Source organism: Pleurodeles waltl, chromosome 4_2, assembly GCF_031143425.1.
Source record: "Pleurodeles waltl isolate 20211129_DDA chromosome 4_2, aPleWal1.hap1.20221129, whole genome shotgun sequence".
Lineage (NCBI taxonomy): Eukaryota > Metazoa > Chordata > Amphibia > Caudata > Salamandridae > Pleurodeles > Pleurodeles waltl.
The window spans coordinates 975,942,314-976,014,402 of record NC_090443.1 but is presented as its reverse complement, the minus strand read 5'-3'; the positions used below and the strand labels follow the sequence as shown (position 1 = coordinate 976,014,402).

The 72,089-nt window shown below is 45.5% G+C and overlaps 1 long non-coding RNA gene across 1 annotated transcript; it reads left to right on the top strand.

Annotated features, from left to right (window-relative positions):
* Window positions 1-57,494: 57,494 nt before the first annotated feature.
* On the top strand, window positions 57,495-62,863 carry LOC138294240 (uncharacterized). Its single transcript, XR_011203293.1, has 2 exons — window positions 57,495-57,612; window positions 62,750-62,863. It is a non-coding gene; the product is annotated as an uncharacterized lncRNA (long non-coding RNA).
* Window positions 62,864-72,089: the final 9,226 nt, after the last annotated feature.

The window sequence follows — 72,089 nt, the reverse complement described above, 5'->3', positions numbered from 1 at the left end:
CTACAGGGCCCAAAAAATCTGTTCAGGAGGCAGAGTCCAAAGCCTCTTCACAATCCAATTTTTGGTACAAGGGTAAAAACTTTGATCCCAAAAAGGCCTGGTGTCTTAGCTGTAATCAGCAGGGGCACCAAACTGGAGACAAGGCCTGTCCCAAGAAAGGTTCCACTTCTACTACTACTCCAGTTAGCACTGGAATAGCCAGTCTCTAGGTGGGATCAACAATGTGCCCAGAGCAAATCAGGGTTCACACTGAAGCTACATTAGTCTCTGAGGGTAGGGTGGACTTAGCCACACTGGCTGCCTGGCCCCCTAATATGCAAAAGTACAGGCAGCAGCTCTTAATTAATGGGACTAGTGTAGAAGCCCTGAGGGATACAGGTGCCAGTGTCACAATGGTGACAGACAAACTGGTTTCCCCACGACAATACCTGACTGGACAAACTTATCCAGTCACCAACTCTGACAATCAGACTAAAGTACATCCCATGGCTATAGTAACTTTAGAATGGGGAGGGGTCGCTGGCCTGAAACAGGTGGTAGTCTCCTCTGCTATCCCAGTAGACTGTTTGCTTGGAAATCAACTGGAGTCCTCAGCATGGGCTGAGGTAGAACTCAAAAACCATGCAGCCATGCTGGGTATACCTGAACTGGTGTGTGTCAAGACAAGGGCACAGGTAGGGGTTCCAGTGCAAAAAATGACTTTATGGCCTTAACACCATATTTATACTCCCGTGCAAAAATGGTGCATGGGAGGGAGGAGGGGTCAAAAAATGGTGCAAAGCTTGCTTTGCCCCATTTGTTAACGCCTGGGTCAGGGCAGGCGTTAGGGGACCTGTGGGCCTATTTCCATGGTAGAACACCATGCAATAAGCCCACAGGTGCCCTCCCCAGGCCCCAGGGACACCCCGACCCCCACCAGAGGGACAGCGGAGGAAGGGGGACCCCTTACCAGGTAAGTATTTGATTTTATTTTTTAAAGTGCCATTTGGTGCCCTGAAATGCCCCCCACCCACATGGCACTGGGTGCATTGGCCATGCCAAGGGAAATCTGGGGCCAGATGTAGCAAAGTATTTGCGCCTCGCAAACAGCGAAAAACGCCATTTGCGAGGCGCAAAAGCCTCTTTGCTATGCAGAAATGCATTTTGCGAGTCGGATCCGACTCGCAAAATGCATTTCCGACTCGCAAATAGGAAGGGGTGTTCCCTTCCTATTTGCGACTCGCAATGCAATTCAATTTCATTTGCGACCGCAAAAGTGGTCGCAAATGGAATCGCAGTTACCATCCACTTGAAGTGGATGGTAACCCAGTCGCAAACGGGAAGGGGTGCCCATGGGACCCCTTCCTCTTTGTGACTGGAAAAAAAAAAAAATCAGAGCAGGCAGTGGTCCAAGTGGTAAAGGTTTCGTTTTTTTTTTCAAGTGCAGCTTGTTTTTACTTTAAGGAAAACGGGCTGCAGATGGAAAAAAAAAAACTGCTTTATTAAAAAGCAGTCACGGACATGGTGGTCTGCTGACTCCAGCAGGCCACCATCCCCGTGAGTGCCCATACTCGCAATGGGGTCACAAACTGCGACCCACCTCACTAATATTAATGAGGTGGGTCTTTGAGACCCCATTGCGAGTTGCAGAAGGTGTCTGAGACACCTTTCTGCATACCAAATTGCGAGTTGCAATTTGCGAGTCGCACGGACCACCTTTATAACCACATGCCAGTCCAATTCTGACCTAATATTAAATTAAGCGATCAAATATACAATTATAATTTAAATTCAAAGAGTGGGAATCCAAGTAATTATCACCATTAATTGTGAGACCAATTCTTATCACCCTCTAGAAAATGTGATTGAGCCAATGTGAGTAATATGACTATCCAATCCACATACGTAAACATGCAAATCACCTACACAAAATATTGTGCTCCTAATGTGTGCATTCTCATAGAAACCCAAAATATGTGATTCATAATCCAGTAAATCATACCTCAAATCTATCATTATTTGGCAGATAAACACATTGGTGTGTCCTAGAATATCCTAGTATCTGATATATCAGGCTGAAACATAAGTAGATTGTCATGTATATTGTTAATAAGCGGATGGCCCTGCAACAGATTTACAAAAGACGCTCTTATTGTATTATACAGATTAGTCACACTCACCCAGTTTGTATGTATTCTTAAATTACATCCAAATCTTGTTATAGTGATTGCTCTATTCCTGCAAAAACCATAATCAAATTTCATAATTGGAGATTCACCCTTCCTAGTATAGCGTCATCCATATAATCTAGCGTTCGGGATATATAATTCTCACATTTCGTAATGAGATTCACTTACCAACTTCATGTGCGAGTACGCTACAAATTTTATGGCAAGACCGGAGGCTCCTATTATGCCTTCTTTTCTTGCTTTTATTTGACAGCAGCAAGTGAAAAACTACAAATCCCATGAGTGCAGAAGAAATCTGCCAATGGGAAACAATCTGATGAACATTTAACAACAACCAATGAACATGGGTGCATGGCATTATGACGTAACTGGACTGTAAGCAGCTCTCTTTTCTTGCTGCTTACAAGCCAGTTAAGTCATATTTTTATCTCCGTTTCGTATCGTATGTCTGAAAATATTGTTATTCTATATTTAAGTGTGGTACGACGCGTGCCTATAACTTTTGTGTCCCTCGTGTCTCTTTGGCAGTCGGCAAGTTGCCGCACGTTTCTGAAATAGTTGCTTTATTTCATTTTGCCTCGCGCGCGCGCGCTGGTTTTTCCCAACGTTTCGCTCTTCCCTCAAGCGTTCGGCCATTATTTCGGCTCGCGCTTGAGGAATGAGGAGTTCTCTTCGCGCCGCTTCGACCAGCAGTGTTGTTGCCCGTATTTATAAATAATTTCTTATTTCTTACCGACGCGCGGTGCTGCTGCTCGTCGGGGTTTCCCCTTATCCGTTAGTGTGCCTGCCTTTCGACAACTGATAGCTCACACCCCGGGGCGGGGCTTATTTTCTGGTGGAAACTCCCCCTGTATTTTTGTTAACCCTTAAGCGGCAGTGTGAGCAGCTTGTTAGTCCTTCTCATTACATAATGGAGTCTGGCAGTTCCCCAACTCCTCAAATTGACCAAGAGGAAGTGTCTGCCATTAAACAAGATATTAATCTGTTTATTCAGAATTCCGTACAGCAGGCTGTCAATACCTCTATGAATAAATTAACAAAAAATTTAGAAGGTTCAATGTTAAAAATGTTAAACAAGACTTTATCTTCCCAGTCTGCAGGGGTTTGCAGTCAACGCCTTTCCCCTAAATCAAAAGCTGTACATAAATTGGCGCTAAAGACTGGTGAGGCTCCCTCACCCATGGCAGAGGACGCGGTTCCTCAAAAGACTCCAATTAAGGAGATTAATACGTCGAATGGTACTTCTCTTAAAAGAAAGGCTAAAGCCAAACATGTCATATCCCCTCTGATAATTTCCTCTATTCCGGATACTGACGACGATGTACCTGATACAGATTCAGATGTCGACCCATCTGCCCATGATGACGCGAGCTCTTCGCCCATTACCAAAAAATTTAAATCCTCTGTCCCGGATACCTCCAGTCCTATTTTAGATTACGAAGGCGTACCTATGTTTGACCCCTCATTTATTTTACACCCTAATTCTACGGAATGGTATCCTGCAAATCATGTTGGAGATTATGTTTCAGCCAAGTTATTTAGTTCTTTAGATAAACAAACTCGGGCTAAACTCAGATCCGAGTGCCCCCGTCCCGTCTTGGCGCACAAGTCTTCCACTACACCGGTTTTGGATCAACCCATCCTGACATTCTTTTCCAAATTTGGCAAAGACCCTAGGAAAGGTATTGATAAAGCCTGGTCTTCCTGCCAAGATAAACTTTTAGACATTATTGGTCCTCTTACCCGGATTTTTGACATGGCCGAGTCGGCCAGGATTGATGGGTCCTTTATCGACCCCGAAGAGTTGTCATTATGGGTACAGAGAGCGTTTTGTCTCCTGGGAAACGCGAATTCAGCTATATCCCAGGAAAGACGCAAGGGCATTCTCCTTAAACTGGACTCCAAACTGGTTCATCTTGCCTCCCTTCAACCTCAAGTCAAAACTGAAGGTTTTTTATTTGGAGAAAATTTCATTAAGGAAATAGGCAAATACGTCGCTACGTTCACTTCGCTTGACAAAGCTCAACAATCTTTAAAGAAAGTGTTTCATCAGCGGGTTTTTGTCAGGGCCGGCAGAGGCAGGAGCCGCTTTGCCGGCCGAGCCTATTATAACCAAGGTTCCCGTGGCAACTTCAACGCTGGATACCAAGAGTTTCGTCCTCAATTCTACCGGCAAAGATCCAGAGCATTTCGTTCCAGAGGATTCAAGAACAATAGAACTGCCAATCAAACAGGTAACTTTCTGTCATTTTCTTCCAAATTGGCTATTGATTACCTCAGATCCTTGGGTTCTCAGTACAGTTCAGGGTTATACGATAGGGTTTTATTCAACTTCAACTCAGTACATCGTCCCTCCACTCCCTCAATTTTCTACAGATATGTCCGCTCTTATTTCTTCGGAGGTTCAGTCCCTCCTTCAGAAACAGGCTATTGCTCTCACTCATCCAGATCCCACAGGTTTCATCAGCTCTATTTTTCTGGTACAGAAGAAAAACAAGAAAATGCGTCCTGTTATCAATCTCAAGCTTTTCAATCAGTTTGTGGTTTACCGCCACTTCAAGATGGAAACCATTCTCCATCTCAGAGACTCCCTGTTGAAGAACGACTGGATGGTTCGACTGGACCTACAAGACGCCTACTTGGTTGTACCGATTCATCCAGATCACAGAAAGTTTCTCCAATTCCAATGGCTCAATCGTTTCTTCCACTTTACATCTCTTCCTTTCGGTCTATCATCAGCTCCATGGTGCTTCACCAAACTTTTGAAACCAGTAGTTGCTCACCTCAGAGCCCAAGGTGTGAGACTCCTCATTTACTTAGACGATATTCTCATCATGAGTCAATCACCAATTCTGCTCAAAGAGCATCTCAACATAACATGTTCTCTCCTCTCGGACTTGGGTTTCATTATCAACAACGAAAAATCCCTTCTTCTCCCTTCCCAAAATATAGAATTCTTAGGTTTCCTCATCAATTCTGTTTCGGCCAATCTTTGTCTTCCCTCTGCAAAAATAAAGTCTATAAAGTCAGAGATTCTTCAAGTTCTACGCCATTCTCTAGTCTCCCTAAGGTCTCTTGCTCGTATCGTCGGACTCCTTTCGTCTTCCATACAAGCCATATTCCCAGGTCCCTTGCATTACCGGGCCCTTCAACGTCTAAAAATTCAGCATCTCCGAAAAGGGCTTTCTTACGCAGATGTTATTCCTCTAGACTACGACTCCCGCACAGAATTACAATGGTGGACAGACCATTTAGATGCTTGGAACGGAAGAGCTATCTTTCCATCAGCCCCAGATCTTGTATTAGAGTCAGATGCAAGCCTAACAGGCTGGGGGGCCCGCTGTGGCTCAATCTCGACTGGAGGTCTATGGTCGTTAGAGGAGTCCAGATTGCATATCAACTGTTTAGAGATGCTTGCAGGGTCCTTTGCGATCAGAAGCCTGGCAAAGAACAGGGTCAGCTGCGCTATTCTTCTCAGAATGGACAATATTTCGGAGGTTCGATACATAAACCATCTCGGAGGAACAAGATCCAAACCTCTGGCAGATTTAGCAAAGAGCTTTTGGGAATTTTGCCTTATAAACCATATTTCGGTTCATGCAGAATATCTTCCAGGAACTCTCAACTCGGTCGCCGATTGGCACTCTCGCCATCTTCACGACTCGAGCGATTGGATGCTTCATCCCTCGAACTTTCGTTTCCTTCAAAACAAATGGGGTCCCATGATGATCGACTTGTTCGCATCTCGTCTCAATTCACAACTTCCCCAATTTTTCAGTTGGCGCCCGGATCCTTTGGCTTTGGCCACAGATGCATTTCTTCAAGACTGGTCCATGTTCCTCTCCTACGCTTTTCCCCCCTTCGTCATGATCAGCAGGGTATTAGCTCAGGTCCGCCGCCAGCAGGCTACTCTAATTCTCGTTACACCTTTCTGGCAGTCTCAGATTTGGTTTCCAACCCTTCTGGAATTAACTGCAGACTTTCCTTTCCTCATTCCCTCTTTCCCAGAACTCCTTTTAGATCCTCTCCAACGTCCCCACAGTCTCATCCTCGACAACGTCCTGTCCCTTTCTGCATGGAAAATTTCTGGGGTTCCAGAAGTTTCCCTCTCATTTCGGCACAAGCTTCAGAATATATCAGACAATCCTGGGCTCCTGGAACATCGAAAGCTTATAAGTCAGCTTGGGCTTTATGGCACAGCTGGTGTTTGGGAAAACACATCGATTCCCTTTCAACAGATGTCTCCTTTATAGTAAATTTCCTCGCAGCTGAAGCCAGTAAGGGCAAAGCTTATCGTACTATCAATCTATACAGATCAGCCATTTCTTCTCACCATAATTTCGTCAACGGGAAGCCTGTGGGCGAACATCCACTGATTTGTCGTCTTTTGAAGGGAGTAAAGTTTGCCAATCCTCCATTACCTAAATACAGGTTTTTATGGGATGTTAATGTTGTTTTACATTTTTTCCTTTCATGGCCTGATAATTCCTCCCTTTCTTTGAAAATGTTGTCTGCTAAACTCACCATGCTATTGTGTCTTGTTTCTATTAAACGAATTTCTGATGTTAAAGCCTTAGATATTGCTGCAAGACAGTTTACTCCGTCTGGTGTAATGTTTACTGTGTCTCGTAGAACCAAAACAAATCTACACTCTGTTTTCTATCCATATTTTCCTGACCACCCCAAATTATGTGTTGCTCGATGTTTAAAAGCTTATGAACTTATGACTGCACATCTAAGAACGTCCTCATCACATCAATTGCTTATTTCCTTCAGGAAGCCTCATAAACCAGTGGCGTCACCTACCCTGGGTCGCTGGGTTAAATGGATAATGTCATTGGCTGGTATTGATACTTCTATTTTTGGGGCTCACTCTTCCAGAGGTGCGATGGCTTCTAAAGCCTTTTGGACAGGTTCTCGTCTTGAGGACATTCTTAGATCTGCAGATTGGTCTAATGATAATGTTTTTAGAGTATTCTATTGTAAACCAGTAAATAATGTGTCTTCAAATGTTGTTAATTTGCTTTAAACTCGCATAATAGGAGCCTGCGGTCTTGCCATAAAATGTAGATTTTCCTAGTTTTAATGACGGAAAGTCTTAATTTTATTAAAGACACGGAGGCGAGTATTATCCCACCCTGGTGTAGTAACTACTGTCACATTTTTTCTTTCCCATCCCTTTAGTGTCAACAGCGTCTGTCCAACCTGCTACATAATCGTTACACTCAGGATGTGGAGAAACCTTCAACATCTGCCATATCGCCTTATCCTCTGCTCTGCCTTGCGGATCATCATTGTGCTTCTCTTCATCATCAGTTTCCTGGACTTATGAACTTTTGCTCTGAACTGTTATCGTTTATTATGGCTATTCTCATTTTGGCTTCAATTGTTCCTTTATTTCGTTCTAGCTGACGTGTTTTAGCGCAAGAAAAGAGGGCTGCTTACAGTCCAGTTACGTCATAATGCCATGCACCCATGTTCATTGGTTGTTGTTTAATGTTCATCAGATTGTTTCCCATTGGCAGATTTCTTCTGCACTCATGGGATTTGTAGTTTTTCACTTGCTGCTGTCAAATAAAAGCAAGAAAAGAAGGCATAATACTCGCCTCCGTGTCTTTAATAAAATTAAGACTTTCCGTCATTAAAACTAGGAAAATCTACATTATTCAAGCCGAAGCCTCCTGAGCTCAGTCTATTTCAGCGTTTCTCTTAATACTAAAAAGAGAAAACGGACTGAAGAAAAATACCGTCCACATTTCCGGGATGGTAGAAAGCGAAAATGGACTATAGTGCTATAATGTATCTCTACACGTACGTTTTCCAAATCACATATCGAGGCTCTAAACCTCGATACGCTCCATTACTCTCTTCCTAGTGAAGTAACAAAATAAATCCCATGTGTTCTTTTCTCTGTGTTATACATTATTAGAAAGGTGAAAGCAGATTAAACTGCCTCCTAATGGGACTCGTGTTTTCATATTTAATGTAACTAGCCTCCATGGTGTACAAAGCACTCTTACTAAAGATAATTCATGTCTCTGGCAAATATCACAAATATAAACAAAATTTGTCTTACCCTAACATTATGTAATATCAAAATGTTAGGAAAAACATAATGTACCTATATTGATGAATATCTCTAATCCTGCAGGGCAATCCCTTTCTACTCTTAAGTAACTAATATGTTGCAATCATAGCCACATGCACTATAGTATTACTGGGCTAATCCCTCCCATTTCCTGAAAATGTACTCCACAACGATATAAACTATGAATCCTGTTACTGTGGATCCTGTCACTATGTTGACCCAGAAGGAAAAAGTGATTCCATTCTCATAAATACTTTTCTTTTTTTGCACTATGGCCACCTTATCATCCTCCATATCTCTCCATATGTACTCACCTATGCTGGGCTATCTGACCCCGAAAAAATATTCCATTTCGTAATCAGTATTAAGGCCCCGTTCTACCGCTCCAAATTTCATAATCCATCTCGATTCTCTTCTCCGTAGTTCCAATTCTCTATTGCCTCCTCGTGAGTTCATCTTGCAATGATCAAAACCTATAAATTTAAACACTTTATGAATACCCTGAGCTTTACATATTTTCATATGGTGTGAGAAGGTAGCCTCTTTCTAGCCTTGTTACCCCCACTTTTGGCCTGTTTGTGAGTGTATGTCAGGGTGTTTGTCACTGTTTTCACTGTCTCACTGGGATCCTGATAGCCAGGCCTCAGTGCTCATAGTGAAAACACCATGTTTTCAGTATGGTTGTTATGTGTCACTGGGATCCTGCTAGTCAGGACCCCAGTGCTCATAGGTTTGTGGCCTATATGTATGTGTCACTGGGACCCTGTCACACAGGGCCCCAGTGCTCATAGGTGTGCATGTATATGTTCCCTGTGTGGTGCCTAACTGTCTCACTGAGGCTCTGCTAACCAGAACCTCAGTGGTTATGCTCTCTCATTACTTTCAAATTGTCACTAACAGGCTAGTGACCATTTTTACCAATTTACATTGGCTTACTGGAACACCCTTATAATTCCCTAGTATATGGTACTGAGGTACCCAGGGTATTGGGGTTCCAGGAGATCCCTATGGGCTGCAGCATTTCTTTTGCCACCCATAGGGAGCTCTGACAATTCTTACACAGGCCTGCCACTGCAGCCTGAGTGAAATAACGTCCACGTTATTTCACAGCCATTTTACACTGCACTTAAGTAACTTATAAGTCACCTATATGTCTAACCTTTACCTGGTAAAGGTTAGGTGCAAAGTTACTTAGTGTGAGGGCACCCTGGCACTAGCCAAGGTGCCCCCACATTGTTCAGAGCCAATTCACTGAACTTTGTGAGTGCGGGGACACCATTACACGCGTGCACTACATATAGGTCACTACCTATATGTAGCTTCACCATGGTAACTCCGAATATGGCCATGTAACATGTCTATGATCATGGAATTGCCCCCTCTATGCCATCCTGGCATTGTTGGTACAATTCCATGATCCCAGTGGTCTGTAGCACAGACCCTGGTACTGCCAGACTGCCCTTCCTGGGGTTTCACTGCAGCTGCTGCTGCTGCCAACCCCTCAGACAGGCAGCTGCCCTCCTGGGGTCCAGCCAGGCCTGGCCCAGGATGGCAGAACAAAGAACTTCCTCTGAGAGAGGGTGTGACACCCTCTCCCTTTGGAAAATGGTGTGAAGGCAGGGGAGGAGTAGCCTCCCCCAGCCTCTGGAAATGCTTTGTTGGGCACAGATGTGCCCAATTCTTCATAAGCCAGTCTACACCGGTTCAGGGACCCCTTAGCCCCTGCTCTGGCGCGAAACTGGACAAAGGAAAGGGGAGTGACCACTCCCCTGACCTGCACCTCCCCTGGGAGGTGTCCACAGCTCCTCCAGTGTGCTCCAGACCTCTGCCATCTTGGAAACAGAGGTGCTGCTGGCACACTGGACTGCTCTGAGTGGCCAGTGCCACCAGGTGACGTCAGAGACTCCTGCTGATAGGCTCCTTCAGGTGTTAGTAGCCTTTCCTCTCTCCTAGGTAGCCAAACCCTCTTTTCTGGCTATTTAGGGTCTCTGTCTCTGGGGAAACTTTAGATAACGAATGCATGAGCTCAGCCGAGTTCCTCTGCATCTCCCTCTTCACCTTCTGATAAGGAATCGACCGCTGACCGCGCTGGAAGCCTGCAAACCTGCAACATAGTAGCAAAGACGACTACTGCAACTCTGTAACGCTGATCCTGCCGCCTTCTCGACTGTTTTCCTGCTTGTGCATGCTGTGGGGGTAGTCTGCCTCCTCTCTGCACCAGAAGCTCCGAAGAAATCTCCCGTGGGTCGACGGAATCTTCCCCCTGCAACCGCAGGCACCAAAAAGCTGCATCTCCGGTCCCTTGGGTCTCCTCTCAGCACGACGAGCGAGGTCCCTCGAATTCAGCGACACCGTCCAAGTGACTCCCACAGTCCAGTGACTCTTCAGCCCGAGTTTGGTGGAGGTAAGTCCTTGCCTCACCTCGCTGGGCTGCATTGCTGGGAACCGCGACTTTGCAAGCTTCTCCGGCCCCTGTGCACTTCCGGCGGAAATCCTCTGTGCACAGCCAAGCCTGGGTCCACGGCACTCTAACCTGCATTGCACGACTTTCTAAGTTGGTCTCCGGCGACGTGGGACTCCTTTGTGCAACTTCGGCGAGCACCGTTTCACGCATCCTCGTAGTGCCTGTTTCTGGCACTTCTCCGGGTGCTACCTGCTTCAGTGAGGGCTCTTTGTCTTGCTCGACGTCCCCTCTCTCTGCAGGTCCAATTTGCGACCTCCTGGTCCCTCCTGGGCCCCAGCAGCGTCCAAATACGCCAAACGCACGATTTGCGTGTAGCAAGGCTTGTTGGCGTCCATCCGGCGGGAAAACACTTCTGCACGACTCTCCAAGGCGTGGGGGATCCATCCTCCAAAGGGGAAGTCTCTAGCCCTTGTCGTTCCTGCAGTATTCACAGTTCTTCAGCCTAGTAAGAGCTTCTTTGCACCAACCGCTGGCATTTCTTGGGCATCTGCCCATCTCCGAGCTGCTTGTGACTTTTGGACTTGGTCCCCTTGTTCCACAGGTACCTTCAGACAGGAATCCATCGTTGTTGCATTGCTGATTTGTGTTTTCCTTGCATTCTCCCTCTAACACGATTATTTTGTCCTTAGGGGAACTTTGGTGCACTTTGCACTCACTTTTCAGGGTCTTGGGGTGGGTTATTTTGCTAACTCTCACTATTTTCTAATAGTCCCAGCAACCCTCTACAAGGTCACATAGGTTTGGGGTCCATTCGTGGTTCGCATTCCACTTCTGGAGTATATGGTTTGTGTTGCCCCTATCCCTATGTTTCCCCATTGCATCCTATTGTAACTATACATTGTTTGCACTGTTTTCTAAGACTATACTGCATATTTTTGCTATTGTGTATATATATCTTGTGTATATTTCCTATCCTCTCACTGAGGGTACACTCTAAGATACTTTGGCATATTGTCATAAAAATAAAGTACCTTTATTTTTAGTATAACTGTGTATTGTGTTTTCTTATGATATTGTGCATATGACACTAAGTGGTACTGTAATAGCTTCACACGTCTCCTAGTTCAGCCTAAGCTGCTCTGCTAAGCTACCATTATCTATCAGCCTAAGCTGCTAGACACCCTATACACTAATAAGGGATAACTGGGCCTGGTGCAAGGTGCAAGTACCCCTTGGTACTCACTACAAGCCAGTCCAGCCTCCTACATTGGTTGTGCAGTGGTGGGATAAGTGCTTTGAGACTACTTACCACTCTTGTCATTGTACTTTTCATGAGAGAAAAATATACAAAACAAGGTCAGTGTATATACACATAGCCAAAAAGTTTTGCATTTCCTCTTTTCACTCTTTTCTAAGTGCTGAAAAGTACTTCTAAACTTTCAAAAAGTTCTTAAAAGTTTAAAAAGTTTTTTTCTGTCTTTCCAAAAAGTTCTGAAAACTTTTTTTCTCTTTTGCTATCACTTTAACTCTCTCTAAAAAATGTCTGGCACAGGCCAAAAAGTTGAACTGTCCAAACTTGCATATGATCACCTTAGCTGGAAAGGAGCAAGGAGTCTCTGCATAGAGAGAGGTTTGAGTGTAGGGAAGAATCCTTCCTTAGAACTGTTAATTAATATGCTTAGAGTACAGGATAAGGCCATAAGTGCCCAATCTGTGGAAAAAGTAGCTAATGGTTCTCAATCTGATCCAGGGACTCCCCCAGGAAAAGGTTCAGGAAAGAAACTTCTTAGCCTGCCCATTACTAGACAGTCTAGCATAGTTGGTACAGAGGTTGAATCACATCATACTGATGATGTGCTCTCACATTATACTGGTAGCCAAGCTGTTAGGGTGCCCTCTGTAAGGGACAGGTCTCCTTCTGTTCATTCCCATCATACCTCTGTATCTAGAAATGTCCCTCCCACCCACCCTGATGACAGATTGTTGGAAAGGGAGCTCAATAGATTGAGAGTGGAGCAAACCAGACTGAAGCTCAAGAAGCAACAGCTGGATTTGGATAGACAGTCTTTAGAAATAGAGAGGGAAAGACAGAAGTTGGGTTTAGATACCCATGGTGGCAGCAGCAGTATTCCCCATAGTCATCCTGCAAAAGAGCATGATTCCAGGAATCTGCACAAGATAGTTCCCCCTTATAAGGAGGGGGATGACATTAACAAGTGGTTTGCTGCACTTGAGAGGGCCTGTGCTGTACAGGATGTCCCTCAAAAGCAGTGGGCTGCTATCCTATGGCTATCATTTAGTGGAAAGGGTAGGGATAGACTCCTTACTGTGAAAGAAAGTGATGCCAATAATTTTACAGTTCTTAAGAATGCACTCCTGGATGGTTATGGCTTAACCACTGAACAGTACAGGATAAAGTTCAGAGAGACCAAAAAGGAGTCTTCACAAGACTGGGTTGATTTCATTGACCATTCAGTGAAGGCCTTGGAGGGGTGGTTACATGGCAGTAAAGTTACTGATTATGAAAGCCTGTATAACACAATCCTGAGAGAGCATATACTTAATAATTGTGTGTCTGATTTGTTGCACCAGTACCTGGTAGACTCTGATCTGACCTCTCCCCAAGAATTGGGAAAGAAGGCAGACAAATGGGTCAGAACAAGGGTGAACAGAAAAGTTCATACAGGGGGTGACAAAGATGGCAATAAGAAGAAAGATGGTGAAAAATCTCAAGATAAGCATGGGGATAAGGGTAAAACCAAAGATCCCACTTCAAATCTTAAACACTCTTCAGAGGGTGGGGATAAAACAAATTCTTCCTCTTCTTCCCAACCTGCACACATTAAAAAGCCTTGGTGCTTTGTGTGTAAAAATAGAGGCCATAGGCCAGGGGATAAGTCCTGTCCAGGTAAACCCCCTGAGCCTACCACCACTAATACATCAAGCTCTAGTGCCCCTAGCAGTAGTGGTACTAGTGGTGGGACTGCTGGCAACAGTCAAGCAAAGGGTGTAGTTGGGTTCACTTATGGGTCCATAGTGGAAACTGATGTAATCAGTCCCAAGACAGTTTCTGTCACACCTAGTGGCATTGGCCTTGCCACACTGGCTGCTTGTCCCCTTACAATGGATAAGTACAGGCAGACAGTTTCAATAAATGGTGTTGAGGCCTTGGCCTACAGGGACACAGGTGCCAGTTTCACTTTGGTGACTGAAAACCTAGTGCACCCTGATCAACACATCATTGGACAACAGTATAAGATTATTGATGTCCATAACTCCACTAAGTTTCTTCCCTTAGCTATAATTCAGTTTAGTTGGGGTGGAGTAACTGGCCCTAAGCAGGTGGTGGTATCACCTAGCTTACCTGTAGACTGTCTCTTAGGTAATGACCTAGAGGCCTCAGGTTGGGCTGATGTAGAGTTTTATGCCCATGCAGCCATGCTGGGCATCCCTGAGGAATTGTTCCCTCTCATTTCAAGTGAAATGAAAAAGCAAAGGAGAGAAGGCCTGAAAACTCAGGATCCCTCTCCACCAACAGGTAAAAAGGGTATCACAGTATCCCCTAACCACCCTACCATTCAGGATACTATTCCTGTGGTGGGAGAAACCTCTCCTGGGGTGGCACCTGTTCCAAGGGAATCATCAGCTGGCAAAGCTAGACTCCCTGAGGTGGAAGTACCTCTCTGTGGGATAACTAACATTGGTGAGAAAAACAGCACCATTTTAGTTAACATGGAGCATCCCTCCAACCCTCCCAGAGAAACTTTAGTGCAGAAACCCTGCACTACCCCACAACACTTAGGACAGCATCCCTGCCCTAGTGTGGAGCTGATAGGACAGCATCCCTGCCCTGCTCCAACTCAAGAGAAACAGCATCCCTGTTCTCTCTTCCAGCCAGATGGACAAAGTTTTTGCCCAGCTATGGCTTTTCTGAGACAGCATCCCTGTCTGGCATTTCCATCACTACAAATAGGTTCAGTGGACAATTCCCACTGCTCTAAACTAAAACTTACTGATAGAAACTCTGAAAATACATCTTCACATTGTTGCTTAGCTAAAAAACTTCAAACAGGGTGGTTTACATCCCCACAGGGAAGTAACCATATAGTGGATGATAAAGGGAGTAACCAGTCTATTGCAGAGCTACTCTCTACTTATCACCACTTAGACAATAAAGTCTCAACTGGCCAAGGTTAGCCTTATTGTCCTTCGTTTGGGGGGGGGTTGTGTGAGAAGGTAGCCTCTTTCTAGCCTTGTTACCCCCACTTTTGGCCTGTTTGTGAGTGTATGTCAGGGTGTTTGTCACTGTTTTCACTGTCTCACTGGGATCCTGATAGCCAGGCCTCAGTGCTCATAGTGAAAACACCATGTTTTCAGTATGGTTGTTATGTGTCACTGGGATCCTGCTAGTCAGGACCCCAGTGCTCATAGGTTTGTGGCCTATATGTATGTGTCACTGGGACCCTGTCACACAGGGCCCCAGTGCTCATAGGTGTGCATGTATATGTTCCCTGTGTGGTGCCTAACTGTCTCACTGAGGCTCTGCTAACCAGAACCTCAGTGGTTATGCTCTCTCATTACTTTCAAATTGTCACTAACAGGCTAGTGACCATTTTTACCAATTTACATTGGCTTACTGGAACACCCTTATAATTCCCTAGTATATGGTACTGAGGTACCCAGGGTATTGGGGTTCCAGGAGATCCCTATGGGCTGCAGCATTTCTTTTGCCACCCATAGGGAGCTCTGACAATTCTTACACAGGCCTGCCACTGCAGCCTGAGTGAAATAACGTCCACGTTATTTCACAGCCATTTTACACTGCACTTAAGTAACTTATAAGTCACCTATATGTCTAACCTTTACCTGGTAAAGGTTAGGTGCAAAGTTACTTAGTGTGAGGGCACCCTGGCACTAGCCAAGGTGCCCCCACATTGTTCAGAGCCAATTCACTGAACTTTGTGAGTGCGGGGACACCATTACACGCGTGCACTACATATAGGTCACTACCTATATGTAGCTTCACCATGGTAACTCCGAATATGGCCATGTAACATGTCTATGATCATGGAATTGCCCCCTCTATGCCATCCTGGCATTGTTGGTACAATTCCATGATCCCAGTGGTCTGTAGCACAGACCCTGGTACTGCCAGACTGCCCTTCCTGGGGTTTCACTGCAGCTGCTGCTGCTGCCAACCCCTCAGACAGGCAGCTGCCCTCCTGGGGTCCAGCCAGGCCTGGCCCAGGATGGCAGAACAAAGAACTTCCTCTGAGAGAGGGTGTGACACCCTCTCCCTTTGGAAAATGGTGTGAAGGCAGGGGAGGAGTAGCCTCCCCCAGCCTCTGGAAATGCTTTGTTGGGCACAGATGTGCCCAATTCTTCATAAGCCAGTCTACACCGGTTCAGGGACCCCTTAGCCCCTGCTCTGGCGCGAAACTGGACAAAGGAAAGGGGAGTGACCACTCCCCTGACCTGCACCTCCCCTGGGAGGTGTCCACAGCTCCTCCAGTGTGCTCCAGACCTCTGCCATCTTGGAAACAGAGGTGCTGCTGGCACACTGGACTGCTCTGAGTGGCCAGTGCCACCAGGTGACGTCAGAGACTCCTGCTGATAGGCTCCTTCAGGTGTTAGTAGCCTTTCCTCTCTCCTAGGTAGCCAAACCCTCTTTTCTGGCTATTTAGGGTCTCTGTCTCTGGGGAAACTTTAGATAACGAATGCATGAGCTCAGCCGAGTTCCTCTGCATCTCCCTCTTCACCTTCTGATAAGGAATCGACCGCTGACCGCGCTGGAAGCCTGCAAACCTGCAACATAGTAGCAAAGACGACTACTGCAACTCTGTAACGCTGATCCTGCCGCCTTCTCGACTGTTTTCCTGCTTGTGCATGCTGTGGGGGTAGTCTGCCTCCTCTCTGCACCAGAAGCTCCGAAGAAATCTCCCGTGGGTCGACGGAATCTTCCCCCTGCAACCGCAGGCACCAAAAAGCTGCATCTCCGGTCCCTTGGGTCTCCTCTCAGCACGACGAGCGAGGTCCCTCGAATTCAGCGACACCGTCCAAGTGACTCCCACAGTCCAGTGACTCTTCAGCCCGAGTTTGGTGGAGGTAAGTCCTTGCCTCACCTCGCTGGGCTGCATTGCTGGGAACCGCGACTTTGCAAGCTTCTCCGGCCCCTGTGCACTTCCGGCGGAAATCCTCTGTGCACAGCCAAGCCTGGGTCCACGGCACTCTAACCTGCATTGCACGACTTTCTAAGTTGGTCTCCGGCGACTCCTTTGTGCAACTTCGGCGAGCACCGTTTCACGCATCCTCGTAGTGCCTGTTTCTGGCACTTCTCCGGGTGCTACCTGCTTCAGTGAGGGCTCTTTGTCTTGCTCGACGTCCCCTCTCTCTGCAGGTCCAATTTGCGACCTCCTGGTCCCTCCTGGGCCCCAGCAGCGTCCAAATACGCCAAACGCACGATTTGCGTGTAGCAAGGCTTGTTGGCGTCCATCCGGCGGGAAAACACTTCTGCACGACTCTCCAAGGCGTGGGGGATCCATCCTCCAAAGGGGAAGTCTCTAGCCCTTGTCGTTCCTGCAGTATTCACAGTTCTTCAGCCTAGTAAGAGCTTCTTTGCACCAACCGCTGGCATTTCTTGGGCATCTGCCCATCTCCGAGCTGCTTGTGACTTTTGGACTTGGTCCCCTTGTTCCACAGGTACCTTCAGACAGGAATCCATCGTTGTTGCATTGCTGATTTGTGTTTTCCTTGCATTCTCCCTCTAACACGACTATTTTGTCCTTAGGGGAACTTTGGTGCACTTTGCACTCACTTTTCAGGGTCTTGGGGTGGGTTATTTTGCTAACTCTCACTATTTTCTAATAGTCCCAGCGACCCTCTACAAGGTCACATAGGTTTGGGGTCCATTCGTGGTTCGCATTCCACTTCTGGAGTATATGGTTTGTGTTGCCCCTATCCCTATGTTTCCCCATTGCATCCTATTGTAACTATACATTGTTTGCACTGTTTTCTAAGACTATACTGCATATTTTTGCTATTGTGTATATATATCTTGTGTATATTTCCTATCCTCTCACTGAGGGTACACTCTAAGATACTTTGGCATATTGTCATAAAAATAAAGTACCTTTATTTTTAGTATAACTGTGTATTGTGTTTTCTTATGATATTGTGCATATGACACTAAGTGGTACTGTAATAGCTTCACACGTCTCCTAGTTCAGCCTAAGCTGCTCTGCTAAGCTACCATTATCTATCAGCCTAAGCTGCTAGACACCCTATACACTAATAAGGGATAACTGGGCCTGGTGCAAGGTGCAAGTACCCCTTGGTACTCACTACAAGCCAGTCCAGCCTCCTACATATGGGATGCTATAGGATAGCGTTCATCCTCTTGATTGATCGCCCTCCAATGTTCTGAAATTCTCACCTTCAATGGATGAATTTGGAGACTCAGGAGGAGGTTTGAAGGAGAGAAGACTGGGAGGGGGAGCTGTGCCGAAGATGGCATGATACTACTTATTCTCAATAAAAGTGGATACCAAATGGAGATGTGAAAATGTGATCTTTACATTGGCGACGAGGGACTTCCCTGCAGGAGACGGATTTTAAAGGAACATCTTCACTCCTGGAATAACCCACAGCTCCTTATGAACTATATTGATTCAAATTTTCTTCTTATGGAAAAAAACTTCAAGGCAATATATTGATGTTGAAGAAAAACTGTGGTGAACACATTTTTTTTAAATTGTTTTTATAGAGTCTATAAACAAGTGCTATGGACTTTAAAAACTAACGTTAACCGAGCACGTACATTTCTAACTGAAGCTGAAAGTTGAACGCTCGAGCTTTTTGAGCTTCCCCGAAACTTGTTGTGACGCTACTTCGTGATCTCAGATGAACGCGTGCCTCCATGCATGATCGCATGCATGTGCCTCATAAAATAACAACTCAGCCTCACAGGTAAATAAGAAATAAAACAGGCGTACTGCGTTGTTAATCGCGCCCCGCAGCGACCGCTGTGAATGCCATAATCGCATTAATGCGTTTTGTATAATAACAACACGCCCGTACAACTAAAGAAAATTAAACGGATGCACTGTGTTATTAATCGTGCCCCGCAGCGACCAATGTGACTGCCATAATCAAATGAATGCGTCTTGTGTAGTAACAACACGGCTGCACAACTAAAGAAAAATAAAACGGGTGCACTGCGTTATTAGTCGCGCTCAGCAGCGAGTGTTTTTTTTCCCTTCAGTGCTCACGCTCCATCACCACGGTTACAGGCACGCTAAACAAGCACAAATGCCTAGGAGTCTGTGAGAGCGCACTGTGTTATTGTTAGCACTCGTAATTCGACTGTGATTCTACCTTTTATTTTAAAGTTATAGACGCTCAAATAAGCCTCTTACTTACATAAGTAGTATCATGCCATCTTCCTGGCATCCAGTTTCACTTTTCCTACAACTAAATAAAAGAAGGACAATAACAATGTAATATTAGAATAACAAAAGAAAGACTTTTAAAATAAGGATAAACAATAGATGTGTGTAAAGGAAAAAACAACTGCAAAAGAGAGCACAATGCAATATTAATAATAGACAATAACATAAATAAAAAGAATAGTAAAATAGAATTGTATTATAACAACATACATAATGGGGGACCAAAACATGTCTTCACCACCACCTTTGGTAGCAACACCTGGCCAACCACCCATTCCATGGAAACAATGGAAAAAATGTTTATAACTTACATATTGGCAATTGGGGGTGATAGTTATGGCCCGCTCAGGAGGCAAGCAATACTTCTACACCATCTAGGTGTTGAAGGAAGAAGAATATATGAGGATCTGCCTGAAGTCTCCTTGGGAATGGGGATGGACAATCTACAAATGTATTTTATATGTCTATGCAAATGCTAAACATTCAGTTTACACCTAAAACTAATCTTGTCCTGGAGCGTCACAAATTCTTTTCGAGAGTGCAAAGAGTAGATGAAGACATAGGCCCTCATTACAACATTGGCAGTAAATGCCACTTACCGCCGTGCAGAAGACCGCCAACACACCGCCGCGGCCGCAGAATTCCACCACAGGTATTAAGACCCATAGCTCGGAATCTGCCAAAATCTAGACACCAACACAAGTCCGCCACACCAAAGGTCAGTGATAAACTGGCAAAAACAAAACCTCCACTGTCCTGCCAACAGGAATACGCCCACACTATCGTGACCCACGAATCCGGTATTCCATTGGAGGTACACACCGCCGCGCTCAAAATACACACACATATACAAAACACCACCACATTGGACAAATCGAAATACATACACCTGATACACATACACACACCACTCCCACACACCCAATACAATATAAAACACACACCCACATTACCCACAAACCCTTACTACCAAAAATGTTGACGAAGGCCAGAGAGACAGCACAGCAAAGACAACACCACCATACAGATGCACACAACACCATCACACATACACATACACGCAGAAAACACCACACACCCCTAAACATCACGCCACCCATCACAACAAACGCCACCTCACACATCACCCACACCACCCCATGGCACCGCAAAGACACCCTAGGTTTTCTGAGGAGGAGCTCAGGGTCATGGTGGAGGAAATCATCCGGGTAGATCCACAGCTATTCGGATCACAGGTGCAGCACACCTCCATAGCTAGGAAGATGGAGCTATTACGCAGAATCGTGGACAGGATCAATGCAGTGGCACAGCACCCAAGAACACGGGATGACATCAGGAAGAGGTGGAACGACTTACAGGGGAAGGTGTGTTCCGTGGTCTCAAAGACACCACATTGTGGTTCAGAGGACTGGCGGCAGACCCCCACCTCCTCTCCCACAACTAACAACATGGGAGGAGCAGGTCTTGGCTATACTGAATGCTGAGGGCCTCGCAGGAGTAGCTGGAGGAATGGACTCTGGTAAGTCAAATCTTAACTATTACATCCCCCACCCTACCTGCTTGCTATCACATGCCCTCACCCCCATCACTCCAACTCCAGACCCAGATGTCCCACTATCAAAAACCACACATCCCAACATCAGGCCCTGCATGCAACAACAAAGCATGGACACCCATCACCAATGCATGGCCACTACACATACCCACACAGACCCCTAAACAATTAGCACACAAAGTCCTACATAGGAATGGAAGCACTGGGGTACAGGGTCACCCACCCATTGCACACTATGGCACATATAGATGCAATAATCATGCCTTTACACCCCTGCAGGACCTCTACCCAACGTCACCGGACAGGAGGTTCCAGACATGTCCTCTCCACCCACAGAAGAGGCCCACAGTGATGACAGCTGCTCTGTCCAACTGGATCTAGATGACCAGCCTGGCCCATCTGGGACCTCGGGACAGTTGGTTCCCCTCACACTGGCACAGGCCACCACAGAGCCTCCCCTCTCAGGAAACACCAGCACAGCACCCACCCAGCGGGCCTGTCGCATGGGCTCTCATTATCCTTAATGAGACTACTGGATTTCTAGGTAGCATGGTTGTTCCTGGTGTGGGGGACTGAGTCTGACCCACTTAGAAGGACCTCTGTCACCTTCAATCCGGTTTTGCTCCGGCTAACTAGCAGTGCCTCATCTCTCCCAAGGGGAAGGGATGATTGGGCAGCCGAGCGCAGGACATCTTTAGAACTTCTCAGGGAAGTCGTGGTCCTTCAGGTCCCAACCAGCTCTCTCATTTACAGTATGATCTCATATACAAATGACAAAAGCAGTTTAAGTTTTATAGATTGTTTTTAATAAAATGACTGCATTTTAGATAATAAGGCGTGAGCCGCAATAACCAGAACCATACAACACAGTAGGATTGAAATAGTCACCATGAGAGTGAAACATAAGAACAACGCTATCATAGTGTTAATAGATTACGTTCTCTCTAAGTAAGTTCTATTTCGAGCACAGCATGTCAAGCTCTAAACTTGCCTTTCAGATTCCCTGGGAAGACATCAACCCTCATACCTGAGCAAAGGCCTGTGATCTGGTTCAGCATCTGCAACAGGGCAGTCAGCGTCTAGTTGTGGTTCCCTGGTCGGAATCTCCCTCTTGTGTGTATCAGGACAAGGAAGTGATTTTATAACTAACATGTCAGTGTGATCACAAAACGTCCCTATGCAAGAATGTATATCTGCAATCCAAAGACTAAACTCCTACCACGTCTATCGGCAATGTACCAGACTGTATCCTTGACTGAAGCACAGAGTGAGCAAGAATGTGTTATTGAGAACTCCAGTGCTGAAGTAGGCTAAACAGTGTGATATAAAAAATAAAACAAGACTGTAGAACTGGCTATTTGAAAAATAACAGTACGAAGCTGAATAAAATGCATTTAGAGCAAAGTGCACAGAGGCTCTATGCTGCGAGCAAAGGAATAAAATACATCCAGGGCAAAGTGCACAAAGGCCTAACGCCTGAAGCAAATGCGCAAAGGATACATAAAAATGACCACACTACCCCCTCCCCTTGTCGGTAGTAAGTGGTTCTAATCAAAACGAAAAATAAAAATATGCCCCAGATATAAAAACATACAAAATAAATTTCGACAAGTCCAGAGGACACCAAAGCACAAAACTACATTCAAATTTGGAAGCATGTGATGGAAAAGCCAAATCGTTACAATGTCAATTTAGAAGAAACCCAATTTCAAATGGAAGCCACGGAAAGCAGGATATCCTCCACTTCGGCAGAAGTCAACACCGGAAAATCCACACCAAACACTATCATAGAGCAGGTGTGTTCCAAAGCCCCAGAACCATCCAAGGCGGCATCCCGTGCAGGACCTATGAACGAGACAATACCATTTTCCTCCAGGAAGGGAATCTCGTAAACCGCCTCACGAAGCAAACGCAACCGCAGTGCATATGTCTGGAATAAGCCCTAATCGGGAACATCAACAGATTAGCATCAACCACTGGGGGGCGCTGCAGTGAGAGACAGAGAGCCATTGCATGTTCAAACGAGCACCAAAGGCACCAAAACACGGGTTGCACACAATCCAAAACTGGTCGGAATGACAGAGGCCAGCCACACTCCAAATGTCCCAGGAGTGTTGCTCCAAAATGCTGCATCATGCGCTCACGACACAGCTGCGCCGATGGGAGCGCCCACATTGGATCTTGGTGCGGCGGGACAGCCATTGCGGAAGAACAACAGCAACAGCAAAACACCAGCTAATAAAGCCAAAGTTATCGGAAATCCTCCAAAAATGCTTCCGAAAATTGATTGAATAGCCGAAGGTATCAAACCGAATATGGAAGAGAAGGCATGAGCAAAACCAGCACCAATGGCTTTAAAAAAAATTGCAATTCCAGCAGTTCTGGACGCATTAAATATACGTCCCACGAGTTCACCAAAGTGGCTCGTAAAGTTAGTATTTAACAGGGACTGTATTTCTGCTGATGACCTCGCCACCTGAAGTGCGCAGGTCTCGCGTGCAGATGTAAGGGCCACATGCTTTTGAAACAATAGAGCCTTTAGTCGACTCAACTTGTCGAAATTCACCTTGGAAGTAGCAATGTGAGGCCAGATGTCTGCTAACTCCCTTAATTTAGTGGGGGGAAACAACACATTCCTGCAGCACGTAACGGCCTTGGTGACCACGACCACGTAAACTATTCCGGCACGCATGCCACAACAGGCTTCACTGTTAAGAAGGACGTAGCTGTCATTTGAAAGCACCTGGAATGTGTTTTTAATCACAGGGACTGGAACTCCCTTTAGATAGCAAGCCAAATTCGCAACCGAGGCATTACACGCCCCATGCAAGGACAGCTGCTTACAAACCATCGAATGGCTGACAGAAGTTTCGCATTTACTACTGCTAAGAAAAACCTCCCTCATACCATTAAGACATCTGTATAAAAAGGCAAGCTCCCACACCTCATGTATGTAACTGTCTCCCAATTTCTCATATTTGCCAACCGGAATATGCTTCAAACAAGAAGTGAATTGCAGAGTAGAAATAGGCATATTTATTACCCCGTGTATCAACCATTCAGCTGACGGAATCTCAGCCACAGTAAAAGGCAACTTCTCCAACTTTTCAATATTCAACATAACATATGTCGCCTCCTTTTTTGCTATCAGCTGTTGTTGACGTGTCAAATTAAAGGAAAAAAATATTTCCCTGGCTCTGATGTGCTGCCACGGAACGCGACCCGCCTTCAATGTCTGTAGAGTCCAACCCAACTGCATAATGGACCGCGTTTGACTCTGTCCATGATATAAAGAAGACATATCTGATCTAATAATCTGATCATAGCAGAGGAAACAATCGTATATACAATCGTATATACACGGTCGGACAGGGTATGTATTCCATTATCCACAATAGACAATGCTTGTTTCAAATTTTCCTGATCTATCTGCCTCAACCGGGTCACCGTTGGGAAAGTTTCCATATCTCATTGTATACTTCATACAAAAAACTTTTCCTCCGGGGCACTCCTGGACCTGACAAAAAATCTTGCAAGTCAGTATAATTAGACAGTAACGTGAGATGTGTCTTAACTGCATCTAGCGTGGATGATTTTAACCATTGTTGACAAAGTTTCCCCACGCTATATGTAGTAATGATATCAGCATGTTCAGGTGATATGTAGCGAGGGTCTGCCCTACTGGTCCTGAAACCCCCCAAGGAGGTGACAAAACGTTGATGACACCCATTAGTGTCTATGGGCCACAATAACCACCCGCCTGGACGTGTCAATGAAGTGTTAAGCATACCATTCTGGACCCAGTCTGTAAGCTTACTAAACGTGGCATTAATATATTGCTGCCAATCTTTCATTTTGGAAGGGACAGGTATGCCAGGCATATTCAAATCTCTAACTGTCGCTAAGCCCAAACAGCTAGTCTGTTGTACAGAGTCATTTAAGAAAATCATTTGGACAGGAATGATACATGCTCTAAACAATGTTTCCCTACCCCGCGTTTGCCAATGTTTAGTTCCCCAAACACTTTTCAAATCAACAGTTTTGGACCAGTATTCATACCCTTCAATAGATAGTTGGGAAACAAACGAATTTGAATACAGTAATTTATTATCAGTCAACAACATTTGCTTATTAGTATGCGGAGTAACTTTAAAATAATATGACTTAGCACTTTGTTGATGATGCCCAGAAAAATTTGTCAGAATAAGTTTTAGAACTCCCCTGCTGAGGAGTCGGGCAATGTTCCCATTGCATATACTCAAATATCGATTTAGGGCTACTGGCTTTATGAATAAAGTGGTGTCCATAATAATTGTAACAAAACATGTCACCATAATTATCTCTAAACTGGTAAGCATCTTCATTTTCATAGACAGTATAATACTGCAATTCAGTCAACATAGAATCAACCGTCTTCACATCCCAATCTTCAGATACAATGCCTGGTATAACTATATCATTCATTGATAACTTTAGAACATACGGTATTTGAATTATTTCAGTGGGACCATAGATTACTCTATCCCACACAATCCCATCCGGAATAGGTACAGCAGAAATGTTCACAAAGGACAAGTCTCTTCGAACCATATGCAATGAAAAATGTGGTTTCAACACCTTCTCCACCTGCTCAATCTCTGATCGTTCAGGAAGAAAATGACCATGTATTACCAGAAAAAAGGTAACAACAAACCCTAGCCACAGGAAAAAAGCCATCACAGTCATGAAAAGCCACAGATAGTTCCAAGGAAAAACAAAATACGCATGTTTAAGCCAATACATCAGCTTACGTGGACCCAGGTCTGGTGTTGAAGAGGACGAAGAGTCCGGCATGTTATCATCATTGTTATTAAAGCAGCCGGAGGCAGTTCTCGCAAAAGGTGCCACCGTGAACAAAGCAGCAGTTTGTGTCTCTCGCCGTGGTACGCTGTAGATAATACCTTCAGCAACATCAGTAGTCACAGCAACTTGATCAAAAGATTCAAAATTATTTGCCGTTAGCGGAACAATCGTAAGATCAGCTTCCACCTTCCCCAAGCTCGGAGAGGAAACAGCGTCGGTGCAAATCACCTGCAGCGGAACATCTTCCCCAGTAGTGAGAGGGATTCGGGAACTACTGGGCGTTCCTCTTGGTCTGCTGTGCAGAATCGGCCACATGTTGTAACTTGACATTGTTGATGGATACAAAGCGATTTCCTTTGGCCCCTTGCAACGGCGGCAAAATCACAGTTCTTGTGCCGTGGATCTCCAGTACAGGGACTGGCGCTCAATACGAAGGGCCAAATTATTTTTCCACTGCGACCTTTTCACGCACAAGATCCCCAACTCTGGGAATCCAACCAGTAGGTGTTACTGGTTCATCCTTAATTCCTGTGGAGGCAGCATGTGCAGAAGAGTGATCTTCACGGAATTGTTGTAAATCCTGCAAAACAGTGACACGATCATTTATGTCAAACGGTGTTTCCGCCGCCTCCACACCAGGACCATCTAGATCTGGAACAAACATTCGTGTTCCGAACAGGCACTCATATGAAGTACGACACCCTAGGGACCTTCTAGGCAAGTTATTCAGTGCTCTTTGTACTTCATACAGGTGGGCTAGCCAACTACGACCCGTACCTATAACTCTGGCTGTTAAGGATTGCTTTAAATCGCGATTTAAATGCTCCACGACAGAATTTCCCTCGGGATGAAATGGAGACGAGAACTGGAGCTGGACCCCCAACAAAGCCATGACGTCCCTGAATGCCTTAGAGGCAAAAGCAGGGCCCTGGTCCGAATGGAAAGCCGCAACTGCATATGTATCGACAAAGATGCGCAAATCTTTAATAACAGTTCGAGCGTCAGCCGAGCTCTGTGGCCACACCCACACAAATCTGGAGCACGAATCTACAGCTACCAATATATATTTGTATGCACTATCTGGTGTCAGCAGACCACAATGATCGAAGTATACACACTGTAATGGTTTATTTGATATTAGAAGGGGCGTCTGCTGCGGGCGTCTAGCCGTGGAAACTTTAATTTGTTGACAGATGTCACAACAAAGGACATACTGCTTCGTCTCTTTATAGAGACCAGGCCACCAGTAACGGGCCTGTAAGAGTGAAATTGTGGCAGCCACGCCAGCATGTGCAGATGCCGCCCCCTCATGAGCTGCAGTAATCAATTGAGGTCGCACAATTTTATTGGGCATGTCGCGTACACCAACGCCTGGGATTTTAACTTCAGCTTTCAGCTTACCACCCATGGAGTAATGATATTTAGACGGGAATCCTTTAGGATATGGCGTGCCATCAGCCGTAGCTGTTATGGCTGCCAAAATCTCTGTGTCTGGTTTGGAACTCGAACGAGTTACTGCGGCCACAGTGGCAACTGCCACTGCCGATTTTGCGGCTTCATCAGCCAAAGTATTTCCAGCAACGTGTATTCCAACTCGCTGGTGTCCAAGTGTATGTACAACATGGACCTTAGCAAGCGTCTCCTTCAGATCCGCAATCTTCCCCCACAGTATCCTGTGTTTTATGGTGTTACCCTTGGAATCCCTGAACCCATTTAACCTCCAGTAATGCAAATATTCATTGAAAGACTGAACACAGTGGTAACGCGTCCCTCTATGACAATTTTATACACATTAGGACTCTTTTTAGGCCAATGAATCTTTTGACCCAGTGGTGAGACACCGTAGGACGAGATAACTGATCAGTATGTCGAGCAATATGTCAATAATGTCACCAATATTTATCACCACAATATACTTTACTTTGGATAAAGACATTGATTAAACTCGGCGCAACCATGACCTTTCAGCCATGAATAATCACACCCTTTGATAGAATTTTATGAATTTTATTCCCTATTGATTACAATCTGCTAGTAAAAGTGTCAATCTCAGAACCAAAAAGCATAAGAACATAATCACAACGTGGTAACTATAACAAGATTTCACTAATGCGAGAATCACAAACATAAGAATATAACATAGCGTAAACATAGATTAGAACACAGAGAATATAGTGCAGTCTCAGTTCAGCATAGCGTAACGTCAGTTTGTCTATATGTGTCAGTCAGGGTGGTCACCTAGCCTAACCACTAATTAGCATCAGCATGTTGGACTTCATGCAAAATAATTTAGAACACCAATTTAGAAAACATCTAGCTATGGCCTCTATTAAAAAATACAGCAGTTGGTACCTAGAAAGAAAAAGCAAACAGACAAATTGTAATTTACATTGTCATAATTACCCTCCAGTAATAGGTCAGCACACAGGATCAGTCTTCGTCTTCAGGACATCAGTCAGATCGCCTTCAGTCTAGCTTCGTCTAAGAGACAGGGGACACTTCCCTCATAAGGAGGAGAAGTGTAAGGGCAGTCTATGGGCAATAATAATTTTATTAAGTCCCCAATCACCAAACAGAGTGACAGAGTTTCCGGATGAAATCGATAGCATTCCCTACCTAGTTCCAACGTCCCTTCTGTGACATGAGTTTTTATCCCTTTTCGTAACCCCTTCCCCCAAAATTCTATTGGTCATTTACTATACCCCACTATCTTTAACCTATCAAATTATACATTAGGTAATTTCAAATGTCACCCCACGATAATTTACAACACTTTGATTGGTCTTCATAATTGACGTCTTCGGAGGTGGCACATCCTGGATTAGTTCATCATTTTGGCACGTTCCTCGGGTCATAAGTTCTTCGGTCCATGATTGAATGTCCTTGAATATTTCTTTTAATCTACTTTGTTGCAAATTGTATAATAATCCATACAAAAGCAGCTAGCATGCGGATGGAAACAAACCATTATAGTTACATGGAACGAAGAAAAGAACAAATGCAGGGTCATAGCCCTTTGTGAGTCAGCACACTGAAAAACAGAGAAAAATGCTTTAATATGAGAGCTAGGCAGCTAAATCCGCAGCTCACGCTAACCTAAGGCCTATGGGTTCTATTGCAATATTGTAAACGCCAATATAAGCTCGATTAATTATGAAGCAAACAATCATTTATATAACTAACATTAGTTTCTGCACGCAATGGTATTTTCACGTTTCATTGACATAACTCAAATGCACATTAAGCAAGTTACTATTCATTGTCGTTTTCTATGCAGCATTTGTTAGGCATTTATATAAGCATTACATTTTTAATAATTGATACATTCAAACTACGCTCTCTCAGTCCCTCCTCTGATGACGTTCGTCATCACACAAACCTTTTCAATTTTTCACTTTGCTTATAATGCGCATTTCAACATCTTGCCCTTTATGTGAACTTTCCCATATTTCATTGAATATTTTCTCTCTTTCACTTTCTTCATTTCTTCTTGTTCTTTTAGTCCAATTTCTCTTAATTTTGTCATTAATTTTGCATGCCCCACACAATCCTAATACGCAAATCAAGATAATTAGTAACCCCAATAATATTTTTGCAAGTACCCTATTCCAAATGTTGGTAAACCAACTCCCAACTCTGGCAATTCCCTTTCCAAATTTCTCCCAAACACCAAGTTCTTTCAAATCCTTCAAATCTGTACTATCTCTAGTAAGGTTAGTAAGCATACCTCTAATCTTCTTACTATTATCCGGAATGAACGAGCAACAATGACGCTCATTGAGCATCTTGCAGACCCCCCCACTCTTTGCTAAAAGACTGTCTAAAGCAAGACGATTTTGAAGAGTCATAGCTCTTTCTGCAGCAAGTTCAGTATCCATCAGGAGTATAGCCCCTGTAAAATTTGTCAGCATGTTATCCACAATAGCAAACAACTTCTGTATCTTCATAGAATTTAAGATAACCCCTAAATATATCACCAATGATAGCCGCCACTGATTCTCGTTTTTGTCTAGTATGTTGTATTTCAGACGTTTTAGGAATTTGTTTTAGGTCATCAATCTGGTAGATCTTTGGGAAAACTATTCCCAAATAACATGTCCCATACCATCCCTTAGGAAGACGGTAATAAGCATTAAGCCCACAGATGTAATAGATCCCAGGGATCGCTGGATCCTGTCCATTCAACATAAATGTCCATTTACTTTGAAATAGAAACACATTCCTGCATTCACTCGTTCCTATAAACAAATTGTCTTGCTCATATTTTGGTCTATATATACAAAGCCTGCCTACATGTAATGCATCTATAGCTAATTTCCCTTGTGTTTTTATTGCAGTGTAAGCATAATCATTTGCATATGTGCGCTTTTCTAATCCTTTCTCTAATCTTTCTTTTAATGCTTTGCGTCTATCATCAGTGTGGTCTAAAAAGTTCTTTTTTACAGGCGATAATAAGCAGGGCAAATTATTGCGATGTGCATAAGCAGTTCCGAAGGTAAGTGTTGGCTCAAAGAAACCTCTAACTAATTTTATATCATTTTCTTTAGCTAATCTATTCAAAAACTCAATCACAGGCACAAAGGAAAACACAACATCCAGGTTTGAATAGAAGTATTGCACATGCTCATTCCATAAATTAAAGGGAGGCTATGGTAAGTAACTCCCTCCTGCACAGATGAAGGAATCTTAGTGCACACATAACAGTCTTTCGCATCCATAGTCTCCACATATTCATTTAGCAAGCGATAGAAGACATTAGTAGAAAGTTCCCCCTTTGAATTAGTTCCATCATGCATGTGTCGTGCATCCTGCTTGAATCTTTCCCACGGTGTTAGTGTTGTAGTTACAGGTTTTGAGGTAGCATTAATAGTCTCCAACCACGGCATTCCTACAATCACACCCACTATCATTATTACACATACAATACCTACTATAAGGCTCAACCATCCAAACACTTTACTTTTCTTGCTACTACTTCTATTATTAGCCATTTCTGTATACAATCAGATAGCAGAATAACAATCAACTAGAAGATGATTTAAAACTCCTTTTTTTTTTTTTTTTACAGCGTTTTCACTCGCAGCAGGATCCCTTTTTGTCAAATCAGGTTAGCAGCTTGTCATACTCAGGTTTCTCAAAGTCAAATCTGGTTCTAGTGTCACTTTTGGTAATTTATAAAGTCTCTCTTTTCTTTCAATTTTCAAATTTCAAATTCTAACCAAGATTTCCTCAGATTCATTCAGGTACTGTAGTATTGGCTTGGTACTTCTCGATCAAAACAAAATGCCAGGAATTCTTGTTGCCATTCAGATGTTGTAGCATATGCCCATTCAGGACCTGTATATCTCCTGTTTGCAATTCTTTTTCTTTTCAATTTTTGTTCGCCTTGTTGTTCTCCTTCGCTTAAGTCTTCCACTCGAGATGTATCACTTTCCTCTATTACTGAGGGGGTTATTCTAACTTTGGAGGAGTGTTAATCCGTCCCAAAAGTGACGGTAAAGTGACGGATATACCACCAGCCGTATTATGAGTTCCATAGGATATAATGGACTCGTAATACGGCTGGTGGTAAATCCGTCACTTTTCCGTCACTTTTGGGACGGATTAACACCTCCTCCAAAGTTAGAATAACCCCCTGAGTCTCTTGGCACACCTCTTACTTTAGAAAGCGGTTTGTCTGGTCTGTCATCACCCTTATGCGTCTGATGTGTCTTTTCAGGACTTTGGACAGCACCCTCCTCTTGTACTATGGTGTTTTCGCTTGATGGGCCTGCAATTGGCTCAGGAGATTTCGGCTCACTCTGACTTCTCTCTACTATTTCTCTTTCCTCTTCTTCTTCTACTTCTGGGTCTGTACCAGGTTCGAGTTCTAGCCCGTATCCGTCTATTTCTGGGAGAACTTCTTCTTGATTTTGTTCTCTTGTCGTTTCTACTGAGATAGGCTCTCTGTCACCTCTCTCGAACTCACTGACTGTTTGAGGGACAAGGCTGTTCTCAGTGAGTTCTCCAGCAGTCTCAGTTCTTCCTTGACTGATTTCTAGACCTGAGACTTCTCCTTCTGAAACAGGCGTGCTGGTAACTCCGAACTCTTCTTCTTCTGGACACGTTACCTTTTTGGTGTGGCTGGCATGTATCCAGTTTGGAATTCCGGCACACTTTACAGCAGTGGTAGTTGTCAAGATCACTTGATAGGGCCCTTTCCAGCGTGGCTCCAGACACAACTTTCTCACATGCTTTTTGACAACCACCCAGTCACCAGCTTGCAGAGAGTGGCCTGGATCCCCAATCGGTGGTAAAGTGTTAGCTTCCACCTGGTGAGAGAAAGAGCGAATCACATCAGCCAAACCTTTGCAGTAATCCAACACCATATTATCTGTAATATTCACTAGAGCATTGGCAGGTACTGCTGGTAACCTCATAGCTCTACCCATGAGGATTTTATGGGGGGACAATCCCGTTTTCTTATCTGGGGTGTTTCTCATTGACATCAGCACTAGAGGTAATGCATCTGGCCACTTCATATTGGTAGCTGCGCACATTTTTGCCATTCTCGATTTCAGGGTACCGTTCATCTGTTCTACTAGTCCTGATGCTTCAGGGCGATAGCTACAATGCAGCTTCTGTTCGATGTTAAGTGCAGCACACAGAAGTTTGATCACCTCATTGTCGAAGTGTCTGCCCCTATCTGATTCTATAGAGACCGGAAACCCGAATCTTGGTATTAGTTCCCTGAGTAGTAATTTTGCAACTGTGAGACTGTCATTTCTTCGTGTAGGGTATGCCTCAATCCAGTGACTGAAAACACACACAATCACCAACACATATTTCAATCCTCCGCAAACAGGCATCTCAATGAAATCCATTTGCATCTTGCTAAATGGACCTCCAGCTCTCCCAATGTGGCTCAAAGTTACCACTGTCCCTTTTCCCGCATTCATCTGTTGACAGATGATGCACCTGTGACAAATGACTTCGGCAGCATGTTTGAATTTTGGATTGAACCAATCAATTTTAAATGACCCGATCATTGCGTCTCTCCCAAGGTGAGCCTGTCCATGGTACAATCGGGCAAATTGTGATGAAAGGCTATTTGGAAGAACTAGTTTTCCTTCCTCTGAAACCCATATATCATCAGCTCTCTGGGTACATTGCATTCTTTGCAAAGAGCGTTTTTCTTCCTTACTTGCATGACTCTGTAATATCTTTAACTCATCTAAGGTATCGACTACTCGTAATGCAAGATTCAAATATGTGTCATTTTCAGTCTGTGGTAATAGTTCCCATTGCTCTTTGAACGATATACAGTTCAATGCACAAAACCTTGCGACTTGATCTGCATAACTGTTTCCCATGGACACAAAATCTTGTGATCTACTATGAGCACTGCATTTCACCACGGCAATTTCAAGAGGTAACTGAATTGCATGTAACAAATCTTTTATGTGTTCACCATTTTTCACAGGTGAACCAGATGAGGTCATGAAACCTCTCTGGGACCAAAGTTGGCCAAAATCATGCACTATTCCAAATCCGTATCTGCTGTCGGTATAGATAGTGACTTCCAAATTTACAGCTGCGTGGCATGCCTTAGCAAGGGCAATTAGTTCTGCCACTTGTGCGGAAAACACTCTTTCGAGCCAGGAAGCTTCAACAATGCCGGTTATAGTACATACCGCATAACCAGCTCTCAGCGTTCCCGCAGAATCTCTTAGACAGGACCCATCAACAAACATGATGCAGTCATTTTCTTTCAATTGGGTGTCCTGAATATCTGGACGAGGTTTGGTACACAGTTCGGTTACCTCCAGACAATCATGTTCAAATTCTTCCTCATTTTTAATCTCAGTGTTTTCAACAGGAAGTAAAGTTGCCGGGTTCGATACACTGCACCCATCAGAGCTTCAAAGAAACGTTGGGTGACCCCAATATGATCGTCTCATACCTAGTGAGACGTGCATTAGTCATGTGCTGAGTTTTAGTTCGAGTCAACAGTATTTCAACTGAATGTGGAACCATTACTTTTAGAGGATATCCCATGACAATGCCTTCACACTGTGTGAGGCTCTGACCAACTGATGCAACTGCGCACAAACAACCCGGTAAGGCTGCTGCGAGAGGGTCCAAAGTAGCTGAAAAATATGCTACAGGGCGATTTGCATCTCCATGGACCTGTGTTAAAACAGATAAAGAATAAGCATCACGTTCATGACAGAACAGCAGAAAAGGTTTCTCATAATCTGGCATTCCTCATGCTGGTGCCCTGCACATGCATTCTCTCAACTCCAAGAATGATTCGAGCTCTTCTTTAGACAACACTATGGTATATGGCTCATCTTTGATCTCCTTGCCTGTCAGTTTTATTAATGGCTTTGAAATGATCGAAAAGTTGGGTATCCACTGACGACAGTAGCCCACCATTCACAAAAACATCCTGACATCTCTTTTTGTCGTTGGAGGGTTCATATGTAAAATGGCTGTTATTCTTTCCTTTGATATTCTCCTGGAACCTTTTTCAATCAGGTGCCCTAAGTATTTTACCTCTTTCTGACAGTATTGTAATTTCTTAGGTGATACTTTGTGTACATTTTTCCTCAGATGATTTAGTAAGGCAATGGTATCATATTTACAACTGTCCCTTGTTTTAGAAGCAATCAGCAAATCATCAATGTACTGCACCAGAGTCGAATTAAAAGGCAGTACCAAAGGTTCCAAATCCTTTTTTAATATCTGATTAAAGATGGACGGTGATTCAGAAAATCCCTGAGGAATTCTGCACCAACTGTACACCTTATCCAGGAATTTGAAACTGAACAAAAATTGGCTGTCCTCATGAAGAGGTATTGAAAAGAAGGCTTGTGATAGGTCTACCACGGTAAACCATTCAGCATCACAAGGGACCTGAAACATTATTACTGCTGGATTGGGCACCACAGGACAACATTTTATCACAATTTCGTTTATTTTTCTCAAATCCTGCACAATTCGGACCTTTCCACAGGGCTTCTTCAAACCCATTATTGGAGAGTTAAATGGACTGCTCAAAACTTCCTTCAAAACCCCTTGCCTGAGAAAATCTGCAATTATTTGTGACACTTCGATGAGAACGTCCTGTGTCATGTGGTACTGTGGCACTTGAGGGAATACTGCATCTGGCTTTATTTGGACTTTGACTGGTTCTACTCCTTTTATTAATCCTACTTCTTTTCCAGACAGATCCCACACCTTCTCTGTCACTGTCCCCTGTAGTTCAACAGGCAGGTCAATCAAGGTAAGCATTGGTAACAGGGTAATTAAAGGGTAATCTTCATTAGCTGTTCCTGTGTCATCTTCTGAGAATTGCCCTTCGTCTCCCTCATTGTCACTATTTGGTTGTACTTCAATACCATCATTGGAACAGGTAATTGAACATTTTGTCTTGCACAGTAAGTCTCTCCCCAGTAGGGATACCGGACTTGAATCACAGACTACAAACCTATGCAGTCCCTGAAAGTAACCAATCTCAACCTGCACTGGATCTGTAACCGGATTTGTCAAATACTGGTTTGCCACTCCGACCACTCTTATAGTACGTCCTGAAAGTGGCAACTTTGGGACCTCAACACTTCTGACTGTAGAGCGTGTAGCTCCTGTATCCACCAGGAATAAAACCTTGTAACCCATCACTTTCCCTTCTACATATGGACCCCTCTGATCCACCTCTAAGGACGCTGCAAGCCTGCACTCTTCACTGTCTGAGCTATCATCTGACCATTCCCCATTCATGCTGTTGTCACCTCGTAATGGGAACTGTTGTACTGTATTATTTTGACTCATTACTTGACCTCTGACCTGCTGAGGAACCATCACCTGTTGCTGTCCCATCGGAGCCATTGGTAATTGCATTTGCTGTCTAGGCACCATAGGAATCTGCTGTTGTACTGGTTGCAGTTGCACTGACTGAAAACGTGGCATTTACATTTGCTGCATGGGCTGTGCCCCTTGCATTTGTACTGGATTGCCCTGAAAATTCGGGTTTTGATGTCTCATTTTCGGATCCCGTGAATTTTGTAACGCACCAACGTTAGCACCTTGCTGAACAGCACCATCCTGCACCATATTCGGGCACTCCCGTTTCCAATGCCCCACACCCCTGCACGCGTGACATGGTGACATCTTCTTTCCCCTTGCGGGTCATTTTGAATTACAACAGTATTCATGTCTGAACCACGGTTCACAAACCCTCGACCTCGACCCCTTGTTTGGGTCTGAAACACACCATTCATTTGCGGTTGCTGCTGTATCATTTGTTGAACTCCATTTCCCTGTATTCCTGCCTGTGCAGCCCTTATCTGCATCGCCATCACCTTCTCTTTCAACTTCTTTTGCTTCAGTTCAATCTCATCACTACAGTATTTCGCATACTGTAACACCTCATCAATCGGTTTTGCTTGCCAACAAATCAAATGATTCTTAATCATCTGGCTAACCTCTGGTCGCAACCCTTCAACAAATCTAAACACGAGATGGTTCATATCCTTGGGTTCAAAAGTTTCAGTACCACTATAATGTTTGAATGCCTTTAATAATCTTTCATATAGGCATGTATTGATTCCTTAACCTCTTGAGAGGTCCGGTCGATTTTTTGCCAATCAGTCACTTTCGGCGACACCTTTTGTGTCAAAAACTCAATCACCTTATGATAATACTTCATCACCTCTTCAGAAGGTGCCCCGGTCACCTTATCTCTTGCTGGTTCCTTTGTCGGCCAATCAACTCCTCTCTTACACTCAAGCCACAAATCGGGCGGAACAATGATCTCAAACAAGGCATTCAGGTCTTCCCAAAGACATTTCGCAAGTTTCATGAACCTATCTGTTTGCTGATACCACTCGATCGGTTTCTCTCTTAATCTGGGGTAATCGTTAGTAAAAGATAGAATGTCTCCTCTGGTCCATGGCACATGAACTAGGACACCACCAGCCGTCTCTCTCATAGGTAATATTTTTACTGATTCCAAATCGGGTGAAGCCTTAGTCTGATCAGTTCCTGAACTGTCACTCTTTCCCTTATCTCTTTTCTTTGCCCATCTGCCTTCCCATTTCTCCAATGCACCCCAAATTTGTGCGCTTTGCAACAGTTCTCTCAAATGAGCTTTCATTCCTGCAGATCTATGTGTTCAAAATCTTTTGCGTCAAAGTCTAATCTATAACTCCTTTTCAAATGTTTAGTGTTTCCGATATCAATGTTGTATTTATCTGCCAGGTTCGCTAATCTCTGATGCACCTTGCTTACTTCTTTAGTAATTTGAGAGCATAGGTATCTCAATTCTGCCTCTGTGTATGACTCCAATCTGTTTACTCCCATTGTACCTTCCACTAACTCAGCAGCTTCTGCCCCTAGTCTTACAAAGTTCAGAAATTCGTCCTGTTTTTCCTTTTCTGGTTCAGCTGTAACCACTGCAGTCTTTTGTGAAGTATAAGTCTTTTCCAACCATTCATTTAACTGTTGGACTGTGAAACCCTGCAATGAGATATTCCCTGCATGCATCATTGGTAAATGCGAGGTGTTTATACTCATTGTCTGTGGAGTTAAAACTCCTAACCCTGCTTGACGCATTGCTTTGATGGGTGGTCCCACTGGACTAAGGTCCATTAAAGACCTTGGTTGTTCAACTGCTTGTTCTCCTGGGGCCATAATCTGGGGGGTTCCCATAGACCCTCCTCTTATCTCGAGTCATCACTCTCTGATCACACACGCCAGGTTTACCCTGTGCATACAATGGCACTGGTGGACCAACAGTAATTGGTAATGATATGGCAGCAGGTGTCTGACCCGCACCTAAACTGAGTGGAGCAGCGACTCCATAAGTCTGCTCTAATGTACCTGGGACAGGTACTAATGGTGGACCAGTTACTGGGTTGTACCCTGGCATTAGTTGTGGTTGTGGCTGGGACACTAATTTCGGAGTTGATTCAATCTGTATTAACTTTGGCTTTGTGTATATCGGGTCTGGTGGTAATATCAGATTTGTAGTAGTCTCAAGCACTGGGACGTTTGGGTAGATTCTCTGTATCTGCGGTGGAGGCTGCAACTGTATCGGTATGTCTGGTGCAGTGGGTACACTGACACCCTTCTGTATCGAAACCGTATCACTAGTCTGTACCATATCAGCAACTCCCTTTTCCTGCGTCTGGTTCCCAGGATCCATACTAGTGCTTGGAGCACTATCGCTTACCGCATAAGGTGGTGGGCGATCATGTAACAGTCTATCCATAAATTCCTCATCATCTGAATCATCTTCCTCTTCCCAAGATCTTTTATTTTCCTTAGATTTGCCTGAGTCTTTATCTGTTTTACATGAGTCTCTCTTTCCCTGTGTTTCTTCCCCTTGTGCTATTGCTGGAAACAGTTTTATCCCATCAACTATTCCCCTTCTCCACATTTTACTCTCATCATCCCACCTGGCTTCCGCATAAGATTTTTCTGCCTTTCGCAATCTTTTCTGAAATTTCTCTTGCTTTTGTTTAAGAGCCATCAGATCCCAAACCGCTAACGCCTCATATTGTGCTGGCCTTGGAGGGGGTTTCTGTTCACTTAACATCCACCTCAATCGTGCAAGGATCCTCGTATTGAATGTTCCATATTCTGGAAACGCTGAACATCCCTCTTTCTCTGTTAGTTTGCGCCACTGTTTCATCCATAAACAAGGAGCAACACCCTTTTCTTCCATAACTATATAAGCTGGGGTACCTTCGGGTGGTGTAGGCTCCCCATCAGTCGCTATGATATGTGTATCTCCCTTCAAAGCGCTCTTGAATGCTTTAACAAAATTAATTTTTACGGTTTTCTTTTGTTTTGTACTTTAATCAGGAATGACTTAGTTCCCAGGACACTCTTCACCTGCCTTCTCAACCTATTGCCTCTCAGGGATGGCAGCCAATCCGTGCGCGGCCCCTCTCGACAACTGACCTATCTCAGTGCGGCACCACTGACGTCACACTCACACACACTGCAGCTGACAAAGTCTTGCGGCTCGTCCGCTCCTCACTGAACCCATACAAACCCATACAAACTAATGCAATTATTGCGAGCACCTTAAATGACAACACAAATCTGCCGGTTTACTACAGGAAGGGTAACACATTCGCTTCAGAACTTTACAGAGATTTCACTTGAAGCCTCGGCCGCTACTCTCTCTTTATCAGTTCCCGCATACGCAAGCAGAATTTGACCCGCAAATTCTACTCTCGACTTGTCAATGACTCCTTCTAGTGCACTTTAGAATTTGTCAAATCTCCATCAAAGGTTTCACACATACATTATGATTCAAACTTGACTTGTCAACCACGCCCGATTGACCTATTAAACCGCACAGATTACAACATAACCCCAAGTGTCTTCCACACTTGTCTACATACTCCGGAGTCTTAGACCTCGACAGGTCCGTACACAACAACCAACCACGTGGATAATTTTGAGCATTAAGCGCCACACTCACATGAAGTACGCCAACTTCCCTACTCTCATACCGCGGAGTACACCCACTCCTACTAAACAACACTTAATTTGGCCTAAATACATACAAATCTTCACAATCTTCTGCAAAAGGCATAAGCTAAGCAAGCGTAAAAACCCTAAACCACATACACTAAGGCGCAGAGAACATTCCCAACTCACTTAGGCAGGCTCCGAGATCCCGGGAAAGTCATGGTGAACTTAGAAACTCATCATACCTCCAATTTGCATTATCACAGAAAAACAAATTAAACAATGACTCTCCGTCCTAGGGCCCCCAAGGGCCAAACCGTCGCTCTGCTACCAGAACTGGTAACGCGTCCCATTATGACAATTTTATACACATTAGGACTCGTTTTAGGCCAATGAATCTTTTGACCCAGTGGTGAGACACCGAAGGATGAGATAACTGATCAGTATGTCGAGCAATATGTCAATAATGTCACCAACATTTATCACCACAATATACTTTACTTTAGATAAAGACATTGATTAAACTGTCAGCTCAACCATGACCTTTCAGCCATGAATAATCACACCCTTTGATAGAATTTTATGAATTTTATTCCCTATTGATTACAATCTGCTAGTAAAAGTGTCAATCTCAAAACCAAAAAGCATAAGAACATAATCACAACGTGGTAACTATAACAAGATTTCACTAATGCGAGAATCACAAACATAAGAATATAACATAGCGTAAACATAGATTAGAACACAGAGAATATAGTGCAGTCTCAGTTCAGCATAGCGTAACGTCAGTTTGTCTATATGTGTCAGTCAGGGTGGTCACCAAGCCTAACTACTAATAAGCATCAGTATGTTGGACTTCATGCAAAATAATTTAGAACACCAATTTAGAAAACATCTAGCTATGGCCTCTATTCAAAAATACAGCAGTTGGTACCTAGAAAGAAAAAGCAAACAGACAAATTGTAATTTATATTGTCATAATTACCCTCCAGTAATAGGTCAGCACACAGGATCAGTCTTCGTCTTCAGGACATCAGTCAGATCGCCTTCAGTCTAGCTTTGTCTAAGAGACAGGGGACACTTCCCTCATAAGGAGGAGAAGTGTAAGGGCAGTCTATGGGCAATAATAATTTTATTAAGTCCCCAATCACCAAACAGAGTGACAGAGTTTCCGGATGAAATCAATAGCATTCCCTACCTAGTTCCAACGTCCCTTCTGTGACATGAGGTTTTATCCCTTTTCGTAACCCCTTCCCCAAAAATTCTATTGGTCATTTACTATACCCCACAATCTTTAACCTATCAAATGATACATTAGGTAATTTCAAATGTCACCCCGCGATAATTTACAACACTTTGGACCTTATTTATACTTTTTGGTGCAAAACTGCACTAAGGCAGTTTTGCCCCAAAATGTTTTGCACCGGCTTGCACCATTTTTTAGCACCAGCTGGGCACCATATTTATGGAATGGTGCAAGCCGGTGCAAAGGGTAGGCTAGCTTAAAAAAAAATGACGTTAGGCAGTTTTGAGTCAAAATAAATGATTCTGACCAGATTAGCATCATTTTTTGACGCTAAGGGGCATATTTATACTCTGTTTGCACTGAATCAGCGTAATTTTTTTTTTTACTCTAATTCAGTGCAAATCTAACTCCATATTTATACTTTGGTGCTAGACCCGTCTAGCACCAAATTTATGGAGTTAAAGTCATTTTTTGGAAGTGGAAACCTACCTTGCCTTAATGAGATGCAAGGTAGGCGTTCCCGTGCAAAAAAATTACTCTATGGCCTTAACACCATATTTATACTCCCATTTAAAAATGGTGCAAGGGAGGGAGGAGGGGTCAAAAAATGGGGCAAAGCTTGCTTTGCCCCATTTTTTAAGACCTGGGTCAGGGCAGGCGTTAGGGGACCTGTGACCCTATTTCCATGGTGGAACACCATGGAATAAGCCCAGAGGTGCCCTCCCTAGGCCCTAGGGGCACCCCCACCCACACTAGAGGGACTGCGAGGATGGGAGACCCCATCCCAGGTAAGTACAGGTAAGTGCATTTTATTTTTGAAAGTGCCATAGGGGGCCCTGAAATGGGTCCCCATACATGGCACAGGGTGCAATGGCCATGCCCAGGGGACCCCTGTCCTCTGTGCTGGCCACTGGTGTGGTGGGCATGACTCCTGCCTTTTCTAAGGCAGGAGTCATGTGGCATGGTAGGTTTAGCACCATAAAATGACGCTAATCTGGTTAGAGTCATTTTTTTTACTCTAACCTGCTTACAGCCATTTTTTGGTGCTAAACCCTCTTCTTCTATACTGCCAGCCCCACCCGACTAAAGTCATTTTTTAAAACTCTAGCCTTCCCTTTGCACCGGTTTGCACCATTCCATAAATATGGTGCCCGGCTGGCGCACAGAAATGGTGCAAGCCGGTGCTAAACTTTTTGGTGCAAAACTGAGTTAGTGCAGTTTTGCAGCAAAAAGTATAAATAAGGGCCAATATTTTGTAAGTTTGCGTCACTTTTGCGTCATAAAATGACGTTAATGCGGTGCAAAAAAAGTTTAAATCAGGGCCTTGGTGCTAGATGGGTCTAGCACCAAAGTATAAATATGGACTTCGTTTTGCAACGAATTAGAGTAAAAAGAAATTACACTAATTCAGTGCAAACAGAGTATAAATATGCCGCAGAGTATAAATATGCCCCTAAATATGGCGTTAAGGCCATGGAGTGATTTTTTGCACGGGAACGCCTACCTTGCATCTCATTAAGGCAAAGTAGGTCTCCACTTTCAAAAAATGACTTTAACTCCATAAATTTGGTGCTAGAGGGGTCTAGCACCAAAGTATAAATATGGACTTAGTTTTGCACCGAATTAGAGTAAAATAAAATGACACTAATTTGGTGCAAACAGGGTATAAATATGCCCCTTTGATTGGTCTTCATAATTGACGTCTTCGGAGGTGGCACATCCTGGATTAGTTCATCATTTTGGCACGTTCCTCGGGTCATAAGTTCTTCGGTTCATGGTTGAATGTCCTTGAATATTTCTTTTAATCTACTTTGTTGCAAATTGTATAATAATCCATACAAAAGCAGCTAGCATGCGAATGGGAACAAACCATTATAGTTACATGGAACGAAGAAAAGAACAAATGCAGGGTCATGGCCCTTTGTGAGTCAGCACAGTGAAAAACAGAGAAAAATGCTTTAATATGAGAGCTAGGCAGCTAAATCCGCAGCTCACGCTAACTTAAGGCCTATGGGTTTTATTGCAATATTGTAAACACCAATATAAGCTCGATTAATTATGAAGCAAGCAATCATTTTTATAACTAACATTAGTTTGTGTACGCAATGGTATTTTCACGTTTCATTGACATAACTCAAATGCACATTAAGCAAGTTACTATTCATTGTCGTTTTCTTTGCGGCATTTGTTAGGCATTTATATAAGCATTACATTTTTAATAATTGATACATTCAAACTACGCTCTCTCAACACTAATAGGAATCACAAACAAGCAGTGTAAACTGTGCCAGATCCGCATGTTCCAAGGCTAATAACAGAGCTTTCAGCTCAGCCAACTGTGCCGTACAGTCTCCCAAGGTTTGTGTATAAGTATGTTGGGGGCAGAACTTCTCCCCCTCCATATAGCCGCTCACACCGCACATGCAGCAGAATACTGTTGTTTAGGTCCCACCGCAGGTTGCGCAGAGCCATCAGTGTACATGACCAACTGATATTGATCAATAGGCAATGTGCCAGCGGGAACCGGGTATTCCATTTCATATTGGAGAAATTCCTGTGTCTGCAGTTTTGGGTCAAAAATGTAATCTACATCAGTGGCTGTCAAAGACCTAGCCCATTGTATCCATCGCGGGTGTAGTGCTTTCGCATTAGGAACACTCGCTTTTGTAACAGCCTCTAAGGCTGGAATCGGGGACACTACAATGATGCGTTGGCCCTGGGCAAGAGGTCGTTCTTTAATCACAGCCATCTGTACAGCAGTGAGAATTTTCTCAGTTTGTGCAAAACGTTGTTCAGCAGTAGAATACAAGTGAGACTTGTATCCTATCGGGACTGTGTCACCTTCATTAAAGGTGACATACGTAAACCCAACGGCCCCAGCTATAACCCTGATGACCAGATGTGTCTTATTGTCCCGTGTGTGTAAATGCTTAGCAGCTAGGAGATCAGTTTGCAAGTCTCGAAGAAAATGTGTATGCTCAATCGTCCAAAATCTACTCGAAAAATCTGGGCGAATCAACTCGTATAATGGTTTTATACGTGTAGCATTATCAGGAATGTAAGTTCTGCCAAAATTTAGAAATCCCAACAACGACTGGAGTTTCTTAATCGTATTAGGAGGTTGCAACTGTGCACATTTTTCTAAAAAGTGAGGCGCTAAGCTCTTACCCTCGTTCGACAGCTCATATCCCAGGAAAATGACGCGGAGGAAGGAAATTTTCGACTTTTGAAGTTAAATTTGTAGCCAATTTCGGCAAATCCCACAACAATGCGGGCTACCCGCCTTACATGTTGTAGTAACTCGTCATCTGTGAGATATATATCATCAACATATGACAAAGCTTCAGGGTCCAACTCGTGCAAAATTTCAGTCACACGAGCCGAAAACAGTCCTGGGCTATTCTTTACCCCTGAGGCAAACGACCAAAACTTTTCTGAGAGCCAAACGCACTAAAGCTCGTAAAATCCTTACTCTCGGGCGCTATATTCTGGCAGAAGAAACCATTCGAGATATCTAAAGTGGTTTTGTATTTTTTATGCACAATATTATTCATGAGTGCTGCGCTATGTGAATTTTGTATAGCATATGTGCGTGCATGTCCGTTTAAATGTCTGTTATCCACCACAATACTATAAGAATGGTCCGGTTTAGCTACAGGGAACAAGGGATTATTCATCGGCGAGACACAGGGTTCAATTGCTCCCTGGTACTCCAATTGTGTAAGTATATTCCTTACCAATGCCCTTGCTTCAAATTTTATAGGCTATTGCGGTTGTGGCTGAGGTTCGCCCCTAATCGGAATTACATGATAAGGTGAATCCCTATCCCACCCCACATGATTTCTATATAAGGCGGGCGCTTGTGCCAGAGCCCATTGAATGCTATAGGACTCTGTGAGTTCTCCCAGAACATGTGGTGAGAACGAAGGTGTAATAACCACCTCCCCAACTGGACAGTTGCGAAGAAAGTCAGGGGGCCAATCCTGTTCGGCCAGCAGAATGTCATATATTTTGACTACACGATCCCAAAAGATGGCGTTTATAGTGCGCTCAATGTCCCCTTCTAATTGTAAAGTTACTGTATAAACTCTAGATCAGAGACACACATATCTGCTGTTTCGACTTGTATGAAATCATCAGTTGCTTTCACCTCCAGATGCTCTAGAAGATTCCAGCGAACTATTGTGACCTCTGCCGCGCTGTCTAACAGTGCTAGTGCCCATGTCTTGTTCTTCAAGAGAACTCTCTTCCTGTGTGGCATGTCTAACTGAGACCGCCGCCACTTTTTTCTTTTTAAACTGCTGTTTTTGTTGGATCGGTTTCTCTTCCTTCTTGACAGAAACCTCAGAGCGTTGTGATTCCTGTCTCGGTTTCACGTACTCTGTTCTCCGCTCTGACCGCCCACCTCTCTCATTTCTCTTTTCCGATGAGTCCTGAAAGGAACGAGATTGGCGTGTATCAGTATATTGATATCTATCAGGCGTCTTCAAATTATCCCTATTTCTGAGATTATACCTTGCCTGCGGGGTCTCCGGTCGCGGAGATTCTCCCCTTTCTTTTTTAGGTGTTTGTTGTTTTTTCTCCCAGCGCTTTTTAGTACCCTCAGGTTGCTGTTGTTTAGTAGTATCCTTACTACCCTTACCCTGAAACTGTGGTTTCTGTGGTCTAGCCCCCAGGCTATCACGACCGATACTAGAATATGTTTCCGCTATTATTCTCAGCAGTTCCCGCTCTTGATCTAGCTGCGGGACGTCACGAAGACGCATAAGCACCGCTAGTGCTACTGCCTCCCCTTTTAGATTACTCAATATGATGGAAGAAACCGTGGCAAAATTGCCTATGAGCTGCATCCCTAAATCTAAGGGCAGGGCAGCCCCATATTCATCTTGAATTTGTTTGAGCACTTCCGGTAAATTAGCCAATGTCAGTGTACCGTGTGGTGTAGTGTAGAGCGCGGCAAATACCGTGCCCCATGTATTACAATAGTCCACAGTAGGAACCATACCAAACGGCAAACACATTGTTAATATTCTATGTTTATCCTGAGGTCCCGTATGGGGAAATACTGCTTCCAGCGTATTAATTTTTTGTGCCAGCCAAAATGGAGTCTCCTCTCGTTTAGCCGGTACTTTGCCCATAACAGAGTGCACAGTGGCTGGATTGATACCCGGAACTACTGCATGTGGTTGTGCCGGAGCAGCACGCGCTGGGTTTGTGTTTAGTGTCTGCATCACAAATTGAACTAAGCGTCTATATGTAGCCGTTAATTATGTATATAAACGACGAACTTCAGCCACCGCCAACTGAGCAACCGCTGGATGTGGTGTATAGGTAGCCAATAAAGGCCATGTAGGACCATCGTTACTTAGTGGACCTAGCCTAACTGATGTTATGGTGTGGGGTAGGGCGCCATCAAGCCAATTATTATGTTCTTGATAAGATAGAGGTATTTCTAAATATGCATATGCCCTGTATTGTCCAGGGACATTTGCAAGAGTGTAATCATGAATTGTGTTTGAATTCCCATCAACTGCTGGAAATATGGCCCATGTGCTAGCAGATGAACTGTGAGCGGGTGTCGCATATTAACTGGTGTGTTTATTACTTGGGGATTCGCCATTTTGAAGACAGCGCTAGTTCAGAGAAGGTATACCAATATCTGGGTTTTCCTTTCAGAGTTCAAGCTTGAACGACCAACCACAATAAATAGGAACTACCTATATCACGGTGGCGGGAGTCCTCAGTGCCACGGACGTCTCCGTTAATGGAACCGAGGAGTCAATATATATATGAGACCGAGAGAGTCAGCCGGACCCGAAAATTAGAGCCAGACCAAACGTTGGCGGCGCCATGTCGCATGGGCTCTCATTATCCTAAATGAGACTACTGGATTTCTAGGTAGCAGGGTCGTTCCTGGTGTGGGGGACTGAGTCTGACCCACTTAGAAGGACCTCTGTCACCTTCAATCTGGTTTTGCTCCGGCTAACTAGCAGTGCCTCATCTCTCCCAAGGGGAAGGGATGATTGGGCAGCCGAGCGCATGACATCTTCAGAACTTCTCAGGGAAGTCGTGGTCACTCAGGTCCCAACCAGCTCTCTCATTTACAGTATGATCTGATATACAAATGACAAAAGCAGTTTAAGTTTTATAGATTGTTTTTAATAAAACGACTGCATTTTAGATAATAAGGCGTGAGCCGCAATAACCAGAACCATACAACACAGTAGGATTGAAATAGTCACGATGAGAGTGAAACATAAGAACAACGCTATCATAGTGTTAATAGAGTCCGTTCTCTCTAAGTAAGTTCTATTTTGAGCACAGCATGTCAAGCTCTAAACTTGCCTTTCTGATTCCCTGGGAAGACATCAACCCTCATACCTGAGCAAAGGCCTGTGATCTGGTTCAGCATCTGCAACAGGGCAGTCAGCGTCAAGTTGTGGTTCCCTGGTCAGAATCTCCCTCTTGCGTGTATTAGGACAAGGAAGTGTTTTTATAACTAACATGTCAGTGTGATCACAAAACGTCCCTACTCAAGAATGTAAATCTGCAATCCAAAGACTAAACTCCTACCATGTCTATCGGCAATGTACCAGACTGTATCCTTGACTGAAGCACAGAATGAGCAAGAATGTGTTATTGAGAACTCCAGTGCTGAAGTCGGAACAGTGTGATATAAAAAATAAAACAAGACCGTAGAACTGGCTATTTGAAAAATAACAGTACGAAGCTGAATAAAATGCAGTTAGAGCAAAGTGCATAGAGGCTCTATGCTGCGAGCAAAGGAATAAAATACATCCAGGGCAAAGTGCACAAAGGCCTAACGCCTGAAGCAAACGCGCAAAGGATACATAAAAATGACCACACTACAGGCCCATACCTCTGTCCCAAGGACACGTCAAGCAGCAGTGTGTCCACCACTACAGGGAACCCAGGCTACCCCAAGAAAAGCAGGGACCTGGGGGCAGTGGTAGTGGGCACACGGTTCAGGGGGCAGAGGCCCAGCACCACACAGGAACTGGGAGGGCTGCTGTCCGACAGGGGGAGGACAGGCCCAGGAAACCCACTCTCCACGAGGCCCTCTCCAACATCATTCCCAGGAGATGATGGCAACGGTACTGGCCAAGTTTCAGGAGACCCAGCGGCTGCAGGAGGAACAGTATTTGGGGTTCCATCAATACCACCCTGGGCACCATTGTAGGGGTGCTGAAGGAAGTCGTGACCACCAGGAGGGACACTGTGGCACAAACAAGGGGCCCCTGACACTAGCCTGGACGATGAACTGCCCACCACCTCCGTCGGCGCTAGTGGACAGGAGGCATCACCACAGGACCACGACACCAGCACCCCACCCCCTGCAGATGGAGAACCACCCCGCAAGCGGTCCCTGAGATCCAGGACAAAGACAGAGAACAATGACAAGATCCCATCCAAGAAATGAGACCACCCTGATTGTCATCCTTCTGTCCCACTTTGTCACCCTGTCCGTCCTTAAACTGCCTCAGATCCACTTCCTATGCCCCTTTGGACAATGCACCTGTGAGACTAATACACTGGACTCTGCCATGGACATTCCTCCACCATCACCCCTGACCATTTTACAACCCCCTGCACTATTTAGCACTTAAATAAACACCCTTAAATCACAAAACAATCTGGAGTCAGTCTGTGCTTTCACCAATGTGTATTTGCAATAACTGAGGGAAAATAGCAATTTCAATTGTATTGTCAACATATCTATGTCACACAGCTCTAGTCCATGAGGAAACATAGCAGAGGTAACACAGTGGGACCCACATCTGTGAAATTGAAAGGGAAAGTGACAAATCAGGGTCCATACACTGGGTGAAAGTGACAGACAGATGAGAGGTAGAACAAGTGTATCAGATGTAGGAGGCAGTGATGTCTTCTTACCTGTGTCTCACTGGAAGTATTGATGGATCACAGTGTTTCTGTTGTCGATTTCCTCTTCTTCTGTCTCCTCTTCTTCACTGTCCACAGGCTCCACAGCTTCCACAATACCTCCTTCAGGACCATTCTTCTGCAGAAAAGGCACCTGTCATTGCAAAGCTGAGTTGTGCAGCATACAGAAGGCCACGATGATCTGGCACACCTTCTTTGGTGAGTAGTAGAGGGAACCACCTGCCATATGGAGGCACCTGAACCTGGCCTTCAGGAGGCCAAACGTCCTCTCTATAACCCTCCTAGTTCGCCCATGTGCCTCATTGTAGCGTTCCTCTGCCCTTGTCCTGGGATTCCTCACTGGGATCAGTAGCCAGGACAGGTTGGGGTAGCCAGAGTCACCTGCAAATGTCGAGGGACAACTTTCAGACACACACTAACCCTTAGGGACAACCCCAGACCCAAATAACTATTCACACTTTATAGGGTCCATGTCCTCACCTAATAGCCACACACGGTGCCTCTGGAGTTGCCCCATCACATAAGGGATGCTACTATTCCTCAGAATGTAAGCGTCATGCACTGAGCCAGGAAACTTGGCATTCACATGGGAGGTGGACTGGTCGGCCAAACACACCATCTGCACATTCATAGAATGGTAACTCTTCCGGTTTCTGTACACCTGTTCACACCTGCGGGGGGACCAAGGCCACATGTTTCCCATCAATGGCACCTATGATGTTGTGGGTATGTCCCAGAGCATAGAAGTCACCTTTCACTGTAGGCAAATCCTCCACCTGAGGGAACACGATGTAGCTGTGCATGTGTTTCAGCAGGGCAGACAACACCCTGGTCAACATGAGGCGTGCATGAAACGACGGTGAGTGTATGTGCGTCAGGACAAGGGTGGGAACGTGGGCCAATGACTGTGATGGTCCGGACGGTTATATTTTCTCCTTTTCCCCGTACTATTCCTGTAGGTCAGCGCCCACCAGAAGAAGGATATTTGGCGTGCCATCGCCAAGGAAGTCCGGACCCTGGGGGTCCACCACAGACGGAGCACCCACTGCCGTAAAAGATGGGAGGACATTCGCCACTGGAGCAAGAAGACGGCAGAGACCCAGCTGGGGATGGCCTCCCAACGTGGGAGGGATGCCCGTCGCACCACAACCCCCCTGATGTTCCGGATCCTGGCGGTGGCGTATCCGGAGTTGGATGGGCGCTTGAGGGCATCACAGCAGCCACAAGGGGGTGAGTACACTCTCATTCAGCTGATTCAGCGCGCATGGGAGGTGTCTGGGTGGGGGAGGTGGGCAGTGGGTTACCCTAGGCCAGGGCAAGTTTTGCAGGCAAGGTCCCTTCGTGAGGCAGGCTATGTGGCACACCACCCCACCAGTGTTAAGAGCCATCTACCCCTAGTCAGGCTCCTGTGACTTCCATGTGTGCAGCGATCGGGCATAGGCCTTGTGCCCTATGTCCCTGTGATTAATTAGGGAACTCTGAGTGCATGGCGTAGTGCAGAGGGCTGCTGTGTCTGTAGTGCCCACCAACGGTACTGGAATTGCATGTACTGAACATGTCTTAGTACTTTCTTTCCCCCCCTTTTTGTGGTTTCCCTGTTCTTGTGTGCATTAGCATCATCAGGCGGAGGAGCTGTGCCACCGAAGCAGGAGGGAGCTGCATCCCACATGGCCCTGGAGGGCGAGACTACGGACTCCGTATTCACCAGTGGGACGCAGGGTGAGGGGAGCTCCACAGCGGGGACAGGAGCTGAGACCAGCAACACCGACTTCTCCTCTGATGGGAGGTCTCTTGCGGTGGCGGGCCCCTCTGTGCCTACTGTGTTTACAGGTACAGCCGCCACCCCCCCCTACCAGCACCACCCTCCCAGCAGCCCCTGAGCGTGTGTCCCGTGGCCGCTAACCCAGGAGGATGGGCATCTCCTTCGCCACAGGCACCTCAGCCCCTGCCCCTGTCAGCCCTACTGCCCTCAGTGAGGAGGCCATTGACCTCCTCAGATCCCTCACTATTGGGCAGTCTACCATTCTGAATGCCATCCAGGGTGAAGAGAGGCAGTTGCAACAGACAAATGCATACCTGGAGGGCATTCATTCTGGTCAGGCAGCCCAACAGCGAGCTTTTCAGACTCTGGCCTCAGCACTGATGGCAGCCATTGTCCCTGTGTCCAGCCTCCCCCCTCGAACTTCCTCCACCCAGACCCAATCCCCAGTACCTCAGCCTATCCCAAGCACACCATCAGACCAGCATGCACACACCTCAACTCACAAGGGTAGCTCTGGCAGACATAAGCACCACACATCCCACAGGCACTCACACAAGCATCATACCCATGCACACATACCAACAGCCACTTCCTCCACTGTGTCCCCCTCCTCCACGTCTCCCTCCTCCCTCCCTGTCACGTCTCCACTCACACCTGCATGCACTACATCTTCAGCCACTACGTCCATCACCAGCACGCCCATCACCACACACCGCTCACGTGCACTCACCACCCCTACTACCATTCACACATCCCGGGTCCTCTCCCAGTGTGTCTGTGAGCCCACCTCCCAAACTACACAAACGCAGTCACACACCCACCCAACAGCCATCCACCTCACGACAGCCTCCAGCCCATGCACCTTCACCCAAAGTCACCAAACAAACACCTCCTACAACCACTACCTCTTCCTCCACTCCCAAACCCCCTCCAAATACCCGTCCCAGTGTGTCTAAAAAACTTTTCCTGTCAAACCTTGACCTCTTCCCTACACCTGCCCCACCCCTTCCATCCCCTGGGCCTGCCATTCCAGGTCCCAACCCAGCACCTCAGCCACCACATCACCGGGAACAGTGGTGCCAGCAGTAACGGGCTTCTGGAGTGCGCCAAGCAGCAGGGCAGCCAGTGTGCCAAGGAGCCAGCCCAAGGACAGTCCTCCACCTCAAAAACTAAAGAAGTTGGCCATAGCCCAGAGGGAGAAGGCCAAAACACCTGCCACCAAGGGCTCTCCCAGGACTACAGTTGTGAGTGGCAAGACAGATGCACCACCATCCAAGGTGGACAAGGGCCAGAGGAAGAAAGGGAAGTCACTGCCAACCTGCACGGAGGACAAGACCGCCACTGACACGCCACATGCACCAGCGCCACCAGCACCGCTGCCCAGGACACCGCCGCCAGCAGCACGCTCACTGAGCCACCCACCAGCACCGCTGCCCAGGACACCGCCGCCAGCAGCACGCTCACTGAGCCGCCCACCAGCACCGCTGCCCAATGGGCGCAACAAGCACCGCCGCTACTGAGGCCGCCGCCAGCACCGCCAGCGGCCACGCCACATCTTGTGCCAGTGGCACCACCACAGACATGGCTGCCATCCCCAGTGATCATTCGTACGTGGCTAGTGGTAAGTTCCAGGGGCCTGGACAGCTTCCATGTTGGCCCACCACTACCTCAGTGCTTGGAAGGATGAAGCACTATGGGCACAAAGCCCCCTCCACAACCAGTGGAGAAAGGCATCCATTACCTCAGTCCTTGGCAGGATGAAGCACTCTGGGCACAAAGCCCACTCCAGAACCAGTGGAGTATCACATCCACTACCTCTGTCCTTGGCAGGATAAAGCACTCTGGGCACAAAGCCCCCTCCAGAACCAGTGGAGAAAGGCATCCACTACCTGAGTCCTTGTCAGGATGAAGCACTCTGGGCCCACGCCCCCTCCAGAACCAGTGGAGTATCACATCCACTACCTCTGTCCTTGGCAGGATGAAGTACTCTGGGCACAAAGCCCCCTCCAGAACCAGTAGAGAAAGGCATCCACTACCTCAGTTCTTGGCAGGATGAAGCACTCTGGGCACAAAGCCCCCTCCAGAACCAATGGAGTATCACAACCACTACCTCTGTCCTTGGCAGGATGAATTACTCTGGGCACAAAGCCCCCTCCAGAACCAGTGGAGAAAGGCATCCACTAACTCTGTCCTTGGCAAGATGAAGCACTCTGGGCACAAAGCCCCCTCCAGAACCAGTGGAGTATCACATCCACTACTTCTGTCCTTGGCAGGATGAAGCACTCTGGGCACAAAGCCCCCTCCAAAACCAGTGGAGAAAAGCATACACTACCTCAGTTCTTGGCAGGATGAAGCACTCTGGGCACAAAGCCCCCTCCAGAACCAGTGGAGTGTCACATCCACTACCTCTGTCCTTGGCAGGATGAAGCACTCTGGGCACACAGCCCCCTCCAGAACCAGTGGAGTATCACATCCACTACCTCTGTCTTTGGCAGGATGAAGCACTCTGGGCACAAAGCCCCCTCCAGAACCAGTGGAGACTGTTATCCACTTGAGAGACTATTGGCTTTGCACTCCCCAGGATGCAGCAGTGGGCAAACTACCCATTGTAAAGACTTGAGAGACTGTGGCTTTGCACTCCCCAGGATGAATCAGTGGGCAAACCAGCCACTGAAAAGACTTGAGAGACTGTGGCTTTGCACTCCCCAGGATGCAGCAGTGGGCAAACCACCCACTGGAAAGACTCAAGAGACTGTGGCTTTGCACTCCCCAGGATGCAGCAGTGGGCAAACCACCCACTGGAGAGACTTGAGAGACTGTGGCGTTGCACTCCCCAGGATAAATCAGTGGGCAAACCACCCACTGAAGAGACTTCAGAGACTGTGGCTTTGCACTCCCCAGGATAAATCAGTGGGCAAACCACCCACTGGAAAGACTTGAGAGACTGTGGCTTTGCACTCCCCAGGATGCAGCAGTGGGCAACCCACCCACTGGAGAGACTTGAGAGACTGTGGCTTTGCACTCCCCAGGATAAATCAGTGGGCAAACCACCCACTGGAGAGACTTGAGAGACTGTGGCTTTGCACTCCCCAGGATAAATCAGTGGGCAAACCAGCCACTGAAAAGACTTGAGAGACTGTGGCTTTGCACTCCCCAGGATACATCAGTGGGCAAACCACCCACTGGAGAGACTTGAGAGACTGTGGCTTTGCACTGCCCAGGATACATCAATGGGCATGGAGCCCCCTCGTTAAGCTGGCGTTTTGCACTCATCCGGCTGAGGTGCCCCCCTTCCCCCTGAGGTGCCTGTTTTTTTTCGATCTGATGGCCCTGCAGTGTTCTCTCCGTTTGGATCGGGTATTGAGTGTGGGCCTCGCCCATGCATTTGGGGCCCAGTGGTCCACGGACTATGTAGGTGCAGTACATGGACTTGAAATCTTGGTGTACATATTTGTTAATAGTGTATATATATATATGACTAATGGATTTTTCCTGATTACAATCATTCAAATCATTTCCTTTTGTCCTTGTGTTCTTCCTCGGGGGGTAGGGGGGCTGTAAATGTAATGTTACTGCATGTATTTGTGTGTATGTTGTTGTGGGTGAGGGTAGGGGTGGGGGTGTTACGTGTTGTGTGTGTGTGTCACTCTCTTTTCCCTCCCCCCACCCCTGTGTCGTAGGTGCAGTACTCACTGTGGTGGTCGCCGCCGTCGTTTGTGCTCCTGGTAGAGGAACAGGAAGAGAATGGCAGGTAGAATTTGGAGTTCCTGCTCCATGGTGTCTTGGTTCCTCGTGGGGTGTGTAGAGGTGAGCTTTTTCCCTTCCAAGTTCAGTTTCCGCTGTGTTTTTGTTCGCATTGAATCCACCCCGGAAAAAGTGGCGGTTTGGCCTCTCATAATGGTGTGGGTGGTACATTGTCTTCCGCCTGTCTGTTGGCGGTGACCGCCATGCTGTTTGTTTGTACCGCTGTGGCGGTCGGAGTGTTAAAGTGGCTGTCTATGTTGGCGGTTTCCGCCATGGTCATGATTCCATTTTTTCCCACCGGCGTGTTGGCGGTCTTACCGCCGCTTTAACACCGACCGCCAGAGTTGTAATGAGAGCCATAGCGTCCTATGTAGCAACCCTAAGAGGACTTGCGTTGTGTTGCTGTTTTGAGCAAAATTGTAAGGTACACGTATGACAAAAAAATAAGAGATAAATTATTAATGAAAGATCCCAATTTGGAGGAAGCGATACAGATAGCTAAGAGGATGGAACACACTGCTACTTGGCTGCAAGAGATGGATGAACCTAATAAAGAAGGCAAACAAAGCATTGTTGGTGAAATTAGAAATAAAAGTGACTTACAAATTAATACAGAAAGAAACAAATCTACGAAAAATTGCGAAGAAATGGAAGGAGAAAAGCAGAGAAAGTTTGGGTGGAGAGAGATAAAGTGTTATTGGTGTGGTGCTCCAGCACTGCAGCAAAAGAGGAAATTTTGCTAAAGTTTGTAAATTCAAGTTTAATGGTGGTGGGGGCAGGACAGTTCAGGAAATTCAGGATGTGTGTGAAAGTGTTGAAGAAATAATTTTAACCATAGATGGAGATCTTAATGACCGTAACATTAGAAGTGGAACTTCACATATGGAACTGTCAAATGAGCAAGTTAAAATGGAGAGCACTGACTTGTTGGAGAAACCTCATGCTCAAGTATTATTGAACAAAGTGACAATCAAATTGCTAGTGGATTCTGGAAGTTTGTTCACACTTATCTCAAAGGAAGTATATGAAGCTGAATGGACAAATTCAAGGAATGAGGACTTGATGGAACCGGACATAAAGGCTGTAGGTTATGCTGGGAAGAGGATCGAGATGATTGGAATGCGAAGAATGACAATCTTCTTTAAGGGTAGAGCTGTATATATCACAGACTATGAAACAAATTTATTAGGTTGGCGTGACCAAAGAGATTTGAGCATAGTTCTGGATCCCACTTCTAGAGAACCAGTAATGCTTACGGAAAACAAAAGAGTTGAAGAAGTGAGCGTAAGTCTTTTCACCAAAACTGGGTCTCTTGAAGGGTTTTTCTCACAAGATAGTACTAAAGAAAAATGCAAAGTCTGTAGTTCATAAAGTACGGAATGTTCCAAATTTGATGAGAGAGCCCCTGAGACAATTGTTAGATAGGTTGTTACGAGATGACATTATTGAACCCATTGAGTCTTCGGAATGGCTTCCTCCAGTTGTAGTGGCACCAAAGGATGCTGGAAAGATTTGTCTGTGCATTGATCTTAGAGACCTAAACAAAAATATATGGGTTGATAGGCAACCTTTGCCGAACATTTCGGAAATGGTATCTGTAGAAGGAAAAGGGTGTATATTTAGTGTTCTGGACATGTCATCTCCCTATCATCAAGTGACTCTGCATGAGGATTCTAGACATACCTTTGTAACGCCTTTAGGGGCTTTCCGTTATAAGAGGATGCCTTTTGGTCTAGCCTCTGCTTCTGCCATATTCCAGAGGATAATGGGAGAGATTTTTTGGGGATATGGCCAAGGATGATATATTAATTGTATGTCAGATTCGGAAACCTGAAGTGACATACTTAGGACACACTATAAGTAGTCGTGGTATTAGACCTAAGAAATGTATAGTGGTTGCGATTGAACATGCACCTGAACCTGGCTACAAGGATGAGTTTAGATCATTCTTAGGACTTGCAGAATACTGTGCAAAGTTCATAAAGAACTTTATGGAAATCGTTGAACCTTTGAGAAAGCTTATGAAAAAAGGTGTGGTGTATGATTGGAATGAAGAGTGTAAGCATGCTTTTAAAGAAATATAGAGGTGTATCTGGGAAGCTCCTACTTTGGGGGTGTTTGATGTGACTTCAAAAACTTACATAACCACTGATGCCAGTAATGTAGGCATTGGAGCAATATTGACGCAGGTTAAGGAAGGAGAAGAATATGTAGTTGGATTTGCTTCAAGAAGATTGTGGGGTGCAGAAGTTTCGTACTCTGTGATAGAAAGGGAGGCCTTGGCTTGTTGCTGGGGAATCAATCATTTTAGATTTTACTTGTGGGGAATACCTTTCAGACTGAGGATGGATCATAAGCCGTTAACGTATATTCTTAAAGGTGGATGTGGATTAGAAGGTAACGTTACACCACGTGTTTCAAGGTGGTTGTTGTCTGTGATGGATTACAACTTTGATATTGAGTTTGGGAAAGGAAACAGAAATGTGGTGGCAGATCATCTTTCAAGAATGCCAATAAGTGTGGATGAGGTTATGGAAAGAGAAACTGAAAGTATTATAGAAACGGTTTTGGGAGAGCTGGCTGTAAGTGAACATGAGTGGGAGAAGGCGAAAGCTAATTATCCTATTATGAGGAAGGTGGAGGATACAGTGGTCAATGGGTGGAGGATTGAAGATGAACAAGGTAGTGATGTGTCTAGCTATTTCAAAGTTAGAGATCAGTTGAGCATACAGAATGGGAGATTGTTGAGAAGAGATCAAATTGTTCCTCCAGAAGGTGTGCAAAAACACATCATTGATATCATGCATCAAGGACATTTAGGTCGAGGAATGATGAAGAGAAAGGTAAGACAGTCATTTTGGTGGCCAGGGATGGATAAGCAAGTAGAGGAAACAGCGAAGAATTGTGTTGCATGTGCCAATAGCGATAAAACTAAAGTACTAAGGCAAACTCCATTAGCACCCATGAAGTTTCCGGGTGGGCCTTGGGAGAAGCTGGCTGTAGACTTTATTGGTCAGGTTTCCAGGCTGGGTGCGAGGAGTAGGTATATAATGTCGTTAGTGGATTATCACACTAAATGGTTTGTTATCAAAATAGTCAATCAGGTAAATACTTAAAAAGTTATAGAATTCTTTGAAGAAACTTTCATGGAAGAAGGGATTCCCAAAACAATTGTATCGGATAGTGACCTGCAATTTGTGTCATTAGAGATGACTGATTATTTGCAGAAGATGGGAATCATCCATGAAAGAGTTGCTCTGTTCCGTCCACAGGCCAATGGTTTGGTATAAAGGGTAAATCGTATAGTGATGGAGAATATTCAGTTATCATTGACCAATCATCTTCCTTGGAGAAGGGAGTTGAACAAAATGATGCTGACATACTGTACAACTCAACATTTGATAACAGGAGTGTTACCATTTGTATCTTTAAAAGGGAGAGAGCCTGGTGTGAAAGAGTGTCCTATGTGGTTAAAAACAAAAGAAACAGTATCAGTGGACAGAGAAACGGTAAGAGGAAAAGTCGAAAAAATGCAAAGGAAGAACATCCAACATTATAACAAGAGAATGGATGTGAAACGCTGTCACATAGAAAAGGGTGATTGGGTGGTGATGAGGAAAGGTGGAATTGTCTTAAAAGGGGATAGCAGATTGTAATGGGTTCTTTATCCCTGAAGCAATAAAAAGGGATATTGGAATAATATAACAGGCGCAGAAGGTGGGGGATTTATCTAATTTATTTGTGCTTTGGTTTTAAGGATGGCTTTTATATCCCCTGTTTCTTGTTCACAAGGATAACGTACTTGCAGTCCCAAAATAATTAACAAAAGTCCCCTTTTTCCTTCTCTTTCAGGGTTTTGATGATAGTCCATAAGTGACCAGGTCCAGCTTTGGGAAGGTCTCCGATCTTCCTCTACGTCAGTGGGCCAGGCTCTCCAAAGAAATAGAAACAAGGATAACAAAACAGGTAAGTGGGATATATATATGAGGTAAGTATATAGGGTTAGTAGGGTGGTGGGGGGAAATAGGTATAAGTGAAGGGAAGTGAGGGTTTAACTGTCTTTTAAGTTGTGGTTCCCCCTATAGGTGTTCTCAGACTTTCCCTTCTATGTAGGAATCCTCTGGCGGTTGGTTTCCTTGTGAGGTTAGGTTCACTTTAGGGCTCTCTGTCATATGGTCTCCCCTTCCCTGCAGGACCTCCCTTTCTTTCCCTTATCCCCCCCTTTTCCTAATAACCACCCTCTCGCAAAGCCCCAGCTGTGGTACGAATGTACCTGAGGTGGCCACGCCCCTCCGGGGACGCAGCCGGCACTTTGGCAGTCTCCCGGCTTCTCTCCGACGGGGGCGGGAGTGCCCCGGGACCTTTCTCTCTCTCTCGGGGTCTCTGCTCCTTCGACGGGGTCCTTCCTTTCCGTCCTCGGCGTCCGGGTTTCCTTTTCCTCCGGCCGCGCTCGTCGAGCGTCTACATCCGTCTCCTCCTCTCCCTCTCCCTTTGGTCCGTCTTTTCTTTCGGTTGTCGTCCAGACGCCGAAGGCGTCTGACGTCACAGGCTTGCGTCCCTCACGAGTGTGTCGGGCCCCCTTAATGGCGTTCGGCACAATGTCACGAGAACCGGCGTCCGGAGACGTCCGGTTACACATCCCCTCCCATGAATGGGGCTGTTCGAGACCCAAAGGTCCCGGGAACCGGGACAAATAGTCAGCCTGTCCCATAAGATCACCAGGGAGATGGCAAACCTGGAAGGAGAAAGGTTGAAGCTCCATAAACCATCTCAATATGCGGCTGTTAGTATTCTTATATCTCGAGAGCCAGGTGAGGGGAGCGTGATCCGTATATAATAGAAAGGATCTTCCTAGGAGGTAATATTGGAGGCACTCAAGTGCCCACTTGATGGCGAGACATTCTCGTTCAATAATGGGATAGTTTCTCTCCCTGGGAAAAAGTTTACGGCTAATAAAGACCACGGGGTGACTAATATCACTCTCATCTTTCTGGAAAAGTACGGCCCCCAGACCCACGTCTGAGGCATCCGTTTGGAGGTGAAAGGGGATAGTGAAGTCAGGACATTTTAAAATTGGTTGGGTAGTGAGATACCTTTGTAGGGTATGGTAACTATGGGACTGTACTGGGTTTAAATTCGTGATATTCTTTGGCTGTCCTTTCCTCAGGAGATCGGTTAGGGGGGCGGCCACGGTGGAATAATGGGGTATAAATCTTCGATAATAGCCTACCAAGCCTAAGAATGACCGGACCTCCTTTTTCGTTGTGGGTGTCTCTATCCGTAGGATGGCTTCAACTTTATTAATTTGTGGTCGAAGTATACCTTTCCCTATATGATATCCTAGATAAGAGATCTCATTGAACGCCAATCGGCTTTTGGAGGCGTTGGCTGTTAATCCAGCCCCTAGTAACGCTGTAAAGATTTTGTTTAAATGTGTCAAGTGGTCCTCCCAAGTCTCGCTGTGGATAACGATATCATCCAGATACGCGGCAGCGTACCTGGTATGAGGTCGTAGAATGGTGTCGATGAGACGCTGGAAGGTGACGGGTGCCCCATGTAACCCGAAAGGGAGAACATTAAAATGGTATAACCCAGAGGGAGTAGCGAAGGCCGTTTTCTCTTTATCTTCTGGCGTCAAGGGAATCTGCCAGTAGCCTTTGGTCAAGTCGAGGGTAGACATGTACTTAGCTTTTCCCAACTTCTCTAAGAGTTCGTCCACCCTTGGAAGGGGATATGTGTCAAACTGGGATATAGAATTGACTTGTCTAAAGTCAATACAGAAACGTATAGACCCATCTGGCTTTGGCACTAATACCACCGGTGAACACCAGGGACTCTGGGAAGGCTCTATAACGCCTAGGTCTAACATTTTTTCTATTTCGTTTTCTACCAGGATCTTTCTAGCTTCAGGGATACGATATGGCCGTAGGCGTATGACCTTGCCAGGTGGGGTTATGATTTGATGATGCACCAGCTTGGTCTTGCCAGGTATCGAGGAGAACACATGGGCATGATCATGGAGGAGCTGGGCTAATTGCTCACTCTGTTGGATCGAGATTTCGCTATTTATGGGAGGCACCTCGGTTCCGCTAGGATGCTCAGTGGGACACCACCCTATCTCCAATTCTTTAACAGTGTTAACTAGGCATCCCCTGGTTGGTTCTCCCTGTGGCTCTTCCCACTTTTTTAATAGATTGACATGAAAGATCTGTGACCGGTTGGAACTATCTGTGAGCTGGACCTTATAGGTCACAGGTGTTATTACCCCTATCACTTTATAGGGTCCCTGCCACTTTGCCAGCAACTTGTTGTCTGAACTGGGGAGAAGCACTAACACCTTATCACCTAGGGAAAAGGTCCTTAACGTGGTATTCCTGTCGTAATATCTCTTCTGCTTTTCTTGAGCCTTCTCCATATGTTCCCTTACATTTTCCCACACAGTTTGGATGTTGGTTTTTAACTCCTGGGTATACTCTAAGAGGGATTTTTCTCCATCCTCCTCCTCCCATAACTCTGCAGCCATATCTAACAAGGTCCTGGGCTGTCGTCCGAACAATAATTCAAATGGACTATGGCCCGTGGATGCTTGCTCATGGGTCCGGATAGCGTATAACACTAAGGGGAGTTTTCTATCCCAGTCCTTACCTGTCTCTGAAATAGATTTCTTTAGGAGAGTTTTCAGAGTGCGGTTATACCTTTCCACCAAACCATCCGTTTGAGGATGATAAACCGCTGTCCGTAACTGTTTGATCCCCAGAAGTTGACATATTTGTGACATCAAGTTGGACATGAACTGGGTACCTTGGTCTGTTAAGATTTCTCGGGGAAAGCCTATTCGGGAGAAGAACCCTATCATTGCATGGGCTACGCTCTTGGAGTTAATACTGCTGAGTGGGATGGCTTCTGGGTATCTGGTGGCATAGTCTACCAATACTAGTATATAACGGTATCCTCTAGAAGAAGGTAGGAGAGGGCCTACAATGTCCATGCCTATTCTTGAAAAAGGGATGTCTATAATGGGCAACGGTTGCAAGAGAGCTCTTCTTTTGGGACCAGGATCAATCATTTGGCATTTAGGACATTGTTGACAGAACCTCCTAATCTGTGAAAAGACCCCTGGCCAGTAAAACTTCCTCAACAGATATTCTTCTGTTTTCTCCCTGCCGTAGTGACCCCCCCCCGGCTGGCTATGGGCTAGGTGTAGGACTTGTGGTCTATAAGGTTCGGGGACTAATAGCTGCTTCTTTTCTTCTCGGTTATTACCAGTGACACGGTATAACAGATTTTTGATTATGGTAAAAGAAGGGCTTTTGTCTTGGGGGTTCCGGGGTCGGGCACTTTTCCAGGCATGGATCAAACTTGGATCTTCTCTTTGACAACTACGGAATGGGGGAAGGTCAGTAAGAGTAAGGACCTTTGTAATTACCATATTTGTGCTCATGTTTCCTTGTGGATAGACTTTTCGGGTTTCTCTTTTTTCTTTTCGGGAGGGTCGGTATCTAACCACCGGTGGGGTTAAAGGCGTACTAGAAAAAGGAGCGCTTTCCCACCATGTACTCATGTCTTCAGAATCTTTTGTACTGTCAAGAAGTTCCGAAAAGTCAGGGAAGTCGGTTCCTATGATGGCTTCTTCGACTAGTCGTTCCACCACCCCCATCCTTATGGGGACTTCTTTTCCGTCCCAGGACAAGGTTGTCCAGATTAGGGGGTATTCTCTCGTATCTCCATGAATACAACATATGGATACCGTAAGTCCTGAAGCAAAAGGTTTTTTTTCCAATAAATCAGCACGAATTACAGATTGACTGCAACCTGAGTCGATGAGCGCCACTGTGGTTCTTCCATTAATAACAAGTCTCTTCTTGTATCGGGTTTCCTTTCCCCCTGTATAGAAGACTCTCCCCCTAGTGACTCCTATTTCCATCGGTTCTGATTTTTCAGTTTTCAGCGGGCAAACCCGGGCGATAAGTCCCCACTCTCCACAGCTAAAACACTGGGGTTGTTGCATATAGGGTCTTTCTGGTCCTCTAAATTTTCCCGGATCCTCGGTTGGTTTTCGCCCTAGGGATGGGGAGGGCCCGAGGTTCTGTCGGCTGGGGTTAAGTGTTGACCGTACGGGAGGGATTTTGAACTCGAGGGAGCGGTGAAAGGCACAGGCTAATTCAATAGTGGTGTTAGTATCTGGACTTGGGTGTTGCTTGATCCAATTACGGGTATTGGTAGGTAGGGCATCTAGATATTGTTCCAAGAGAACAACCTCAATGATATCCTCCCTATTGGTCCCAATGGGACCTAGCCATTTGAGTCCTAAGTCCTTAATTCGAAAATATAGGGCCCGGGGATTCTCGGAGGGTCCCCATTTGGCTTTCCTAAACCGGACCCGATAATGTTCTGTATCAAACCCCTCCCGCTCTAGGATACTCTTCTTAATATCCTGATAGGGTGTTGTTCCGCCTGGGTTTACCGCTTGATAAGCCGCTTGGAGAGTTCCTGTCAATAGCGGGGCGATGTATTGGCCCCACCTATCCTGGGGCCAGGTGGCGGAAGTAGCAACCCGCTCGAAATTCGTGAAAAAGGCATCCGGGTCTTCGCCTTCCTGATATCGCTGCAGGACCGAACTGGGTACGTTCGGATGCACCCGGGTGGCGGCAATAGTGTCCGTGAGGTTTTTGATTGCAGTCTCATGGACCAACTGATTGTTGGCCATGATAGTGGCCTGACTTTTAAGAGCGCTTTGTAGGGCCTCCCTTTCCACTTTAGCCTCCTTCTGTTGCTCTTCCCACACTACTTGCAGATGTCTCTGCCCTGCGGCTAGCTGCTGCATCATCTCTGATAGGGTGGGTGTGCCCTCCATCGTCTTTGGTTACCTGAAGTTGTTCCAATATCCCACTTCTGACACCACTGTAATGGGTTCTTTATCCCTGAAGCAATAAAAAGGGATATTGGAATAATATAACAGGCGCAGAAGGTGGGGGATTTATCTAATTTATTCGTGCTTTGGTTTTAAGGATGGCTTTTTTATCCCCTGTTTCTTGTTCACAAGGATAACGTACTTGCAGTCCCAAAATAATTAACAAAAGTCCCCTTTTTCCTTCTCTTTCAGGGTTTTGATGATAGTCCATAAGTGACCAGGTCCAGCTTTGGGAAGGTCTCCGATCTTCCTCTACGTCAGTGGGCCAGGCTCTCCAAAGAAATAGAAACAAGGATAACAAAACAGGTAAGTGGGTTATATATATGAGGTAAGTATATAGGGTTAGTAGGGTGGTGGGGGGAAATAGGTATAAGTGAAGGGAAGTGAGGGTTTAACTGTCTTTTAAGTTGTGGTTCCCCCTATAGGTGTTCTCAGACTTTCCCTTCTATGTAGGAATCCTCTGGCGGTTGGTTTCCTTGTGAGGTTAGGTTCACTTTAGGGCTCTCTGTCATATGGTCTCCCCTTCCCTGCAGGACCTCCCTTTCTTTCCCTTATCCCCCCCTTTTCGTAATAACCACCCTCTCGCAAAGCCCCAGCTGTGGTACGAACGTACCTGAGGTGGCCACGCCCCTCCGGGGACGCGGCCGGCACTTTGGCAGTCTCCCGGCTTCTCTCCGACGGGGGCGGGAGTGCCCCGGGACCTTTCTCTCTCTCTCGGGGTCTCTGCTCCTTCGACGGGGTCCTTCCTTTCCATCCTCGGCGTCCGGGTTTCCTTTTCCTCCGGCCGCGCTCGTCGAGCGTCTACTTCCGTCTCCTCCTCTCCCTCTCCCTTTGGTCCGTCTTTTCTTTCGGTTGTCGTCCAGACGCCAAAGGCGTCTGACGTCACAGGCTTGCGTCCCTCACGGTGTGTCGGGCCCCCTTAATGGCGTTCGGCACAATGTCACGAGAACCGGCGTCCGGAGACGTCCGGTTACACAGATATTCTGCTCCTCAGTTAGTAAAGGAAGTTAAACGAAATGTAGTAATCTTGGAGAATGGCTCGTCATTGAGTATGGGAAGGGTGTGTAAAATTAATCATTAGATTAACTAATCTTGTTCCATTTTTTTTGTGTGAGACATTTAGGATTTATTGTTAGTTACTGTTGATATAAAATGTTTCTTTTTTTAGGATCTAGGAGAAAATAATTATTATGCTTATTGTGCTTATTATGTTATTTATGTGGTGTAAGGGAGAGATGTGTGGAGATATCCTGTAAAGATGTGTTTAGTGAAGGCTGGAATGTAATGATGTAGGTGGTGACATCATATGGAATGTGGAGACTCAGGAGGAGATTTGAAGGAGAGAAGACTGGAAGGGGGAGCTGTGCTGAAGATGGCATGATACTACTTATTCTCAATAAAAGTGGATACCAAATGGAGACTTGAAAGTGTGATCTTTACAGTCTCCTTTTATTTGAGGCATGCGCTGGATAAAGCGTCTAGAAACAAGTTGAAGTCCGAATGTCCTAGACCTTCCCTTCCCTTTAAGGTGGCTGATACCCCCTCTATTGATCCCCATATGTTATTGTTTTTTCACTAAATTTGGGAAGGATCCCAAGAAAGGGGTTGATCGAGCCTGGTCGAATTGCCAGGACAGACTTTTGGATCTAGTTGGACCTCTGTCTAGGATTTTTGATCTGGCCGAGGAGACAAAGATGGAAGGCACTCAGATGGATCCTGAGGTACTTTCAAATTGGGCTCAAATAGCAATATGCATGATAGGCAATGCTTACATTTTCCTAGGGGCGGCGCAAAAGTCTTCTGCTCAGGATTATCCCTAAACTCAGTTGTTTGGCATCCAAAGGGGAGGACCTGATGCGGATGGCCTTCTCTTTGGTGATTCCTTTATAAAGGAAATGAGTAGATATGTCTCTGCATTTACTTCTTTGGATACGATACATTCGTCGATTAAATGTTTTTTTTCCCAACGTGTTTTTGGAAGGGCCGACAAAGGAAGGGGTCGATTTGCCGGCCGTTATTCTTAAAGAGGGCAGTCCCTCGGCAGAGGCTCCTCCATCCAAAGCAACCAACAAGACTTCTATCAGGGGTACAAGCACCAATTCTATCCCTGCTGTTTCTGGGGAGGCCGTAACACTAGATACATATCCAAAGCAGACCAGCTTCCAGGTAAGGACTTCCAGTTCTGGCCTTCCTCCAGTAGGATGCACACTGGGCTTGTGTTTAAACGCTTGGCTTTCTGTAACTTCAGATCCTTGGGTGATCCAAAAGGTTCAAGGCTATTGCATAGAGTTGTACCAGGTAACTTGTCAGTCCCACCTGCCTCGTCCTCTCTTTTTTTTCCCAAGACCAATTCTGTCTGGTTCACGACGAAGTACAATCCTTACTAACAAAACAGGCCATAGAAGAAGTCGTTTACGAACCCTCCAGGTTTCTCAGTACTATTTTTTTAGTTCGGAAGAAGAAGAAAAAAATATCGTCCGGTTATAAATCTGAAAGATTTAAACAATTTCGTAGTATACCATCATTTCAAGATGGAGACTATTCTCCATCTCAGAGATCTCCTTCTTCACGATTGGTTGGTCCGGATAGATCTTCAAGACGCCTATCCTTCGGTGCCTGTTCATCCCTCCTTCAGAAAGATTCTTCAGTTCCAGTGGGGGACATTTTTCTTTCAGTTCAAAACTCTTCCCTTCAGCCTTTCAACGGCTCCTTGGTGTTTGTAGGAAAGTACCATCTTGCCTGGCATGTTACCCCCATTTTTACATGTATGGCAGTTTGATTTTACCTGTCTCACTGGGATCCTGCTAGCCAGGACCCCAGTGCTCATAGTTTGTGACCTGAATGTGTAACCCTGTGTAGTGACTAACTGTTTCACTGAGGCTCTGCTAATCAGAACCTCAGTGCTTATACTCTCTCTACCTTTAAATTTGTCACTGTAGGCTAGTGACCACTTTTAACAATTTCAATTGGCACACTGGAACACCCTTATAATTCCCTAGTATATGGTACCTAGGTACCCAGGGTATTGGTGTTCCAGGAGATCCTTATGGGCTGCAGCATTTCTTTTGCCACCCATAGGGAGCTCAGACAAATCTTTACACGGGCTGCCATTGCAACCTGAGTGAAATAACGCACACGTTATTTCACAGCCATTTTTCACAGCACTTAAGGTGTCTACCGCCATGGAAAGGATGGCGGTAAGGGGAGTCAAAATCCCCAGGGCAGCGCTGCAAGCAGCGCTGCCCTGGCAGATTCTGACCGCCGGGACATCCATGGCGGTAAAACGCCCGTCCCGGTGGTGTCGCCACGGTCATAATATGGCATTTCGTACCGCCAGCCAGTTGGCGGTACGAATACCACTTTAACCCTGTTGGTCAGTGACCGCCAGGGTTGTAAGGAGGGCCTCAGAGTCCAGAGAAGAGCTCTCATGGTGGATGAGTCATTTAGACACCTGGAACGGGAGAACACTTTTCTCTGCCGCCCCTTATCTCATCTTAGATTCAGATGCAAGTCTGACAGGTTGGGGCGCAAGATGTGGTCTACTCTTGACTGGGGGTCCATGGTCCATTCAGGACTCCTCACTGCACATCAACTGTTTAGAGATACTTGCAGGTTCCTTTGCCATCCGGTCCATTACAAAAGACAGGGTAAAGTGTTCAATTCTTCTGAGAATGGACAACCTGTCTACAGTCAGATACATAAACCGGTTAGGAGTAACGAGACCCAAACATTTGGCCCTTCTGGGCAAGAGTTTGTGGTAGTTTTGTCTCCCCAGAAATATTTCGGTCAAGGCAGAATACCTCCCAGGCAAGCTGAATGTAGTGGCAGATTGGTTTTCCAGGCATATCCACGACTCAAGCGATAGGCATCTTCACCCTTCCATATTCAAGCTCTTTTCTTCACTCTTTGGAGCTATGTCTGTAGACCTCTTCACTTCAAGGATCAACTCTCAACTTCCTGCCTTCTTCAGTTGGAGACAGGATCCGTTAGCTTTAGCCACGGACACTTTCCTACAAGTATGGCCTCCCTCTCTCCTGTACGCCTTTCCTCCCTTTCTGTTTATTGCTCAAGTACTAGCGCAGGCCCGCAGACAACATTCTTCCCTGGTTCTTATCACTCCATTCTGGCAATCTCAGCCTTGGTACCCAACCCTCTTGGAACTTTCCTCAGACCTTCCAGTATTGATACCTCTGTTTCCTGAACTTCTCCTGAACCCTCAGGGTCATCCCCACAATCTCATTCTAGAGGGCTCAGTTCATCTCATAGCGTGGAGAATTTTGGGGCTTCCTGGAGAACCCCAGGAATTTCGGAGGAGGCTGTCCAGTTCATTCAACAATCCTGGGCTCCGGGTACTTCAAAAGTCTACCGCTCTGCTTGGTCACTTTGGTGTAGCTGGTGTGTGGACAGGGATTTCGATCCTGTTTCAGCAGATGTTACCTTTGTGGTAAATTTTTTGGCTTCCCTAGCTTCTCAAGGTAAAGCATACCGTACGGTGAATACTTATCGATCTGCAATATCTTCAGAGCATATCAGGGTGGATGGAAGACCGGTTGGTGTACCGACTTTTAAAGGGAGTACGTTTTGCTAAGTTTCCTGCCCCAAAATACAATGTCGTGTGGGATGTTGACTCCGTTCTTCGACTACTTCTCTCATGGCCGGATAATGCTGATTTATCCTTGAAACATTTGTCTGCAAAATTGACTATGCTCCTGTGTTTAGTCTATCAAACATGTTTCAGATGTTAAAAATCTGGATGTTTCCTCCTTTGATTTTTCTGCTTCAGGTGTTTATTTCCAAGTGTTTAGACGTTCCAAGACTAATTTGTCTTCTGTCCTTTATCCCTTTTTTCCTTCACAACCTAAATTGTGTGTCGGTAATTGTTTGAAAATTTACCTTTCTCGAACTGAAGATCTCAGGGTTCCCTCCTCGTCTCAATTGCTTATTCCCTTTCAGAAGCCATACAAACTTGTCTCAACTCCCACCTTGGCTCGTTGGGTGAAATGGCTCATGTCCTTGGCTGGTGTTCCTAACCTCTCTTATGGTGCTCATTCAGTGAGAGGAGCTACAGCTTCTCGAACCTTTTGGGCAGGGGCTAGTGTAGGAAAGTACCATCTTTCGTGGCACGTTACCCCCAATTTTACATGTATGCCAGTACGTTTTGCCTGTCTTACTGGGACCCTGCTAGCCAGGACCCCAGTGCTCATAGTTTGTGGCCTAAATGTGTATGCCTGTGTAGTTCCTAACTGTGTCACTGAGGCTCTGCTAATAACAAGATCAGTGCTCATGCTCTCTCTGCCTTTACATTTGTCACTATAGGCTAGTGACTACCTTCACCAATTCCAATTGGCATACTGGACCCCCCTTATAAGTCACTAGTATATGGTACCTAGGTACCCAGGGCATTGGGGTTCCAGGAGATCCATAAGGGCTGCAGCATTTATTTTGCTACCCATAGGGAGCTCAGACAAACCCTTACACAGGACTGCCACTGCAGCCTGCATGAAATAACGCACACGTTATTTCACAGCCATTTTCACTGTACTAAAGTAACTTATAAGTCACCTATATGTCTAACCTTCACTTGCTGAAGGTTAGGTGCAAAGTTACTAAGTGTGAGGGCACCCTTGCACTAGCAAAGGTGCCCCCATATAGTTCAGGGCCATTTCCCCGGACGTTGTGAGTGCGGGGACACCATTACACGCGTGCACTACATATAGGTCAATACCTATATGTAGCTTTGCAATGGTAACCCCGAATATGGCCATGTAACATGTATAAGATCATGGAATTGTCCCCCCATTCCAAATCTGGTATTGGGAGCCAATTTCATGCATCCTGGGGACTCCACTATGGACCCCCAACCAGCTCTCTGAGGCTTGAACTGCAGCCACAGCTGCTGCCACCTCACAGACAGGGTTCTGCCCTCCTGGGGTCTGGGCAGCCCAGTCCCAGGAAGGCAGACCAAAGCATTTCCTCTGAGAGTAGGGTGTTACACTCTCTCCCTTTGGAAATAGGTGTTACAGGCTGGGGAGGAGTAGCCTCCCCCAGCCTCTAGAAATGCTTTGAAGGGCACATATGGTGACCTCCTTGCATAAGCCAGTCTACACCGGTTTAGGGAACCCCAGACCCTGCTCTGGCGTGAAACTGGACAAAGGAAAGGGGAGTGCCCACTCCCCTCTCCATCACCACCCCAGGGGTGGTGCCCAGAGCTCCTCCAGTGTATCTCTGACCTCTGCTATCTTGTTTTCAGAGGTGTGGGGACACTCTGGAGGCCTCTGAGTGGCCAGTGCCAGCAGGTGACGTCAGAGACCCCTCCTGATAGGTGCATAGCTGCCTAGTAGGTAGCTAATCCTCCTCTGAGGGCTATTTAGGGTCTCTCCTGTGGTCTCCTCTGCAGATTACGACTTCTCTCTTCGACGTCTGCCAAGGAACGACCGCTGACTGCTCCAGGACGCCTGCAAAACTGCAACAAAGTTGCCAGAAAACTACCAGCGACATTGTAGCGCGTAATCCTGCCAGCTTTCTCGACTGTTTCCTGGTGGTGCATGCTCTGGGGGCTGCCTGCCTTCACCCTGCACTGGAAGCCATGAAGAAATCTCCTGTGGGTCAACAGAATCTTCCCCCTGTTCCAGCAGGCACCAAACTTCAGCTTCACCAGTAGTCTGGGTCCCCTCTCATCCTGACGAGCATGGCCCCTGGAACACAGGTGGTGGACCCAAGTGACCCAGGCTGTCCAGTGGTCCAACTGTTCGAATTTGGAGGAGGTAAGTCCTTGCCTCCCCTCCCCAGACAATAATCCTGTGCACCGTGTGATCTGCAGCTACAAGGACTTCTGTGCACATTTCCAAGAAATCCTGCATGCACAGTCGAGCCTAGGTCCCCAGCACTCTGTCCTGCAATGTTCAGCTCCCTGTGTTGACCTCTGGTGTCGTGGGATCTCTCTTTGCAGTGTTGAGATGACCGCTGTGTTCAGTCTTCTTGAACCAGTGTTCAAGGACTCCTGCAGCAGCTTCCCTCCTTCCAGTGGGCTCTCTATGTTGCTGAGGGCTCCCTCTGTCTCCTCACCTGAGTGGCGACATCCTGGTCCTTCCTGGGCCCAGGCAGCACCCTTTTTCTTCAACTGCGACTCTTGCAGGTAGGAAGGCATGCTTGCGGTATTTTGCCAAAGAACCAACTCTAGATCCTCAAGCACTCCGTGGGACAACTTCTGCACAAAGCAGAACCTCCTACCTCCTTTCGTTGGTGCAAAACCAGCATCTTCTTCCAACCGGAGGCAGTCATTTTGCACCTTCATCCGGGGTTTAGTGGGTTCGTGCCCCCCGGGCACTTTTGCGACTCTTGGACTCGGTCCCCTTCCTTTACAGGTCGTCAGTTCCAGGAATCCGTCTTCAGTGCTTTGCAGTCTGTTGTGGTCCTTGCAAAATCCTTTATCACAACTTTAGTGTGTTTTGGGGGAATAGTAGTACTTTACTACTGCTTTCCTGGGTCCTGGGGTGGGGTCTCCTTTACACCCTTTGGTGTTTTCTCACACTCCCAGCGACCCACTACACACTACACTTGACTAGGGGTGCATTCATGGTTCGCATTCCACTTACTTAGTATATGGTTTGTGTTGCCTCTAGGCCTATCGCATCCTATTGTGCTTTACAGTGTTTGCACTACTTTCTGACTGTTTTACTTACCTGATTTGGTTAGTTGTGTATATTTTGTGTATGTGCATGGGAGACAGTTGGAAAGAAACAGAAATAGAGCTAACTGCTTGGCAAGTAGAAATATGTAACAAGTGACAAAGTCAGAGGATACAATAAGGGACTCCCATCAGTAAGTCCTGAAGAAGACCAATTGTGGAGCAGTGATTTGGCACAGGATATTAAGGGCTCGAAACGTCGACGTATATGTTTCAGTTCGGATTGGCTTGTGCATAGGATATTAAAGAAGGACATAAAGAAGAGATTTATATTCTTTGATGATTTGGAATGGACTCAGTGCAGTAAAAAAGAACCAACCGATTTCTCTAATTTTTATACAGTTTTTGGATGTACTGGGATATTTATTATTCTTTTTTTCTATCATTGATCACGAGCACTTTTTCCTACACTGGTTTGTCCTTCTGGTTTTTATGATCATGAGATGGAGTGTTCCTATGGGATGTATATAATAAGATGGTTTTGAATACATGCATGTTTATGAATAAATAGTTTGTTGTATTTTCACCTATGCTGCTTTATGTTGTGTAGATAATTTTTTGTTTCCCCTCAAGGGCAGTGTCGTATTTAATATTTAGTTTTTACCCAGCCCTCTGGGTTTATTGGTTACCCTCTGTGGTTTATAAGTTTTCTTTGAAGAGCACGCATTCCACGTCAGTCTGGCATTTGAATTCAGGTCTATATTGGTATGAAGACATGAAAGTATTGTAAAAGAAAATTAAAGCTGCAGAGTAATATATGGCACAACTAAAGTAGTGATATCCTTCTACAGTCACACTCCTAACTTGGCCACTCTAGTGACACACACGGGGAATTGTGGAGACAAGCTGAGATAGGCACTCATTTTTGTGGATGTTGATATCTCAGGTGCCATGGTCCTAGTTTGGTCAAGGGGTCCTACAACATGATTGTTACATGTGTAGGCCTACTACTGATTAAGGAGATGTGATATAATAACTCGCTACTGTGTGTAAAATGACTTCAGTGGGTCAGATTCCTATAGTAAAGTCACTGCTTCATTTCCTACACCTGGGTGAAAGAGGCATAGGAATTTTGATTCATTCTATGCTTAGCGTGACGCATCTCAAAGATGCATCACACACTAAAAAACTTGTAAATATCACTGCATCAGTCCTACGTGAGTTTTTACCAGGGAAACGCCTAGACTGCATACATTATAAACTATGTGGCGCAAGAACTTTCACCACAGATTTGTTTTGACACAGGCGTACAAAAACTGATGCATTGACCCTAATGCGTCGCCTTGAAGTTCCTTGTAAATATGCCCCTAGGTGTTAATCATGGGAGAATGTTTATTGGGAGAGATCACAGTCAGGTTTCCTTCTGTATTCTCTAGCAAGCTGAGTACTATTAAGGGATTTCAATAAAAAAAATTAAAGTTAAGGAAGGGTCTATAACAGTAAAGGATAAAATGCATACTGTGCCCTTTTCTGTTAGATAGGTCCTTGAGAAAGAGTTGATGAAGTTAAGTCACAACTGAATTATTGAACCCACCAAATCGCCTCAGTGGCTCTCTCCACTCACTATAGCGAGTAAGAGGAGCAGTGAGCTAAGAGTTTGTGTGGACTTGCGTAGCCTTAACAAGACTATTTGATTCAACTCACAGCTTCTTCCAAAAATTTCTGACCTAGCTTTAGTGACAGGTGCAAAATGGTTCACTAAAATAGATTTAGCCTCAGATTATCGGTAGGTTACTTTGGTACCTGATTCCGGGCACTATATAGCTTTTGTGTCCCTGATTGGCACTTTCCAGTACTGCAGGATGCCATTCAGGTTAGCCTCAGTGGCATCAGTGTTCCAAAGGA